At 40.2% G+C, this 62,818-nt stretch overlaps 2 protein-coding genes across 2 annotated transcripts; both read right to left on the bottom strand.

Annotated features, from left to right (window-relative positions):
* Positions 1–4,969: 4,969 nt before the first annotated feature.
* LOC139448597 (chymotrypsinogen A-like) lies at positions 4,970–12,507 on the bottom strand. The gene is made up of 7 exons (XM_071230163.1): positions 12,303–12,507; positions 11,399–11,509; positions 10,156–10,330; positions 8,674–8,846; positions 8,409–8,555; positions 7,105–7,253; positions 4,970–5,509 (listed from the first exon to the last, which is right to left on the bottom strand). The coding sequence occupies exons 1-7, from the start codon at positions 12,370–12,372 to the stop codon at positions 5,336–5,338; spliced, it is 999 nt and encodes a 332-aa protein (XP_071086264.1). The 5' UTR covers positions 12,373–12,507; the 3' UTR covers positions 4,970–5,335.
* A 10,739-nt stretch (positions 12,508–23,246) lies between these two features.
* Positions 23,247–62,616, bottom strand: LOC139454258 (chymotrypsinogen B-like). Its single transcript, XM_071235870.1, has 9 exons — positions 62,535–62,616; positions 59,391–59,501; positions 32,778–32,882; positions 32,236–32,341; positions 29,667–29,843; positions 27,962–28,083; positions 26,727–26,873; positions 24,131–24,279; positions 23,247–23,423 (listed from the first exon to the last, which is right to left on the bottom strand). Exons 1-9 carry the CDS (start codon positions 62,611–62,613, stop codon positions 23,247–23,249), a joined length of 1,173 nt encoding a protein of 390 aa, XP_071091971.1. The 5' UTR covers positions 62,614–62,616.
* Positions 62,617–62,818: the final 202 nt, after the last annotated feature.

The raw sequence follows: 62,818 nt of genomic DNA, 5'->3' as shown, positions 1-62,818 counted from the left end.
ATAGATTACGAAAGCTTAAAATGTGTTATTATAAGTCTCTAACGAAATGTGGGGGCACGGGTGGCCCAGTCGTCTAAGGCGCCGCGATTTGCTGGGCACGCCAGCAACCTATGATTGTGGGCTCGAATCCCGGTTCGCCCCGATTATGTTTCTATGTTCGTCAGCACCATACCCGTTTCACCGAAGTGGTAAGCGTCTGAGACTTGCATCACTTCGGGCTTTCCTCCCACATTAAGCTGACAAGAGTTGAACCCAACTCATTCATCCATTCTAACGGTGTTTATATATTCTTTACAGAAAATTTTACAAGTAATTATTATGTTCATTCTTTTGCCATGTATTGTCCATTGCCAAATTAGTGAAACTGTCAGCACACGGACACAGTACTGTGGAAGTAAATCTAAAGGACCTAATTCCTTCCAAAAAACATCTGATTCTACTACGCTTGTTCGTGTGTTTTGTTGGACCACAATCTGACTGCACAGACCGAACGCGAGATTGAACCGCCCCCTCAATGGTTAAAGAATGGTGAGAAAAGAGATTCCGCACTGTTCACGGCGTATGAATTCTTTCATTGAATAGTATGATTTCTCAGTTTACAGCGCGAACACCATGATATTTGTCATGGCAAAATATTCAGTATATATCGAGTTTGTATACATATTTGACCAATATCTTCTAGAGTATATATATGATCATCTTTAATCTTTCGTCACGCGAACACAAGCTATAATTCATGTATAGAACAAACCCTATAATTCACGAGTAAAACACAACATTACAACATTGAAGAGATATAATATGACACGTGAACAGTCAGAGTGTAATCTGTCTCAATTGTCTGCCGATACAGATTGAATTTGGCATAAGAGACAGAACAGTGATGAAAATTATGTCAATGGATCAATGAAAATCAATGATTAAATTAGCGAAATGAGTTCGCGAAAAGAGTAGGCAGGTCCTGTCTAGAAGGTCACATTTAGTTCTATAACTAATCCATGTTTATGGTTTTGTCCGATTTATGTAATAACCAATTCTTTGAAATCTGAAAGCACACGACGTTTCTTGTCATTGTACAGGGAAAATGTACTGTAGATATATTTCACCTTAAATAGCAAAACTTACACAGTTTCTTCTTGCTATGCAATATAGTTGCAATAACCGAAGTTGTAATTTGCTTTTTTCGCTAAAAACTGATCACAATATATCTTCTTCTATGCCCTTGTTCCTCTAATAATCATAATTATTGATACACCTGGTTATTGAATACCGCAAGTATCCTACTCTCCTACCGTTCCATGTGTCTAAACTCTGGGAACATACGGGGCGGTGGGTTAGCCTAGTGGTTAAAGCGTTCGCTCGCCACGCCGAAGATCCGGGTTTGATTACCCACATGTACAATGTGTGATGCCCATTGTCCCCTGCCGTGATATTGCTGCAATATTGCTTAAAGCGGCGTAAGACAATACTCACTCACTTACTCTGACAAAAAACATGTAAACCATGCGGTAAATAGACTGAAATCCTTCTGATGCCTTCCAGATTAATCTGAAACGCCGAAATGTAACCCAGATTCTGTTCTTAACATACCTCTTGTCTAAATGAACAATGGGATTGAGGAAACGTGACACTCGTGATGAACAGTTCAACACGGTATTGAAGTAAATGGCGCTACACCCATCTTCCTCAATGATTCCTCTTCGTTATGAATACGATCAGGCAGACACACCTTACCCTAACACACCTTCCAGTGTTGCCAAGTGTTAACAATATCGAGTCAATAATGTGTTGCAAGTGGCCCTAGGACATGCCGACATGATGAATGGTGAAACGTTCAGTCATAACTTATGTATAACGACAGAGTGAACGCCTCAGCAGATATTGTTGAGTATACAGTAAATATGGCCGAGGTGGTTCACGGGTGGAGGGAAAGGGTGGCGTTTTGTTTGTTGTTTGTCGTTTAACGCCACACCCAGCAATATTCCAGCTATATAAATAAACGAGCCTGGGCCAGACAATCCAGTGACTGACATCATGCGCATCCATCTACACAATTGGGATACGATGACATGCATCAACCAAGTCACCGAGCCAGACCATGCGTCTTAAGTCGCGTCTTACGATAAGCACGGTGTGCTGAAGAACAATTCTAACCCAGAATCTTCACGGGACGCAAGGTTGGGGTATTGGGTTGTTGTAGGGGTCAAGGGTAGTTTCGCTTTCTATCAGCCTAGAAGGTTTCATCAATGAAAGGTGGCATTTTATAAACATGATCATGAATTGTTCCATAAAATGCTGTTAACATATAGCCTCTGCCGAAATTGTTCACGAGACATGCCCGAATAAAGGCGTTATGAAAATATTTATGGCTTCTCGGGGCCTCCTTTCAGGGAAGAGAATTATGTGCCTCAAAGAAAAATCCCGAACCCCCGAATATTAAAAGATTCGGGCCAAAGGTTCGATCTAGAAATCAGCTGTTGTGATGTATGTCTATATCGCGCTGTCAGTAAGTGTGGGCTCGAAATTGAGATAGACATATGGCAAGAACGGCCCTATCAATATACGTACATGTACGAACCTTAGACGCCAACCGTCTCTCTAAAGTAGTTTATCGTCCTAATTCACTGTTTTCGGATACTTCCTACTTTGTCACCCGATCACAACCTACATGTCAGGTGTGAAAGTAATTTCAACATTGAAGAGATATAACAGGAAACGTCAACGTCGGAGAATAATCAGTATCGATTATCCGCGGAAACCAATTACATTCTGCATAAAAGGTAAAATACTGATGATAATTCTAAGAATGGTCACTGAAAACCTGAGATGACAGGAGTTCGCTGAAAAGACAAGAGTGCCCTGCTCGAGAAGGTGCAGTTGAACATTTAGTTAAATCCATGCTTGTGCTATACCTATATATATAGCAGTGTGAAATTAGGATTTGCACGTGCGTGTGGTAGTTACCCTCAAGTTTAATACTACCTCGGAAGGAGTAACACAATCCTACTTGCACTTTGAGCCTTTATTGGTTCGTAGGCAATGGCCGGGTGGGCGATCAACCCCAATTGTCGATGACACACAATGCCATTCAGAAAGTGGTCAAATGTAACAAATGGTATGTTTGGGATAACACTTTCTTAGTAAAGTACAGTTTCTCATAATTTTTTGGGTTGAGGCCGGTCCGTGATTCTAACCCACACTTCCACAGTGAGGCACCTTTTCGCCAGCACACAAAGTCAGCGATCTAACCCACTCAGCCACCGAGGCTTCCACAAAAAATGAAAGTCCGACAACTGGTAGTCAAGATCAAGTACTTTGTGTACCCCTCTGACAAATGTAAATTTTCACGGCTCCCATGTCCAAAATCTATGAACACACAATGCAATTTAGAAAATGGTCAAATATAACAAATGCTATATTATATATAATGCTACAATTTCTTAGTAAAGTACAGATTCTCTATTTAATCCACATTGATTTGCACACGTAGACATAACGTGGTCAATTTGGAATAAGATAGATTTGGAGATAGGAGTGTAGCTATCGGTCACCACAAACCAGCGGTCAGTATACTCCTTCAGGCCTGGCGGCTGATAATTAGCATTAATTCAGAATAACATGAAGCCGAAATGACCATCAACCCAAACAAGCTGACACGTACACTACTGGGCTAAACAAAGAATACACTCAAGTTTCGTGGTGGTTGGAAAATGCAAGACATGGCTATTCGATGGTGATGTATTTGATACTTGTATCAAAGTTGTGTTTTGGACCTTATGTTTGCAGTGTTTTAAGTCCAGTAACGTTTGATAACGTTTGTAACTTTTGGTATCGTCCACATTTCAAGTGTATACTTTCATTTGCCCAGCGGTTTAGATTTATTATAAAATATGTTTGAGTGCTACAGATTATTAAATATATATTGTTACATAAAGTCGTCGTGTGACAGTCTCCAGACAGCGCTGAGTGCCGTGCATGCTATCATTTAATGGTTTGTCTGATCCGGACTCATTTTTTTACAGGATGAAATGATGAAACTGTGGTGTTGATGAAGCGGCCATAAACGTTCTGAGACCCGTAATGGGATTCGAACCACGGGCCTTCAGACCCGAGGTCGGACGCCTTCTCCACAAGACCACAAAGGCAAGCTGAATCGGTAAGGATGTCATCTGTGGGATGACTCCACACACTACTTCATAGTGTCCGCCAGGTCCCCAATCTAGAGTACTGAGATTTATTTTGTTCAAGCTTGACATGAACGTGCTCGGCTCCACGCCGGGCGCTAATGTAGCTGCCATACAGTGTGCAAGGCCCATGCTGAATTCGAACCACGGACCTTCTGACCCGCACTCGGACGTTTTGTCAACATCGTAAAGGTTAATCCCGTCGGCAAGGTAAGGATGTCATTCGATATCTCATTCCTCGGATATGGTATTAGAATGCGAGTGAGTTGAATTATAGGTGCTTTGAATAATAACCCACGACGTGAAAAATCCCAAAGTGAACACAGTCGTACACGTTTAAATCTTTGGTAAAACAATTTTCATAGGTATGGTGTTGTCAGACCAATAACCTGAGATTCAAACCAATGATAAACAGATCCTGGCACGACTAAGGGAAGCAACTCTGTCCACCTGTGGCCCAATCGGCTAAGAGTGCACCGGGCACGAATGCAGCTGTTGGGCGTTTACCATTATGGTGAAACACATTACACATGGGTATGGTACAGAGAAACCAAGACACTTCGGATTCAAACCCATCATCATAGAATCCCGGTCCGCCTGAGCGACACAATCCTGCACAGCGAACAAGGCCACCTTTTCTAGTAGAAGACTCCGGAGTCAACAATCGTTACTTTTTGTGGCAGTGTTTACCGGTGTAGGAAACTAGTGTAAAAGTGTCTGCTGAGATTTGTGTTTTGCTATTAGGATGCAAATATTAGCTTGGAAGGCAGCACAATACGATAATATAAATGCAAATTTTATTTCAAAGCAACAGCATACCCTACATCTCCCGTTGATACATACGGCCGCGATGTGGTAAAAAGCTATTTTAACCAACAGCGTGTTCCGACAAATCAGCTTCCAGATACAAACACGACACTCACAAAAAGCGTTTTGCTACGCCCTTTGGATCAACATACTGCTCGAACAAAACAGCCAATAGTAGGGTACAAAAAAATCTTATGCAAAAAGGTCTGTTACACATGACCTCATTTATGTTGCTGACTTAAAATATGCGTGTCAACGTTAACACCCCACAGCATTGTGGCCGAATGTCTTCACGGGGGATTGGGGAACGTGGTGTATTCAAGCTCGTGGTGTCGATAATGGGCTTAAACGCCGTTAATTGTGTCTTGTATCCAGTCCCACGCTCCGTAAATGTCTGTGAAGATGAAAAGTTGATCACTGCAGGCGCCGTTGCCGTTGGTGTAGTGGGACACGATTCCCTCCGCTGTCCAGAAGCTGGAAGTGTCGTTCTGGCAGACTAAAGCACCTCCGTTGTCCCCCTGAAGTACATTTACCACATGCCCTTATTAATAAGATGTGTTCACGTTCTCGCATACTGTTTTACCATTATGCATTATGTACACTGGAACTGTTCCCAAAGCAGTTTCATATGATTTACTTATTTTAAAACTGCTACAGTGAGTGAGTGAGTTGGGTTTATTGAAACATTTACTTCACTCATATCACGGCGTGTCAGCTTAATGTGGGAGGGAAGCCTGAAGTAATGCAGGTCTCAGACGTTTACCACTTCGGTGACACCCACGAGCACGGGTATGGTGCTGACAAACCTAGAAACATAATCGGGGCGAATCGGGATTCGAACCCACAATCATAGGTTTTCTGGCGTGCCTAAGGAACGCAATTCTGCACAGCGAATCGTGGTGCCTTGGACGGCTGGACCCCATGGTGCCCACTATTTGATATTGATTCATAAACACATGTTTAATATATTGTCAGAATAGTGGGATTCGAACCCACGATCAAACTTTAGGTTTCTGGCGTGATCAAGGGACGCAACTTTGCATAGCAAATTGCAGCGCCTTAGATGATTGGGTCACCCGTGACTCAAAAACTGCTCGACGTCATGTAATATATACTCTTTAAAACAAAGCAGAGGATAATCGATAATAACAGATGATACAGAAATGCAAAGAGGTATGGAATGGTCATGGATGGCTTAGAAAAAGGAAGGGCTATGTGTAACATGATATTCGACAGAACATGTTGTCGGTGTATTTTGAGGGTGCTAGCGACCATGAAAGGTGACAGGGGGTGTGTTTGTAAAACATGAACGATTGGTCAAACATTCGTTTGTACACCTTGGCTTGGTCCGAATCAAATTTCCAATAATTTGAGTAAATTATCGAGTGAGATGGGTGTAGTGCCACTTACGTCAATACTAAGATGGACTGTGCAATTAGAGTGTCACGTTTCTTCAATCCAATTGTTCATTCAGACAAGGAAATGTGTTAATAGTTTAGAAAAAGTAGCGGATGGCCTTTGATGTCGGCGTACATGTATCCCCATCACGTCCCCGACTATTGCATTCTGGCGATGGTTGGCTGCTGGAGGTACATACATGCACGGTGGCCACGAGCGTTATCGTCTTGAAAGACGTAGGTCAGCATGACGCGAAAACGGTCCATAACCAATGTGCACTGGCAGTCATAGTGATCCCGCCCCAACAATACAGAGCCATCACCTATTGTCATGTTGCAATAAACTGAGGCACGTGGCCGGGATCCAAAAACCATTTCGTTATATCTGTCAGTTAGTTTCAACCGTAGTTGACTGTATATCCTGCTATGTTTCGGGTGTGTTGGAGCGTTAGGGTTTGGTAACGAAACGGTTTTATTCTGACACTCATTTCAAAGCTGATCTTTCTTCTCACGACCCGTCATAACATCAATATTTCATGACCTCCTACTTTTTTGGCATATCTCATATATCAATATCACCTGAGGTTTTTTCAAAAAATACATTTCTCACACTCTTTACATCTGTTACATCTTTCAGAAGACAAGATTCCTGCAACAATTCCGTTCCAAATAAAGGAAAGTTGTTCGTTTCACTTTAAATGCCAGACCCCACTCACGCGACAAATCCCCGTGTCCGTCTTGGTTAAAACGCCGCAGTGTGTTGTCGGTGGTTGAGGCGTCCCTCGGATGTGCTCACAGGTGCGATCATCAATGATGACGGCATCAACAACCTGACGGACCCCGGACACCTGAGGATTGGTAGTCTCTGAATGCACAAAACAGATAAATAATCAAATGTAATCTGTTCACTCTTTCTTCTCTCCTTTTTTAGAATTGGAGGTCACATGACCAAGATTACAATTCATATAAACAATTTGGACAGTGGGTGGATACTTTTAACAACAGCTATCAAAAAGTATATAGTTTCATTTATATCAACTCTTTTTTGTACTTTAGATTATGGGTAAGAATGCCAAATTTGGTTAGCATGTGTGCCAAGTCTGTTACTATCAAAGGTGATGTAAGATACAATATTAGGGATTATAATAAGAGAGAAATGGTGAGTTACCAGTTTTGCATAAATGTAATCTGTACACTGTTCTGAAGTAAAAAGCCTTCTGTACGGTACGGATATATCTCTTTGGGTAGGTATATATATATATGTATATTATGGGTAGGTTTCTCATCAGTGTTATTATACCAACGGATAAAAACGGTTTCCGTTGGGGTCACATACGGATAAAGATGCAAATATGAAAAGTCACGGCTCTCTAAATACAATGTTTATTCCTAATGATATTTGCCTTCCCAAACCACAGATGCGTGTTTCGGCGTTATTGCAAATTACAAGGACACAGGATCACATCCTCCAGCCAACCGACACGAACTGATCCAGGCCCTTCAAGAAAATGGCGACGTTTCCTACGTGACGTCATCAGTAACTGACATTTTCTGTGCACCGGAGAGTTTTATGTCTTGTAAGCAGGGGGACTAATACACGCTATTAATGTGACATGTCATTGAACATGAGCGATTTTTGACGTGTGTCCTTTTTCCAATAAAGATTGTTTTTTCTACCTCACCTCAATTCGGGCAAATGCCATGCTAATATCGGATGTTATATGACTGTCATTTTATATGCTGATTTCGTTGAGATTTTGATATTTTCAATACATATGACTTCATGCATCTATCTTTTGTTGTGTCTAGAATAGAATGATTTATAACTATGGCAAAGTTTTCTTTGGATATCAGTTTACCTACCAAAAGCATAGATCTAAACAGATATACGGATTAAAAATGCTTTGTCAAGATTGCTTACCTAACGTGTTCCATATTTTGTGTCAAATTTAGGAATGATTTGAATAAGTAAGTTTGATAAGGACTCCCATTTTGTCTACATTTTTTGCTACTTTCATACCTGCTTGATCTGTATATCCGAAGCCAGCTACTTTGCAGTTTCGTGGTGATCGGAACACATTGTACACATCTGAGGGTGGACACACACGGTTGATTCTGTCGGAAGGAGTTATAGGAGCAGAAAGTTGTGCAATGGCCACGTTGTTGACTGAAAGTGGAAACAGTCCAAATGACACATATTTCATTGCGAACACTGTGGAAAACACTGACTGGGTAATAATAAAAACGTTCGAATGTCACGTTCATAAATACATTACAAGACTTACTGAGAACAGCCTCTGGATTAGTATTGAAAAATGTATCGTATTGGTCGGCTGTTTTGAAGAGGACATCGGGATGCAGATGCACCGCAGCCAGGTTCCTTTGCTGTTCCTGCGGTTCCTCTACCGCAGCATCGTAGTTCCCCATCAACACACGGCAGCCTCCAGCTTTTTCACAACTGCAAACAGAAATGCAGGAAAGAAATGAACTGTTTTCAACTTTTATTGATCTGCTTGATGTTGAAACCTATGTCCAGTTGGAATTACAAGATGAAGAAGCTATGTTGTCATTTTTCTTTGGTGCTGATACTCACTTCTCACAATGTATTGATATAGTTACATGGGAATCTGTTATACTGATATTTTCTGATTATGTTCTTATACTAAAGCCTTACCTTGATTATGTCATCTGATCTAACCTTTTGTACTGTGTGAATGGCATGACACTGGTGCTACTGTCTTGTATTGTATATATGTACAGGTAATATGAGTTTGTGTGAATACGTTTGATTAATTATGTATGATCTTCGGATTAACTTCTGGAGGAAATAAAGAATCTCTCTCTCTCTCTCTCTCTCTCTCTCTCTCTCTCTCTCTCTCTCTCTCTCTCTCTCTCTCTCTCTCACTCTCTCTCTCTCTCTTAACCAAAGCAATGTTGAAGGCGGCGTTAAGTCACTAACTCACTCACTTAATTCGTAGATGAGACATGCGAAATGCACGTACATGTGTCGAAATCACGAAAAACGTACAATGCGTTTAACTTTATTATACTATTTTTATCATTTTAAACATACACGTTTCGGTCAAATTGTAAGACCACACAAGCTGTTTTCGCCTGGTGAGGAAAGGTAATACCTGCGTAACGATACACAAAATTCATATTTTTCAACATAATTACACAATCAATTCAGCAGAAACTACTTCGAGGTTTTATTATTTCATTTAACCAATAATTGCTACTGCTTGGTACCCCATTCCTCAGTCAACAGAGACAGAAATGTATAGTGCGTGGGTTTGTTTTCACGTCGTTTTTAGCAATAGTCCACCAATAGCACGGGGAGGGACACCAGAAATAGGCTCCATCCATAAGGGAAATCGAATCAGGGCCTTCGGCGGGATAATTACACCACAAAGATACCCGAATTGAATTGTTCCGTACATTGTTTCTTTATGTGTGTTCTGATAGCAACGGGGGGCACGGGGGGCCCACTAGTCTAAGGCGCAGCGATTCGCTGTGCAGAGTTGCGTCCCTTGGGCACGCCCGAAGCCTATGATTGTGGGTTCGAATCCCGGTTCGCCCCAATTATGTTGCTAGGTTTGTCAGCACCATACCCGTGCTCTTGGGTATCACCGAAGTGGTAAACGTCTGAGACCTGCATCACTTCAGGCTTTCCTCCCACATTAAGCTGCCACGCCGTGATATAACTGGAACACTGTTAAAAGTGGCGTTCAGCCCAACTCACTCACTCAGTCACTAATAGCACCAACCTTGTTGCGCAGTAGGCATCAAAGGCAATCCATGCCATGTCGATGAGGACACCCCCACAGACTAGTTCTCCAGTACCATTGTCGATGACTTTGACGAGCCATGGGTTCTCAACAGCACTATCCGGATCTCCGTTGAGGACACGTGGAGTCACCAGTATACCACATGGGGGTGGAGCTGCCAGACAAAGAGAAGACAATGTGAATCAAATCTCTCTGGCAAGTGTGTTGTCAAGTCGTCTAAACGTCCCACATTAAGCAGCAACGACGTCATATAACTGGAATACTGTTAAAAGCGGCGTTGATCCTGTGTACAGCCTATAGACTACACATGCGGGTCTCGATTATTCATATTCACGAACAGTTGCTCATATGTTCTCCTTACAGTTAACATTTCTTTATACAGGCGCAGTGTCCGAAGTTACTGTTACTGATTTTATTCTTAATTTGTATACTTGGGACTCCCAAATGAGTTTGAGACAACCGGGATTTCGAAACATCCAGTTCCACAGACCAGAGTATAAATGGTAATAAATATAAAAGAAACTCGCAGGGAATGAAAGGTATGTTCGAGACAACAAAGACATCCGAGTTCGACACAACGAGATTTGACTGTATTATATAGTGACGAGTATGGCAATCTGTTCGTTTAACACGTTTGCTACATTAATTATCAGTCTGGAAGAAACTGTGAGGATAGATAAAAAAAAATGGGTGGTTATTGCCTGTTGGACAGGGACCGCCTCCGTGGTCTAGTGGTAGAGCGTCCGCCCGGAGAGCGGAAGGAAAAGATGTTTAAAGATGGTACTTGTTGTTACCCTGTCTGGCGCTCGGCATGAAGGGGCGAAAACAAGGACTGGTCGGCTCGGAGTCAGTATACTGTGTCTGAGTGGGGTATTCATGTTAAACTGCGGCATGGTATATCAGTGAGCTAGCACTATACATCGACATCAATCCGGACTTGTACATGCAGCCGCACACACACACACACACACACACACACACACACACACACACACACACACACACATGCATGCACGTCGCTATATAAGTGCAATAATCTATGACGCGACGTTAAACCCAATTTCACCTCACCTCACCGCCTCTTCGACATATCAAGTTTAAACGCATAAATCAACCAGATAGTGATCGGGATCCTGTATAAGCACAGTCACATCTAGTTTGTATGATAAAATAAGGATAGTCAGATTCTGATTCCTGTACGGATGAATAAGGATATACCAACTTGGAGTTCCAACACAACATAGGGAGTCATTCAGGCAGAGGGATGCCAAAGGCTGGGTACCCGGTGGGCACTCGCTCATATCATAGCATGTATGCTGCTGTATCTCGCATGCTGAAAAAAGAAAGAAATTTGAACAATCTTTTTTCGTATTAACGAATGTATTATCGATGAATAACTGTTTCCTTGTAGGCAAAAAAATAACCATCTATCATAAATTCAGAGCAGTCTCTGAACCTCGAAGCAAAACACACCATTGACATGAAGTCAACGGTTGACAAAGTCCAATGGGACAAGAGCAGAAGACGTTCAACTGTTGTCAGATTTAGACTGGCAAAAGAAAGCATGCATTTGAAAATCGGATTCGACGAAACAAAACTAGGCTGAAAAGAATGATATGTTTGGTGAAAAGGAAATAATCAGTAAACACTTTTATACATCTGCTGTCAAAGTATCACCAATCGTGTTCCTCTATTTCACAACATACTGTATTTGGATGCTCGAGATCGCAATCCAAACTTACACACTTTTGATTTGTTACTTTCTTATAACATTTACCGATCGTCAAAATTAGTAAACAGGGCAGAAGTATTTGTAATTCATTTGGGAACATGCATAAACATGGTTTAAAAAGTTGGAGATTTGGAGTTTATGTATATATGAGTGATAATAACGAAGCAGCCTCCCTGTGTGGACATCGGTCAGATGTGGAACACAAGACTCCACGCTTGATGCACGAGCAGACTAAAAATGCAGTCAAGAGATCCGTGTCTTGCACATCACCGTACCCGAATGGCTTGGAGTGTTCATGTTTTCAATCACTGGTTTTCCGGACCAAACTCCAATAATTTCAGGCCTTCTCGATGCAGGTTGAATATTTTTGAAAGAGTAACTGATTCTAACTTACGTGGTTTAAAGACAAATCCAACGGAGACCTCAGCAAGGCAACACGCCACGAGAGCGACAGTGATCTTCATGGTGGACAAGGAAGCTGTGTGCCAACGCTCCGTCTGACTGTCTCCTTGCGGGTCACAATTTATATCCCTATGTTATGTATGCCCTTCAGTATCTAGCATCTCTTTCTTATTCACACAGTGTATGTTGGGTGAAGATACGAGTGTAAACTACAAGTAGGCATTGTCGAGTTGCTTTCAAACCCCAATAGGAGGTCTTCCGCTGTTGTGTTATTTTAATCCAAAAAACCTCGCATCCGTCTCTAAATTGACATTCTTCACACATGGGTGAACATTAATCAAAGATGCCTTAAAAAAACAACGCATTGAAGTTTTGCACGTGGCTAATTACAAATCTCCAGTACTTGTATGACAGGTTGCACGATTGTTTGAAAAAACCCTGATAATTATGGAAAAATACAAGGAACGTCTGACCCACAACGCTATGTATAACCTCGTACAAGCTGGGTAAACACATACATGTGTTAACTATATCCACTGGTAATTCAGGCCCCCATAGCAAACTATATCCCGTTACAGAATTCTTCAGTTCATACAGGTGATATAGTCACATCCATTCGGTGAATGTACATTTAGTACGCAATTTTTGCAGATGCTGATAAATATTTTCAATAATTTGTTCATTGAAAATTTATATAATCCACATCAATTGCATCAGTACCAGTGAGTGGCTGTGTCTCCTACATATGGTATGAGCCCTGATATCTTGCGATTGCGATGAGTTTCAATTGACAATGTGTATTCAAGGACTTCTGAGTAGTATCATGATGAACTCTCTCTATCAATATGACTATGATATGAATTTCATTTTTTGTCTTCAACACATGCTTGCCGTAAACGGATACTAACGGGATCGGGAGGTCAATCACTGGACTGTCTGGTCCAAACTCGAATATTTACAAATAGCTAGGATATTGCTGAGTGCGGCGTAAAACAACAAACTGTATCATCAAACCTTATGCACAAATTGGCGTTGCATGCTCGAATGTCTCGAGAAATCCCTCCCCATCATAGCAAGAAGTGTAGTGATTTGAATATTCACATGATTTAAATATATAGATGTATAGGTAGCTGATACCGACTGTTAAATGTGTTTACATTTCACTCATTTCAATATCATCTGCGGCTCCATGCGGACTTTTACAATCATCACTCGTGTAGCAGTTAGTGAGTTGGGTTTAACGCCGTTTTGACCAGTCTTCTAGTCATATCACGGCACGGAAAGCCCGAAGTCATACTGGCCTTTGACGTTTACCACTTTGGTGAAACCCAAGAGCACGGGAATGGTGCTGGCAAACCTAGAAACATAGTCGGACCGAACAGGGATTCGATCATAGCTTTCTGGCGTGGCCAAGGGACGCAACGTCCCACTGCGAACTGTGGCGCCTTGGACGACTGGACTACCCGTGCCCCCCATTCGCGTAGTAGGTATGCGCAATGCCTATTGTTTTAATCTGATTTTCAAGGGGAAATTGATGTATCATTTAGTCTGGACATGTTATGTTGTGTGATTCCCATAGCACCAATGTGCAGTTACCAAGCATTCTTTGGAAATAGATGAATGGCTATTTGTTTCAGTACCGTAGTCATATTGAATATTTTTTTTAACTTTACCTAGCTCGTTAGAGACGCCATATATGTTAACAAATGGCCGTAAACCGAGAGGATTCGTGTTAGAGTTGATCCCCGTAATAGGCGACTATTACTGATGTTAATCACTAGATTGTTTGTTAATGTAACTGCATTATTTTGCGAAGTTAATGAGTGAGTGAGTGAGTGAGTGAGTATGGCTTTACGTCGCGTTAAGCAATATTCCCGCAATATCACGGCGTGGAACACCAGAAATGGGCTTAACACATTGTACCCATGTGGGAAATCAAACCCGGTTCGTCGGCGTGACGAACGAACGCTTTAAACACTAGCCTGGTACTTGTTGTTACCCTGTCTGGCGCTCGGCATTAAGGGTCCGAAACAAGGACTGGTCGGCTCGGAGTCAGTATACTGTGTCTGTGTGGGGTATTCATGTTAAACTGCGGCATGGTATCTCAGTGAGCTAGCACTACAAATCGGCATCACTCCGGACTAGTACAAGCAGCCACACACACGCACACACACACACACACACACACACACACACACACACACACACACACGTACATGCACGTCGCTATATAAGTGCAATAATCTTGGACGCGATGATATACCCCATTTCACCTCACCTTACCTTCAACACAAGCCTACCCCACCGCCCCTTTGTGATGTGAAACAATTAGCGAAACAAATATATGTAAATATCACGTGATTTCGATTGGCTGAAATCGTACAACGCATAACAGGAAAAAATAGTATGCACTAAGTAATACAATCAACGTCCAGCACTTGCATACGTCAAACGTTGAAACATGCTGCACATTAATTGTAGACGTAAGGCTGATAGATGCAACATGCAGTGGTGATAACATATACCGTACGTGCTTCAAGGTCAAACTGAAGTGCAATGGCCGCTGTCACCAGTTTACTGAGTGAGTATGGTTTTATGCCGCTTTTATACCATATTCCAATGGGGGACACCAGAAATTGGCTTCACACATTGTATCCATGTGGGGTATCGAACCGGGGTCTGAATCACAGGATCAGACAATCCAGTGATTGACATCATGGAATACGATGACATGGATATACCAAGTCAGAGAGCCTGACCACCCTATCCCGTCAGCTGTTAGTCGCCTCCAACGACAAACATACCAGTCACCTCTTACAGCAGGCAAGGGTTGCTGAAGACCTATTCTCAACCCGGATCTTCAAGGGGATAACGAGATTTGGAAGATGAGGGTGTTTTTAGTGATTTGGTTTGCTGCGTTCTATTACAAAGAACAATATTGTACATATGTTCATGTAAATCAATCACCCAGCAACAACACAAACAGCACATACATACCTGAACCAGGAAGAAATGCTGCCTTTTCTACACTGAAACTGACAGGGAATTTCGTAAATATGCACAGTCACTTACCATTGAAGATCCCATCCATTGATGGGGGCACACACGGACTCGCATTCCTTCCTGTGAGCAAACAGAACATTTTTAATATATGTTTACCATATACTATAAAGGAAAAATAGTTTACAACCCTGCAAGTCATGGTAGGTCAGTAAGGCGTTATTAGTTTGTGAATGTTCTCTCAAACTGAAAATGGAAGTTTCCTATACAGTGAAGGAAAATTATTGTAAAAGTAATGTCAGGCCAAGACAGTTCTCTTAAACTGAAAGCGGATTTTCCAAGAACCTCTTCGTTATGAAACGGGTCATACATGACAGTTTGATCATTTAGCACATACCGATTAAAATTTCAAAATATTGCAAGGTTCCAGTACGAATATTCACAACGCATTTTCGCATTCAGAAACATACTTTTTTGGCTATTAACATAAACGTTCATGGTCATTAAAGGTTATACATGTTACTGAGTACCGTTCACAGACATGTATGTATTATGTATATGCTGCACTTCCAGTGAAGAGGCGATGTACCTTGTGGTTAAAGCGTTCGCTCGTCACGCCGAAGGCCCGGGTTCGAATCTCCCACATGAATACAATGTGTGAAGCCCTTTTCTGGCGTCCCCGCCGTGATATTGCTTGAATAGTGCCAAAATCGGAGTAAAACAATTTTCTCACTCACTTCTCACTCTCATTCCATATTACAAACGTCGCACGGTGGGTGAGATGTCGAAGGTGCCGTATTTCCATTTGTAGAGTTTCGCTCCTCTGGCGTGCCAGGATCCGCTGGTCGTTGGCCCATTGCTGCTGCTCTCCTTTCGCCTGAAGCCCCAAACCGTATTCATGCCAGTGACGAGGTAGGACTAAAACTGCAGTCAGTGGTTGGTAAAGAAACCAGTCCTTCTATTGTCCCGGTGCCTGAAGTTTCCTTTTAGTAGACCCTGCAGTGATTGTAATGTATGCAAATGTTCACAGAGGCCAAATTTACATTCGTCATTTGTTGAAAACGACACTTACATAATTATAGGTCTTTGCTAAGATAGCAAAAGTTTCGCGGATGAGGGGGCACGGGTGGCCCAGTCGTCTAAGGCGCCGCGATTCGCTGTGGAGAGTTGCGTCCCTTCGGCACGCCAGAAACCTATGATTGTGGGTTCGAATCCCGATTCGCCCCGATTATGTTTCTAGGTTTGTCAGCACGATACCTGTACTCGTGGGTTTCACCGAAGTGGTAAACGTCTGAGACCTGCGTCAATTCGGGCTTTCCTCCCACATTAAGCTGACACGCCGCGATATAACTGGAATATATTGTTAAAAGCGGCGTTAAACCCAACTCACACTCACACTCACTCAGCATCGGATGATGTATATTCACATTACTTACTGTTCAATGAAAATTGAAGAAAGAAATACATTTGCAACCAAATGATCCCAACTATGTTTGAAATGTTGTAAATGTGTGCCGAAAGTTTCAAATCAAATACTATTTTGATAAATAAATCCATGTAGAAGTATTTGTTGAGTGTTGACAAAGCACCAGTACAGTTTATTGTTTATGGATATTTGTGCCTTTATGTTTTGCATCAATGGAAACTACAAGCTTAATGGACTTGAATAATTCCCAAAATTTCAAAATACAACTTTCACAATGTTGTTATAATGGAAACCTCAAAAAGTTAAAGCTAACTGTTGTAAAAAGATAGCTGAGTTTGAAAGTTAGCTGTTCATCTGCATAAAAGCGACAAAAACCCTCTCCATACTCATATGAAATATCAATCTCAATAAAATCAGATCTTAGCTCTCGCTACCGCTAAACAAAGATCTGAGGCCATCCCATGAGGGGTCACGTCAGAACGACCTTTCATCTGACCAGTCAAAGCGTCGCTTACCAGATCATAAAAGTGACTGTCGGAATGTGACTTCTAATCCTTCAACCTCGAAAACATTAAAACGGGTTATTTCGTAAGATAGTTACGAGCTTAACGGCTGAATCCATACAAACTAGACCATATAGTAGCCATTCGAGAATATTCTTTTGTTCAGGTTTCAATTTTTTTAAGCGAGAGTTTGTCAAAATATGTTCCGAAGCGTAGTCGCCAATTTGAAATTAGTGCCGTAAAGCACGAGAAAGCTGCCTTCTGATTGGCTAATGTCGACTTCATGTCAGTAATTCCATTGGTTGGTCCGAGCTCGCGAAAGGTCGGTCTGACGTGACCCGCAATGGTATATCCTCAGATCTTTGTCTAGCGGCGGCGAGAACTTATATCTGATTTAAATGAGATTGAAGAAATCTCTGCCAAAAGAATGTCATCAATCAAAATGTTAGCTGAGTTAGCTAAACTGAACTAAACTTTCTTGGCCGCTATTACAGGAGTAATATTTGACAGTATAAAACATCAAGCCTGGGCATACTGATACAATATTATAAAATTTAGTTCAGCGACTTCATGTGAATTAAGATCATAGAGATAATATGATTAGTAACAATTATTGTAACGGTATTTTCCTTCTTTCTCCTACAACCTAGATTTATTTTCCTTATATGCACTTGTGAGTTATTAGGAGACAGGAACGTATGAAAGTGGTCATATTCAACGATTCCACACATTTGCCCATCGATAATGATGTTACTTATGTGGAAGATGGTATCATCTTGTCCAGGTCTTCACAGGATAGGATTATTAATAAAAGAGGCTATGCCCTATTAGACTTCTTCAAACTCACACGGCCAAGAATGTGTAAAGGGCGAACAGGTAAAGATGCAGGGATTGGTACTTTCACCTGCTATGCTAACAACGGTCAAATTATGGTTGACTATATTCTAGTTTTTTTCATAATTTTCGTTTGCGAACCAAATGGGATCCAGCCATATACCTCTCATTAAAATTTACAATAATACATGAGTAATGTGAAGAAAAAACTCGACTTTATTGGAAAGAAGAACAGAAAATAGACTTTAATCCTAACTCGAATACTTTACCAGTTTGTAACATTAGTGAATTGAATTCTTAGATAATCTTGCCAATTGTACTACAAGAGCTCATTTGTAAATAGAATGACAGCCTGTGTTGAAGGCTGTAGAGTATCTCAGTTACAATTGTGTAGAAATGTTGTTAAGAGGGGAGGTAACTGGTACGACACGGAATGTGTTGAAGCACGAGCCGATGCACGCAGGTGGTTGGTCCATGCCTCTAACAGTAAAGTTGATAGACAGCTTGATACACCGGCATGTAAATACTATATAAAGAGTTTGTGGTAACTAAATCACATCATTATAGATCTATGTTTCAAGGGAAACTTGTGCCTTCTTTACAAATACTTTATAATAAGATGTTTTGGTCTTTAGTCGCAAAAAGGACTTGTGCCCCGCTGAAAAGTATATCTGTTGACCGCTCGATTAAGCATTTTGAGTCAGTGTTTCTAGGTAGACGAGAAAGTGCAAATATTATTTTTTGTTTATCAATTTGTAGATAACTTTGTCAATTCCATTGGTGATGAGTTGATGGAGAATACAGATGTCCCCGAAAGTGAGGTAGAAACGGTAATTAATCTAGGGGAATTGGTACAAGCTCTATGAGATATGAAGCGTGGTAAAGCTCCTGGTTATAGTGAATGAGTGCCCCACCTACATGTCTGGACATGTTATTACAATTATTTAATGCAGTAAGTAATCATAAGTGACCTCGAATCCAGATCAGTGTTCTAACGGCGTCATACTTCCCATTTTTAAGTTAGATCGATAATCCAAATGATCCCCCTAATTATAGACCTGTTACACTAAATTTTAAAAGTTTGCGAATATTGTTTGTAACATACTAACAAAGTCGTCTGCTCTGGAACATTTCATAGCCAATGAGCAAGCAGGTTCTAGAAAGGGTTTCCAAACTTCCGACAATATCTTTATTGATAATACTTTATGAGATACATATCTGTCTCAAAAGCATGGTTGGTTGTATGGTGCTTTTATAAATTTGAAAGGAGCGTTCGACTCTGTGTGTATAGGGATGTCTTACTCTTTAAATTCTGGAAAGGGGGTATTAATGGTGGATTGTTTAGATTAAACCGTACTATATAGAGATCTGTAAAGTCCTGTATTTCTCTAGATGAAATACACAGCTCTTCGAGTGCTTCTTCTGGTGGGGTACAAGGATGCCAATTGTCGCCTTTTTTGTTCTCATGTTTCATCAATGATATTGTCGATTTTTTTAATTGTTGTAAGCCCATTGGAATTATTTATTTTATTGTTTGCAGATGACATAATCTTCTTGACCAGCAAAAACGTCTTGACCAACTCTCTTTATGGTGTGATAAATTGAAATTGACTATTCATATTCAATAATGCAAAGTGATTGTATACAGAAATTGACGCAAACTTAGATATTTATAAAAGTTTAGGATTTGAGATTCTGTCATTGTAAAGACCCTTGCTATAAACGTCTACGTAGGACGTTATCATCCTCTGGTTGTTGGTATCTTGCTCAAAAGACTTTGTCACAAAAGGCCTGGAAAGTAGTTCGAATACGACAGTCAACACTTGAAAAATTCTCTACAATCCCAGCTAGTGTCTGTTTTCATATGTTTGATATAAAAGTATTGCCAATTTCAAATTACGGATCAGAATTTGGGGATTTCATTCTTCACCCGATATTGAAAATGTGCACGATCGTTTCTGTAAACTTGTTCTGAGCTTGAATAGAAACACACCTAACATAATTGCGATCGGTATGGTGAATAGAACATCAATCAAGGTTTTGCATTATGTAACCGTTATAAAATTCTGGTTGAGGTTATAGACACAACAGGTTAATGTTATCATGAAAGGTTCCTATGATTTTCAGTCTGGAAGGGCAGACAGTGGTTCTAGATTACTGTTTTTTTAGAGATGGGATGAAGCATCTTCCCTAGGCAAGGAAGTTAACTGAATATAAAAATCCAGTTTCCACCCTTCCTTGCCAAACTAGGCTGCAATTTCGTGGCTCGATCGTAGCGCCACCAGTGGCTATTACCAGTTTTGTTCCTCTCCTATGTCCCTCCTACAGACCAATCAGATTTCACCTCTCATATCACTTGCATGTTTATGAACAGAATGTCGATTTCGTGACGCAATTTTGACTGGACTTTGCATGGACTCGTTAGTCCAGTCAAAATATAACTCCATAATTCCAGCTTAGTTCGTCAAGAGTGGAAACTGGACTTTTATAGTCAGTTAACTCCCTTGCCTCGGGAGGATGAGGATAAAGTGAGTGAGTGAGTGAGTGCGTGATATCGGTTTAATGTTACTTTGAGCAGTATTTCAGTATATGTGTGTTATCCCAAAAAAATTGGATTGTTAATTGGTACCCAGTAAAAGAACAGTATTGATTTCCTACTTAAATGTGGTTAATAATGTTAATGATTATGTATATATATATATATATATATATATATATATATATATACTTCAATTATATTGTTGCAAGTAAGGCAACGTTTGTCACCGCACTTAGAAAAAGGTTTCTTAGTGCGGTGACAAACGTTGCCTTACTTGCAGCAATATAATTGAAGGCTGTTCAGTCCAAATTACAAAGGACACTAAATTTACAGTAAAAATATGACTTGTGATACTAGAAATGTTATATACTTGATTGTAGTGGATGCAATGAAAAGTATATCGGAAAGACAGAACTTAAATCAAAAAGAAGAATGACTCTATACACACATATTGTTGTCATTATGCATTAGTCACTGGTGATGCCGCATGTTGCTCAGACTGCCGCCGCGATGACGGTTTGAATCCATCTCCAAACCGCAGTCATGTCAGTGAAGACATTGACCTGACCACTGCAGGCAAAGTCAGGGAGGGTTTGCCATCAGATAGGTATGACACATGTCTTCTCTGGTCTGGCAGACCAAAGCACCCCCACTAAAAAGAATGCATAGATCATTTGTTCTAACTGACTGTAATACGTTATAAACATCTCTTTAAGATCCGTACCACGTTTTATTTGTTATTTCGTTGACTAAAGCCGCACTCAGAACTATTCAATGTTTTATGACGGCGTCGTAGCCAAGTCCCTTATGCGTGCTAGGATCCCATAAACATGGTTCAATTACAAGGTTCGCCCTGCTTATTATCTGTGTTTTATCACCCCTCGTAGTTTTCATGAAAATGGCCTCAAACCTGCATCACGCCGTGACACTGCTGTTCAAAGTCACTCACTCACTTATTAACTGGGGCGGTCGGGTAGCCTGGTGGTTAAAGCGTTCGCTCGTCACGCCGAAGACCCGGGTTCGATTCCTGGCATGGGTACAATGTGTGAAGCCCATTTCTGGTGTCCCCCGCCGTGATATTGCTGGAATATTGCTAAAAGCGGCGTAAAACCATACTCACTCACTTATTAACTCTACCTCTATTCAGGAACCAGTGACTGTTTAAAGTACAATGTTTCCGTGTGAAACGACAAAAACCCAGACCAAATGTACTGACCATTGAAAAGAAGTGCAAGGAAGTACAGGGTACTGCAGTTCTTGATTGGTATGAATTGGTGACTCAATTGATGACAGTTCAATAGGAGACCTGCGTCAATTTGAGGCAACATCAGGACAAGGACATCAGTTGGTTATAAGGACATACTCCTTGAATTTACCTGGTAGCAACTGGCTCTGGTGGAGGCAACCCAAGTATTGGAATCTAGCGGAGAGGACTCGCTGACAATGTCAATTATCCACCTTAGTTAGCTTTCTTACAACTATGTGCATGTGTGTTGCACTGCCTATGACATATGTATAGTTGTATTTTGACTGGAACTGGCTATAGCACACCCAGGACCGTCATTCGTGGGAATTCCGAGACAGAATTAGCCCCGATCGCTCATGCATGAACCCAACTGATATTACAACGTTGTTGTTACAGCGGGTACCGATTGTCACGATATTAAAATAGTTGATCTCCTGGTTCAGGTCTGATGTCAGCCTTAGTGCTATAGCTAAAATAGTGCTGTCTGTGACGTAAAACAACATTCACCCTCTGATGTACGTTGGTATGACAATATTTTTCACAATAATGTAAATTAGAGCTACCCACACACTTATTATGTTAGATATACCCACACTCGTGTATATGAGTGTTACGCAGTGGAATATAAACAATTAACTAAAAAATTCCCTGACTGTGGTATGCGGAGAACGAAACGTGGATCTGTTGATAAACTGATGAAGTAATTCAAAAAAAAATACGGGGGACTAAACGTGGATCTGTTGATAAATTGATGAAGTATTTCAAATAATAAATACGTGGAACTAAACGTGGATCTGTTGATAAATTGTTGAAGTATTTCAAATAATACATACAGGGGAACTAAACGTGGATCTGTTGATAAATTGATGAAGTATTTCAAATAATAAATACGGGGAACTAAACGTGGATCTGTTGATAAATTGATGAAGTATTTCAAATAATACATACAGGGGACCAAACGTGGATCTGTTGATAAACTTATGAAGTAATTCAAATAATAAATACGGGAAACTAAACGTGGATCTGTTGATAAATTGATGAAGTATTTCAAACAATACATACAGGGAACTAAACGTGGATCTGTTGATAAACTGATGAAGTAATTCAAATAATAAATACGGGGAACTAAACGTGGATCTGTTGATAAATCAGGTCGTATCATGTAGTATCAAAAGTCTAGCTCTATTGTAGTTAGCTATGGTGCCTCCTATAGCGACGACCTAACTTTATTAGACACACACACACATGGAATCTCTCCATATCATTGCCGTTTTACTCACACACATAATGACTACATTACCGACAAATTATTATTTATTTCCTTCTACATCTACATCATATTTATTGTTATTCTTAATTGAATTGGTCACTGCTGCTACCGCCGTCCTTTAGTGTGTCGCCGCCGCGATCACTTCTTGCATCCAGCTCCAAACCGCGTTCATGTCAGTAACCGTGTAGATCTGGTCACCACAGAGGCCTACAACCTTTTCGTAGGACAAAATTCCTTCCAACGTCCAGGAGCCTGTAGTGTCGTTCTGGCAGACCAACGCACCACCGTTGTCACCCTGAAGTGAATGTGGTACATTTCACAGAGGTCCATCTCAGAGTTTTCATCTTTATAAAAGCAATGCTTGTGAGCGAATTAACATGACACACCATCAACCAAGCTACTGAAACTGTCAATTCGATCCCGATCGATTTAGTCGACGTGTATTACAACCTGCATGAGACTCATGGGAACCTACACTGTAATTCTTACCCGGATCCCAACGAGATATCTACCATTTGTGCCTGTGGTGTCGAACTTACAACTTTAATCTACAGAACATCGTAGAAGTTCTTCATGAATAAAGAGAACACACATACAGACAAAACATCTCACCGCTTCGAGGCTGTTTATTTAGACTTCTATTCATGGTGAGGTGAGGTGAAATGGGGTTTAACGTCGCGTCCAAGATTATTGCACTCATACAGCGACGTGCATGTGTGTGTGTGTGTGTGTGTGTCATCCCGATTGATAAGTGCTAGCAGTTTAACATGAATAATTCCACTCAGACACAGTATACTGACTCCGAGCCGACCAGTCCTTGTTTAAGCCCATTCATGCCGAGCGCCAGACAGGGTAACAACAAGTACCATCTTTTAACGTCTTTTGGCATGACGCGGCTGGGGATCGAACCCAGGACCTTCCGCTCTCCGGGCGGACGCTCTACCATTAGACCACGGAGGCGGTCACTTCTATTCTTGGGTCAAATAGCACGATATTACTCACAATGCAAAGTGCAGCGTCAGGTGTTGGCAAAAAGCCGCAGTGGCTTGCCATATGTGGAGCAGATCCTTTCAGAAGAGTGCACAGGCTGTCATCAATCAAGAACGTATCCATAACCTGCCGGACGCCCGTATCAAATTCGACGAATGCAGCTAGAATTATAATACAAGTTAAATTATTTTGATATTATATCTGAATAGTCTCCAATAACGATGGTCTCAAAGAATATATTGCCGAAGACAATGACATATTATTAAATTTCACACAAAAATTAACTCCTTTTAGAGCTATTTAATACGTGTGTTGTCCTAGTCTTTGGATATGCCAGTAAGCTCAAAATAAGAACGCTGTATATATAACATGTCCATGTTATTCTGATCAGTACGAAAGACTAATGGTGCCACTTTGGTAGCATAGTTTTATTTTTTTGTACATTGAAATTTCTCGTTATTTCCACTATTTTTTCGAAATTTACAATATTTTCTCGTTACTTCAAATATTTTCTCGTTAATTCAAGTTTATTTCTTGTTATTCGCGTTGCTTCGTTTATATTCTCGTTATTTCGGCTATTTTCTCATATATTTGATTATTTTCTCATTATGTCAAGTTTTTATGTTAAACAATCGAAATTAGCAGTTATTTTCCGTTATTCCGAATATTTTCTCGTTATTTTAAGTTAATCAAAAATATCGAAACTTCGAAAACAAACAACAAATAATTCAAATAAAAAGAACTTTCGAATTAAAAGAAATTATTCTACCAATATGGCACCAGTAGGCTGTCGTAGATCAGAAACTGATTAAAATATCACAACATTAGCACAGGTAAAACATCAACACAAAACATTATGAAAAATGGGACTTTGTGTTACCGCTTCCGACAATCTTACATGGGTTGAACGTGTAAAAGACAGTGTTGGTGCCACCCACCAGATATTTCTTTAATATCGATGAAGGCACTCATTCAACCTCTCCCTATATTCACCCATCTTCCCGAAGCAAGTGAGTTAACGGACTATAAAAGTCCAGTTTCCACACTTGCCGAACGAGGCTGATAATATGGAGTTACATTTTGGCTGGACTAACGAGTCTATGCATAGTCCAATCAAAATCGCGCACCGAAATCGAAATCCGGTTCGTAAGCTGTCATCAGATTTCGGTCGATTGCAGGATTTGCAAAGCATGTGCACCGCCAGCTCTTTGTCAACAGGTATTTTCAAAATCTTTCCATGTTATAAATCAAGGTGCCCACGTGATTTGATGCATATCGCGATGTAAGACTCATTTTATCACAATATAGATCTTAATTATTGATCAGATCGTCTTGACTGGGCAAGTGATACGAGAGGTGGAATCCGATTGGTTCATATTTGAGGCATAGTAGGGACATAACTCGTAATAGCCACTGGTGGCACTCCGATCGATCCCAGGAATTCCAGCCTAGTTCGGCAAAGGTGGTAACTGGACTTTTGAATTCAGTTAACTCTCTTGCCTCGGGAAGATGACATTCACCATTCACTCGTGGATTATTCGCTGCTGGTAAACCATAGACTCGCTATTCACTCTTGCGCTCATTATTTGCTTTGGCGATATCCCAACAATGTTCAATGGAGAGCCATGTTCCCTTTAACAGCGCTAAATATTCGTTTTTTAAGGCTCATAGTGACGCAATAAATATGACTTCACAGTCCGAGATAAAGAAGCGCTAATTCTATATCTCTGCGTTGCCCCCAAAATCTGTAAATATTAAAGAATTGACTTCAATGTTTTTTTCGTTTATGGAGGCATAAACATAAAAACCGCTGGGCAAACTGTGTAAATACACGTAGCGTAAAGTTCACTCGTTATTTACTCTCACATTATTAACTATATACTCAGTATTCACTCTCTATTCAGTCCCACATTATTAACTATATGCTCAGAATTCACTCTCTATTTACACTCACATTATCAACCAATACTCTCTCCAATAATCTCAACAAATATTCGGTCGAACTTGGCCGGGGACAGATGGAAAGTCCTATTTCATTACCGATTCCATGTAACCTAGCTCAGCCATTCGCACAGATAGCTCGACTTCATGATTTTCAAGCGATTTTCTCGCAATAACTTAAGTATGTTGCACGTTTTTGATTTGTGACTGTTCATTAATGTTATGTGTGTATGTTGCATCAATAATATGTAGGCATGGTCGTCGATAATGGAGTAATTAGCCAATAATAACGGTGGCCCGTCTTTGTCCGGCATGGTCCGACTTTTAAGGCAATCCCCACGATCCTTGTACATGCACATTCACAGGCGAAGTACTGTTTCGTCACTCCTGTACTGTGTGAAATATTCGATTGTGATTGGTTAATCTGAGCGATAAAAATCCAATTGACATACTTCTGATTACCACACAAGCTAGGACAGCTCCTCGTGTAGATTCAGTGTGAGATGTCAAATTGGACTAAGCGTATTTCCTCTATGAAGTAAACGTAATGCTTAAGACGGAGAATGAATGAGTGAGAAAGACATGGGGTTTTCAGTTATATCACGGTATGTCAACCGCGGGAGGAAGGGGGCCCATTAAACTATGAATTAAAAGTGTATAAACCTACTGGTCAAATCCTTTCTTCCAAATCCTGCTACTTTACAGGTCCTTGGTTCCCGGAACACGTTGTACACATCAGACGGTGGACAGACAACGTTGATTCTATCCGTCAAAGTTATGGGATCGGAAAGTCGTGCCAAAGCCACATCATAACCTGGAAATGGAAAACATTGAAATATTTCAAGTAAATTTACAGACCCCATTTAACAGCATTTTCGTTTTATCACAATGCGTACATTTAATCCTAGTGTGTGATTATGTGTGCGTGCGAGGTGAAATCGGGTTTAACGTCGCGTCCAAGATTATTGCACTTATATAGCGACGTGCATGTACGTGTGTGTGTTTGTGTGGCTGCTTGTACTAGTCCGGACTGATGCTGATTTATAGTGCTAGCTCACTGAGATACCATGCCGCAGTTTAACATGAATACCCCACATTTCGCTGTTAAACGCAATCATAAACATGATTAGACCTAAACATGTCAAAATTATGGGACAAGGAACGTGTTTAGGTTTGTGTTTTTGATCTAAACACACTTGTTACTGTGAACGCATGCCCTATCCGTGTACAATGACAAAGGTTCCGTAAACATTTATTGTGCATTCTGTTTGTTTCAGTTTGTTGTTTAACTCCGCACTCAGCAATATTCCAGTCTTATGTCTCGATAAATAATTGAGTCTGGAGCAGAAAATCCAGCGATTGACATCGTGAACATTGATCTAAGCAATTGGGATACGATTCATCAACTACGTCACCGACTCTGACTACCCGATTCGTTAGCCGCCTCTTACAACAAGCATGGGTTTCTGAAGACCAATTCTAACCCGAATCTTCACGGTTTTCCTTCTATGTTACCTGTGTAGCATACAACCCAAGCTGGGTACTTGGAGCTACAAGGTTTTGATTCACATTTCCGGGTACACATTCACTGCTGGGTGAACATAGACTTATTTCAAACAAAGTAACCGATTCTCCGTAATATTTGTTAACGTGAAGATCAGGGGTAGAATAGGTCTTCAGCAACCCATGCTTGCCGTAAAAGGCGACAATGCTTGTCGTAAGAGGCGACTAACGGGATCGGGTGGTCAGGCTTGCTGGCCTGGTTGATGCATGTCATAGTATCCCAATTGCGTGGATCGATGCTCATGATGTCAATCACTGGATTGTCTGGTCCAGACTCGATTATTTACAGGCTGAGTGCTGAGTGCGGCGTTGAACAGCAAACATACAAGAGACAGAGACCTGTAGACGATGCGTCGGCTAGAGGATGAGGAATAATTTCAGTAATGGTCCTCAGTTGCTCTGTCCCGTCAGGGGCTGCTCCATCGTAGCTCCCGATCATGACGTGGCAACCAACATCGCAACTGACAAAGCAAGCAGAGAAGAAACGTTATGATTGAAGAAAACACATATGTCTCAGTATTACGAGAATGACTTCATACACTCGGGTCTTAACAACTTAAGCTGCTTCAAGATTTGACATACGAGGGTAATAGAAAAGGTATATTGCTATGTGTTATGTGAGGCTTCAACACGTTAATGAAGAATATCACCTCTTGGAAGCCATAGCACCAAGTTTCAGCTTACTAACTGCATATGTTTTCCAGATCTATAGATAATTTGTCAAGAAGTGTGTGTGTGTGGAGGGGGTGGGGGTGGAAGAACGATCTGTGATAAAACACGTGCATTAACAGGGCAGGTCAGCATAGTAAATACTCAAAGACACGACCAGCAGACATCCGCATTCAGCTGTCAAGGAAAGGGGTGCTGAATTAGCACAGAAGATGACATAGATCGTAGATCTTCGTAAATATGCCACAACTGAACTTATCTAGAGGCTGTCCATGGCAGAAGGACGTGTTACAAATTAATTCAACATATTGCTGACACTAGTGGGATCAGGTTTTGAGTCAGTACAGTCAGTCCTTCTAAACTACTCACTGTTAAGATTAGCTAGCGGTCCACGTGCTAGGCACACCGAATGTTGACACCAGATCAGAAGCTGACCAGTTATCAGAAACACCTGGCAATTGTCCCCGTAAGAGTGAGTGAGTATGGTTTTTAAGCCGCTTTTTGCAATATTCCAGCAATATCACGGCGGGGGACACCAGAAATGAGCTTCACACATTGTACCCATGTCGAGATACGAACCCGGGTCTTCGGCGTGGCGAGCGAACGCTTTAACCACAAGTCTACCCGACCGCCCCTGTCCCCGTAATATCGTCCGTATAAATGAATGTCTGGATTAACAAATAATGGGTACGAACTAATTTCATTTTGTACAGATGTAATCGGTACTCGCCCGGAAGGCAAGGTTTCCATATTAACAAGGTGTTGACAAACGGGTTTTCACTGTAATGAGTGACAAACGGTCCTGACTAGCGGGTTTTCACTGCTAATGATTGAAAAACATGGTACTGACTAACGGCATTTCGCAATACTGTATCACAAACATAGTCCATACTTACGGGTTTTCACTGTAATGTACATGTATGACAAACAGGGCCCTAACTAACGGTTTTTCGTCGTAATTTATAACAAACATCGTCCGGGTCTTCAAACGAAATGATAAAGTTGTGGTTATGTGTTCTTTCATAAGGACTACCGAAGTCAAAATCAAACTTATGCCGAGTGACACGTTTTTTCCAGTTAGGATTGAGAAAAAAATACTTCTTAAGAAAAGTATTCACACGTAGTGAAAAGTCCGAAAGATTTCCGGGCTTCAAGTCTTATATTATTTTCAACAACGCTTTTCAACCAATGAGACTGCAGTAGTCACTACGACCCATTCTAAAAAAACACCCGCATTAACTCCATAATCAGTGCCGATACACTTTAATACTTTACACAGAGCAGCAAAACAATACCAATAACCTTTAATAGCAGAATTGATAATGGAATGGTGAGTGATTCAGTGTCATAGCATAAGTGATACTGTACCACGTACAGGTTGAGGACGCAGAATGCGTCAAGAGCTATCCATTCCAGGTCGATGATGACACCACTACAGGGTAGGTGATTGGAAACTTGACCGACTTTGACAAGCCAGGGATTTGCAGGCGCTGCGTCATCTACTCCGTTCAGGAAACGTCCCGTCAGAGGCATTCCACAGGGGGGAAGGGATACAAAACAGTTGGCAATATTGTGAAGGACATATTAACCCTATATATGAATGAATAATTCGTTTTGTTTCCAATGCTGTTACTTACGAACATTCGCATATGGACGAATAAGGTGTAAGTCTAAGAATCCAGCGTCCTATCTGCTATTCCTTTCTCTGCCATGTCAGTAAAAAGAAATATGAAATGTTATTCCTCGTGTAGACTTTGCACTTGTTGATTCACGTATGTACTTACACACGTCAATAGTATTTCTCAGTGCGCTTTGTTCAATTGTTAGTTCACTTTGGTCAAATCTAGGGCACCAGTAGGGATATCTTTTCGGATAGCAGTGCTTGCGTTTGGTTTATACACCTGGACCCACTTTCACAAAGCGATCTTAGCGCTAAGACTGTCGTAAGCCTATGTTAAAGTATGGTAGTTACAATCATCTTAGCGCTAAGATCGCTTTGTGCAAGTGGGCCCTGGTTACATTTGGCTGACCATTGATATGTTAACTCATTGACGTCATACTACGGTTGAAAAATGTTGCCCACACATTCAGAACCCCTGGGGTGGGGTACTCTGGTTTGGATTCTCCAAAGTGACGTCCTCGTTAATGCTAATTAGTTTCATTTACTGATTCAACCATGAATAAAAATATTTTGATACGCATATAATTAACTTGGTATAAATCAAAAGTATTCTGATATGCGTCAACTTTCGATTGTTTAGAATCAGTAGCGCAACTTGGATGAGATTCAGCATTTCTTTGATGCTCTACCCAAATTTCATTTGGACTCGCTTTGTTATACTGTCGTAACTGCTTTTGGGCGTCCAGTGCGACCCTGCTACAGTTACTAAATGTATTGCCGCTCCTGGTCCTGGTGGTCAATTAAGCCAGGACATTGCCCTCGCCTTGTCCACCACGGCTCGGCTCCATCAAGGAGTGATTGGCCTAATGACCCTTACTCCAAGTTGTGTCTATCAGCATTCATACTCAGATAATAAAGAAACGCAACACCAGTTTATACTCACATAGTTTTACTTACTCTCAGCCCATCTATCAATACAGAACAGGATCAGACTGGCCAGGCTCGTTACTATCTGGTGGAAACTTAGAACGATCGGGATTCGACTCGATCGACTGCAAACCGCGCTTCTCTCTCCTAATGTTGAGGGTATCATTTTATAGTGTTCGAGCCTGACCTGTCCTTGTCACATGTCTCAATACCTCCATTTGATTCGTTACAAGTTTAGATCTGACCATGAACTCATGTGTGTCGCCATCGGAAAAATACCAAAAGCCTACGTGCCAGATTGCTCATCTCTCTATTGATTCTGTGACTCGCTCCGAAGCTCCACATGGATTATACCTTGTAATTCCCCATTTGTTTCATTAACTCATGGACGATAGCCAGAGACCAATCCAATGATAAATGTGAAATGTCCAGAATACACTTGTGATAAATGTGAAATGTCTTTTCTCTATTGATTCCTTTCCAACTACAAGTTCTGTCACGAACTATATCTAATGCAACTCCTCAATGCAGCTATAATGGTTCTATTTATAATCATTCGTTTCTGAAATGCATTTTTAACCTTATAACAATACCACGAATGCACGTGCATGGTTACAGAAACATGTCCCTAGCGTGTAGGGATAGGGGATAGGGATAAGTTTTATTCCATATTGAAATGCCTCAGGCCCATAGTACAATTCTGTTTTCGGGAGTGGTTACAGATCCGTTTAACAGGTCATATTCTAATTAACATAGCATGATAAATTAACATTGATAGATTTTTTAGAGTATCTTTATCAGTTGTTGACATGATCGATATAAAGTTTTGTAAAGTCGGATGTACATAAAAAGGCAGATCAATATATTTTCTTCTTAGGTGGTCGTATTTTGGACAAACTAACAGAAAATGAAATTCATTCTTCAATCACATTTAAACCACATTGCTCACATATTCTCAATTCTCTGGCTATGTTACTATGTCTGCCTACGTCGTCTATAAGAGCTGCATCTAAATTGTGCTAAACTTATTCTAAACCTTTTATAATTGATATAAAACATATAGTATTCTGGGGAAATACTTGTCTTAAAAAGCTTAAAACATGTGATGACCATTTTTGTAAGTATATATCCACGAATGTACATGCACGTGCATGGTTACGGAAAAGTATGATACACTCCTAGCGTGTAATACCTGCATCACGTGCATATGCCGGGTAGATAGTACCCAGACACATTAAACAACAATGGATATAACTGCCGTGTAGCTACACACAATTATCAGTGGTTTTGTCGTTATAGACATTTACGTCTCGTCTTTGGCTATTTTTACATTCTATCACATATATTCAACCTCAGGTACATTCACCAGCGAAACACTTATCAAAGATACGTACATGTGCAGTTCGGGCCAGAATAGAAACCCGTGCACGAGCAGATGTATCCTGCGTCATTGGAATCGTGAACACATGACCCATGACTTCCACATGGCCTGGGATCGCAAACTGAAAAGTTAACAAATAGTTAATGCATTCATGTTTTCCAGAACAACAAGAGGATGAATGTGTCCATAGGCTACCATAAATTGCACAGTTGGTGCCACACTAGCCAGGAGACATGCACCAAAGAAGATTCATATAAACCCAAACACCACGTCCTTTTATCTACAGGTGAAACAAATTTCCATTGTTTGTTTCTTTGTTTAAGCCGCACTCAGCAATATTCCAGCTATATGATGGTTGTACATTGGTATGGACCAATATGTGATAAATCTACAAATTCTAGGCTGTAATGAAGTACACTGATACAGTCAAACAATAATGTCTTCTTTGGCACAGCAAAGTAAGTATCTGGCAGACTATATTAACGACAAATTGATGGAAACAACACTGAAACAAGAATCCACATCTAACGAATAAATGTTTAAAGCTATATTATTACCGTCTACATCGCAGTTTTCACCAGAAAAGCCACGATCACAGATACATGTATTCACGCCGCCGTTCTTGACACATGTTCCATTAACACAAGGGTCGATGGAGCACCCTACAATAGATAATATATATGTACATAACAATTATTTTCATATCAATTTCAGTTGGGCAGAATACAGGCATCATCAATACTTCACAGGTTTTCTATACACTATGTTCCTCCACCCCCGTGAACACATACGACCGCTGTGTATTGTAGTCGTGACGTGTGTATATTACTAAACAACACATGTAATGATAAACGGACTCCACGTGTAGCCTACGACTGCCTGGTTTCCCTCTCGTTTGAACCAGGCGGAGTTCTGATTGGTTGCTGAAAAATAGGCACTGTTTAGTACGAATCTGGAGTTTGTATTCACGGGTGATCGTGGAACGTCCATTTCGTATGCAAGCCTATGAAGCACTGATAATGAAAACATGGTGCGAGAGACTGTCAGCTTGATAGGGGGGTTTAGGCTGGATTGTTTTTGTTTGTTTCACGCCAGATATATTATGGAGGCCTGTAATAACCAATCAGCCAAGTCACTTACAAACGTATTCAGTAAAGTCACCTCAAGCGATATAGTCCCGAGGATCTAGTCGAACCCAATCTCATTAGAATCAGAACTTTGTTCTCGCTATCGCTAAACAAAGATCTGAGACATCCCATTACGTGTCACGTCAGAATGACCTTTCATCCGACCAATCACAGCGTCGCTTACCAGATCATGAAAGTGACAGTCGGGATGTGTTCTCTAATCATGCAACCTCGAAATCGTTAACACGGGGTTTGCCGAACGACAGTTACGGCCCGTACGACTGATTCCGTCAAAATCATCGTCTGTCTCTCGCTTCCGTTGGATAAACATTTGAACGGATTTGCCATACAATCTCAACCATATATTAGACATTCAGGAATGTTTGTTTGTTCAGTTTTCAAAATTTTAATCGAGAACTGTGTCAACATATATTTCAAGCGTAGTCTGACATGAAAGTTGCCAGGTTGGAACGAGTGTCGTAAAGCTGCTTTCTAAGTGGCTGATGTCGAGTTCTTGTTAATAATTTCAGTGTTCGTGAAAGGTCGTTCTGACGTGACCCGTAATGGGATGTCCCCACATCTTTGTTTAGCGGTAGCGAGAAATTAGATCTGATTTTAATGAGATTGAGTCTAACCCAGTTCCTTACATTGTCCTATGAACTGTTCATTTAAGCACATATGCATTTGAAACATAAACAAAAAGTTAAAAATAAACGGAAAGAGCGAGCCCAGCAGGCATTACAACGTTGAAACAACGTTGAAACAACGTCACTCTTCAATGTTGAAACAACGTTGCAAATTGGTTTCATATGAAAATTGAACTGACGTTGACACTTCAACGTCAGATGTCAACGTTGTTTCAACGTCAGATGTCAACGTAGCTTCAACGTTGTATCAACGTTGATGTATCAGAGGACCCCTTGTAAACCTTGAAAAAGTGGGTTTTTTTCAGTACAGCATCAGCTCAAGAAGTGGTGGCCTCCCTGATATTTGAGGTCTGTGAAATATTCTAGACGGTCACAATACACACCAAAAAAACGAACCATTATGTTTAGTTAAACAATAAATAAGCTGAGCTATAGCTAGCTTAATTAGGGTGTTAACCAATTTCACTAACCTCAAAGAAGTGTGGAAAAAAACTAATAATGTAAATCTGGAAATTAATACGACTGCTGACCCCTAACCAGAAATGCCACTCAATATCAATGCCAAGGTCACTAATTGGTATGAGATGGCCTCACCAGCTGCCCATTGTGTAATTCCCTTCCTTTGAATGGTTTGGGTTTCCAGCTATATGATGGCAGTTTGTAAATAATCGAATCTGGAACAGACAATCCAGTGATTGACAACATAAGCATCGATCCACGCAGTTCGGACCGATGACATGCATCAACTTAGTCAGCGAGCCTGACCACCCGATCCCCGTTAGTCGCCTTTTACAAGCACAGTCGCCTTTTATGACAAGCATGGGTTGCTGAAGGCCTATTCTACCCCCGATCTTCACGTGCCTATTCTTTGAATGACATTGTTAAATACTTATATCTGATGCTGATGATGAATGAACAACAAAGATACATTGTTTTCAAAAATTGTATTCAAAGATAATTAAAAAAACCAACTTAATTTCAAACATATACAACATAAGCTCTTCTTTTTTCTGGGTGGCAAAGAGGTCCTTGTGCTTAGGCCTTCCATCTCCCCCACGTTCTGCCAGGGGCATATTTAAGAAATCGACTGATCATATCCTGAAGTTCCGTTTCCATTGTCTTTGGAAAGGTCAGGACTGAATCTGAAATAATATTAACATGCAATTTAATACTATTATTAAGTTATTCAAAACTTGTATGTATAACATTAAAACTAAAACGACAGATATTGTGTTATTATATATAAAAGAATCTTAATTATGAATATCCCCTAAGCTTACTCACTGAATGAAATAGTATCACAGATACATTTCCTTTTAGATTTCATTTCATGTGTACACAGTATCCTCAGATCTATATATATATATATGTGTGTAGTGGTAGCAAACACAAAGATATGATTTTAGTTTGAACAAAAGGTGTTATGTATACAGATCGCTTTATATGAGTGATGGTTTAATTTCTCTCATATCTCTAAATAAAAAATATTATTATAATTACTTTTTACCTTTAATCAACACACACAAAGTAGTACATGAAACGCAGTCTTGGTTTTCTTCCCCTTCATGTTCATTTTGGACATGGGCGAGTTTGTCATCATTCTGAAAAATATCCAGTAACATATCTGAGGATGCAAATTCAAAGTATGGATCGATGTTCTTGATGTACATATATAATCATAGACCAACTGATTAATGATTTGTGTGTGGATTAACACCACTTCCTTATTATAAACATTCCACTTATCTTACAATGAGGCAATAAAAGTATATACCTTACCACATTTTCAAAACTCAAAAAACTTGATCCCTACCACTACTTGTACCAGTCTATATGGATCCATGGACCTGAGTTCTACCTACTAAGCTACTGTAACCTTTCACCAATTTCATTCTATTTTACCTTAGGATAGCCTTTTCCACGTGGTCATCGGCATTCGCCCCACCAATCCTTCTTAAGTAATTTTCTGTAAAAAGAACATTTGAACTTTATATGTGGTATGAAAATCATTATATAAGTATATTAATTCAACCAAAACTTATGGCATGTTACTGTTTACTTTTGTTTCCAAGCAATTCATAACAAACAACATTCTAATCTTAAAATGTAATAACAGTACCATAACTTCAACTTGACTTACCAAGCTGGCCTGATATTCATCCTCTCTCAGTCTCCCCTCGAGAGTATCCAACTCATCCAGTGTATTGAGTTGCTCAATAGAGCTTACTGATACTGTGTCTGCCACTGAGTCTTGATTCTGTTTCATAAGGTTCCTAATTTCCGTCAAAAGATAGAGAACCCTTCTCTGGAATCCTGTGAAAAAGAAATAAATACATAACAATAAAAGATAGTTTGTTGTAGACATAGAATGTAACAGGTATAGATTCCTTTAGTGTAACTCAGAAAGTAGCACAATATTTAAAGCAAATTGCAAAGCCATAAATACCCTAATTATGATAAGTTAATCTGAGCGAGTATGTCTGTAGGCGCATGGTTTTAACATCAAAGTTGCCTTGACAACATTTCTGAAAAGGTATAATTAAACAATCAAGCAACTTAATTAAAACAAAAACAAATCACATTTAAGGTGCTAACAGAACAAACTGGAAATGATAATACCTATTGGTAAATTATATCTTTACTTCTGTTGGAATGTAAATAATTTATCTTTTTTGCCAACAAACTGAAACACCATTTACAACAGTCGCTATTTCATGTCTTAAGACCTGCATGCCAATGAAATGAACAGCTGATGGTGGTAGACATGCATCCTAAACGATCTATAATTGACCTTGCAATTAATTGTCCTAAAGTCAACAATGAACATATATATAAATATAAATCTACTAATGCATTAATTTTGGACACTATTGCTAATATTTTAAAATATTCATCGGAATAACAATGTTCAAAACTATCGGAGGATATATCTGTATAATCTATAGTAACATTAATTGCAACATAATTTGAGTCAAATACCGAATATCAAATTGTTTCCACATTGACAGCCAATCAACCAAACCTGACAACCCACCCAATTTATTAAGACCTAAGTATTGGCACTGTAATAATTCATAATGTCTAATGGAACAGTTTCATAAGTTCTTCTTGTAGAGATGGCAAGTTATTAATTTGACGTTACACGTGCATTACACCCCGGACACCTATCCGCCATGTTTGTTCGATGCTACTAACGAAGCGGCACGTGACAGCATCAATACTTGAAAAAATAGGGCGATAAAGGTCAAAATAAGCAGAAATATTACCCCGCTTGCATTTCTATGGTTTAATATGATTTAACTTTGAAATTGAACATCAAAGCGATTCATGAAGTCGAAATTTGGACATCAACACAGAAAAAGTACCCAAAAATAGAAGGTAAATGATGGCGTGCACCGACCTCATTAGTGACATCCGTCGGAGTGACATTTCAACAGACACGTTGTATTTTGTATGTACCTTGGTAATACTATTTAAACATTTACTTACGAAAGAAGTTAATTCAAGCCGTTGTGTGTTGGGCCCCCTGTTAATTTAGCAAGGCGAAATAAATGTCGTCTAACGAACTTCGAAACCGTCACTGAGGAATGAGCTCGTGCACAAATGGCGCGAAACCCATGTCATTTTAGCGAGGCCACAAAAAATGGCGTCTGAAAAAATTGGAAACCATTTGTAAGGAATGAGCTCGTGCACATACCGTGCACATAAGGTAGGTGTCCGGTATATTGCATTCAAAGCAAGGCATTAAACATTGAAAATCTACTTCATGCAACATACTGATTGAAGATTTACACTGAAATACCGTAACACAGAAATTCGATAATGGCGCGCGGCAACCTCGATCAACATGGCTACACCCGCTCCGTGCATCGGGTCCACATTTCAACAACTAGGCCCACGTAAATCTGGTATTTTTCAGTAACTTAACTCAAACATATACGGATATAAAAACAATTAACTACACGTCAGTAAAAGTCAATTCATATATTCGCGCGAAAATATGTGTGTGCGAAAATGCAACTTTACGGATCTACGTGACATAACTAAATGACCATTGAACTACAACTCATTTTCAACATAAGAATGGAAACAAACATGCAAAGAATGTCAAATGTTACTTGAACTTACCTTCTCGATCGAGTATCCGCCAAGTTTTGAATTTTCTGCGCAGTCGCAAATCCACTTCCTGTCCTCGCTGATGCTAAATATCCAACTATCATCAGCTACAAGTACCGAGTTCAAGTCCACGCGTCAAGATATTTATTTTTCAGGTTAAACCCTTTTCAACTTTTTTTTTCAACTTCTCCCTGAAGATAACACTATTTTGTGAATTTCTTTACATATGTGCACGTATATATATAAAAATACACATATATAATTTAATATACCTGGCTTGTTCAAATTTGAATAGGCAGCCTAACTGATCATGCTTGGGTTTCAACGCAGTGTTTAAACAGGTGAAACGGAGTGGAAAAGTATGGTGATTTGTCGATTTTCGAATAGGCGTACGTCAAATTGAAATGATGTACGTACGTCTTAAATTCAACGTTGTTGTGACGTCAGTATCACAACCATGGCTCAACGTTTAAGATTTAACGTTGATACAACGTTGCGTTTTGGTTGATCAACGTCACAACCTAAACGCAACCAATTTTAAACGTTGATCCAACGTTGCGTGCCTGCTGGGAGGGAGTATGGTTTTACGCCGCTTTTAGCAATATTCCAGCAATATCAGAAATGGGCTTCGCACATTGTACACATGTGGGGAATCGCTTTACCACTAGGCTATCCCACCGCCCCTAAACGGAAAGAGCAACATAGAAACACAAACATGCACACGGGAATCATTCTAATCAGTTAATGATGACAATGGGTTTTGTACAATATTAGATATGCAGTCACAGCTGCTGGACCCAGCAATATATTTCTCTTTGTACGTGTTTCTATGGAGCTTATGAATCTAATACAGAGGAGGAATAGACATGTCTACAGGTTTTAGAGTCAAGCCCAAAGTTGATAGTACGTATGCATTGTTTTGGCAGCTTTCTTACTGGCCTTATATGTGGGATTATTTGATGTGTCACTTATACCAGGTTCGTTGATCAGACAATTAATGTAATGATGCTTCCAATGTACGTATAATGGTCAGGTTATGTGAGGCCTTGTCAGTGGGAACAACTACACCCTTTCATGTAGGACAGTCCAATTTGGGAGTACATGTGGCAGGGACAGAATGGTATATTCCAAATCTGTTTCATCTTTTCATCTTGTCCATTCTGCCAAGGACAGGGGCCGTCGGGTAGTCTAGTGGTTAAGGCGTTCGTCACGCCGAAGACCCGGGTTCGATTCCAGACATTGGTACAATGTGTGAAGCTCATTTCTGTTGTCCCCTGTCGTGATATTGCTGGAATATTGCTAAAAGCGGCGTAAAAACCGCACTCACTCAAACACTCTACCGATGACAACATCACGTACTGACTCTCTACAGACATTCATTTACAGGAATGTATATAATTTAAATACTAATACACGTTTGGTGTGTTCTATTTTCCACCTAAACACAAGATCCCCATAATCTGAACATCTTTAGAAATTAAACATGTTTAAATTCTAAACATTTTCAGATTTTTTAATTGAAATATGTAGGACAAAATGCATAGCATTGTCTATCATCTTAATAATCTAAACATTTAAGCAGTTCTAGAATTTAAACAGGTTCAGACAACCACCAACGACACAAATTATTACATACGTATAAAATGAGATACAATATTACATCCGTATATTCAGACAACCGCCAATGACATACACTATTATATCAGCATACTTTCAGACAGCCAATCACCAGTGGCATAAAATATTACATCCGTATATTTTCAGACAACCACCAACGACATACAATATTACATCTGCATACTTTCAGACAACCACCAACGACATACAATATTCCATCCCTCATACTTTCAGACAACCACCAACGACATACAATATTACATCCGCATACTTTCAGACAACCACCAACGACATACAAGATTACATACGCATACATTTATAGACAGCTATCAACACCATACAATATTACATCCGCCTGCATTTAGACATAAAATATTTCATCCGCATATTCAGACATCTGTAAACTACATAATTATGAAGTTACATTCGTACAAATAGAAGTTCGTTTGATTGAAAACAACAGAACAGTAAGGCTTTCACAGCAAACTGAAAGCGAATAACCGAAGGTCTTACACTCTCAAATCACTGTTAGAAATAACTTCGTCATTTCAACAGATGTTCAAGAAGCTGCTGGGCATGTCCAACCCAACCGACATCACCGATACTGAGGTGAAAGAGAAAACAAAACGCGCGTTTCCCTATTGGACTGGTACCATAAGTTACTGTGTTTTTTTTCAGGTGAACAATTGACTTGCCTGTGCATGTGTTTGTGACGGGTGCCACCAGTGGAGCCGAAAACGCGCACCTTTTTCGCGAACTTATGTTACCATCACTATTTGACGGTGACTCATAAACACATATTTATGATATAGTCGGAATCGTACAACTTGGCTTTAAGCAAATATTCTAAATGATTCTTGAAAGGGTTTAATGGACAAGTGATAATTAGTCCATAACCTCTGTAATCATATAACATTATTTTAAACTTTTGTTCAAAATGGATTGAATAACGTGTTAGAGTTTCAGCGCATAATCGTTGTGTTCTGCACTTTAATCAAAATAAATAAATCTGAACTTACGTGGTCTGAAGACAAATGAAAATCCACCAGCTGAGAGGCCAGCATGGCATATGAGAGCAAACGTGAACTTGTAGAGCATGGTGATAACATCTGAGGGGGTCCGATAAGTGAATATCTATTTATACCCCTGATTTGATGTGACAGTCATTCTTTTGACATATATGGATAGTTACGCCAAATGTTGCGTGAAAAATATTATTCAGCCAAGAACAAATAGTGTAACCACAGAAGTAACAGACCAGCATTTAAAACATCTGTTTATATAGACTGCCAAGATAACCTTGTCCTCGTGATAAATAGAAATTAAATATGCAATTACGCTTACAGCGACAAGCATACAATATTTAACACTCATGTTCTGAAGTTTGTTTAATTCTCAAATAAATTCATGGAAAATCAGTGGATCGTGTTAACTCATTGAATATTGCGTCAGTGCACCAGTATACAAAAATGTTAAATCAACTCATATTTAGATAGACTGGGTAGGTGGACGAGTGAGTGGGTGGCTGGGTGTGTTGTTGGATGGGGTTGCGTGCTGTTCGCGACACAGTGTTTACGGTGTAACGGTTAGCGGTCACCGTGTATATGATGTCACGTTTAACACAGACAGCGGTGGCCGATATGTCCTTAATATCAAGGATTCTCTGGGAGACTGATACCTTATATAATTTCATTTTGACGAAATTATTATCTTTGCGATACAATCGCATTCACTCACGGGGACATCGCCCTGAATATGTTTCTACGTTTGTCAGCACCATACCCATGGTCGTGGGTTTCACCAAGGTTTGCGGCCAATGTAAGATCTGGGGTAGAATAGGTCTTCAGCAACCCACGTAATAGGCGACTATGCTTGTCGTAAGAGGCGGCTAACGGGATCGGTTGGTCAGGCTTGCAGACTTGGTTGATGCATGTCATCGTATCCCAATTGCGTGGATCGATGCTCATGATGTCAATCATGATCAATGGATTGTCTGGTCCAGACTCGATTATTTACAGACCGCCGTCATATAGCTGGAGTACTGCTGAGTGCAGTGTTAAACAACAAACAAACAAACAAAACAAAATACCAAGGTTTGCTGTTTGTTTGTTTGTTTGTTTTATGCTACACTAATCAGTGATGGATGTTATGAGCAACGCCTTAATCAACAAAGACACCATGCATGCTGCGGTTACTGCATGACCTTATCTGTTCCCCGCTTAATATCCTAGGTACTAAAAGTCTGTCAATGTGTTCTGAAGGTTTTACGTCTACATCTACGAATATTTAAAGATCATTAAAACAAAACCTAATGGTTTTTTTTCAGAGGGCAGCATCTTGTCCAAAATCCCTACTGGTTTTTGTTTCCTGGAATCTTTTTTTTCAAAGTTCACTTTCAATTAAATATACACCGGGGGCTTAGTGATTAAGGAAGAGATTAGTGTATAGATTTTTAAAATATTTCATTTTGGAGGTGTACAAACGTGCTGTAAATCCTACAGACCGACTTTTCTGACGGGACATAGAGCAACTGCTAACAGTTTTGTTCTATATATATACTATCAGATTTCAGAAACAAAAATGTTTTTATTTTAAGTTGCTTCCTTACATGAATAGGTGTGTTCTCATCTAGTTACATATCATAATTCAAAACAATGACGAAACGCACATTTTATTCTTTAATCGTTACCGTTGATGGCATACATATATTTGTCATTATGCATTAATAAGTTGTGCTGACGCATGTTGCTCAGACTCCCGCCGCGATGACGGTTTGCATCCAACTCCAAACCGCAGTCATGTCAGTGAAGACATTGATTTGACCACTGCACGCACCGTTGGTGCCATCAGGTAGGTATGAGAGGATGCCTTCTACTGTCCAGAAACCCAAGGTATCGTTCTGGCAGACCAAAGCACCACCGTTGTCACCCTGAAGAGAATTTGATACGATACTAAAATTTCATCATTTTCTCTAACTGATAAAGATCGGTAACGTTGTTGTTTAACGCTATTCGACTATGCTGAGTATATACGACCGCTTTGCAGTTAACTGGCTATTTTTAACCAACGAATCAACAGATTCGAGCGAGAGGGAAACTAGCGCCTACTCTGACCAATCAGCGCTCAGTTTGATTGACACAAACAGCGTTGTTTCTTGCTGGATATAGTATTCAACATCTGTAACAGTATTCTTGAACCTGATCTACACAATGCTTCAAAACCCCTGACGAACATAGTAAGAAATAGTCTTCCTCAGCCCACGATTGTCGTAAAAGGCGACTAACGGGACCGGGTGGTCACGCTTGCTGACTTGGTTGATGCATGTCATCACATCACAATTGCGTAGACAATTATTTTCAGGACGCCGTCATATAGCGAGTGCGGCGTTAAACAACAAACAAACAAACAAAGATCCGGGTTGGAATAGGTCTTCAGCAACCATGCTTGCCGTAAAAGGCGACTATGCTTGTTGTAAAAGGCGGCTGACGGGATCGGGAGGTCAGGCTTGCTGGCCTGGTTGTCATCGTATCCCAGTTGGGTAGATCTATGCTCATGATGTCAATCACTGGATTGTCTGGTCCAGACTTGATTATTTACAGACCGCCATGATATAGCTGGAATATTGCTGAGTGCGGCATTAAACAACAAACAAACAAACAAATTTCGTGTGTTTATTATCAATGATTACCACTTGGGTACACACTTTGTGCAGAAATCGGATGTTCCGATTCATGTTAATCGATCCTATTTTAAAATCATCTGCACGTGAATTGTGTCATTCTATATGGTTTCTGTTTCTTAATTTCCACTATTGCCAACGGTGTCAGCCATCAATATGATTAATTTGTAACAAGCAGTGATATTTACATTATTACCTTATCACAGTAATCTAGGCGGAGTTTAACATAAGTAAAAATAGATGTCAACATGTCGGAAATGTGTACATGGTTGAGAACTCACGCCAAGTTTGGTTGTTACTCACGATGCAAAGTCCAGAATTTGGAGTGGTCAGGAAAGCGCAGTGAGTAGCTGCTGGTTGAACTGATCTCCCTCTTATCATGGTACAGAGGCTGTCATCAATCAAGAGTGTATCAATGACCTGGCGGATGCTGGTTGTCGATAGCTGCACGCTCTCTGAAAATGCATCCTGGCTTCAGTACTTCTTGTTTGAATATGATTGCGTGAGTGATTGAAATGAAAACCTCCCTTGAGTGAGTGAGTGAGTGAATTGGGTTTAACGCCGCTTTTAACAATATTCCAGTTATATCGCGGCGTGTCAGCTTAATGTGGGAGGAAAGCCCGAAGTGATGCAGGTCTTAGACGTTTACCACTTCGGTGAAACACACGAGCACAGGTATGGTGCTGACAAACCTAGAAACATAATCGGGGCGAACCGGGATTCGGACCCACAATCATAGGTTTCTGGCGTGGCCAAGGGACGCAACTCTGCACAGCGAATCGCGGCGCCTTAGACGACTGGGCCACCCGTGCCCCCAGAACCTCCCTTGAACACTAGTTCAGTCATGTCACAGTGTTTCAGCTTAATGTCGGAGGAAACCACACACCGTGACGCTGATGTTTGCCAGTGTGATGAAGCATGGGGATGATGCTGACACACCAAGGCTCCTTAACATGTTCGGGTTAAGATGAAGTTCTTATCATAATTATTTTAACCTCGGTATCGATTGAAGCATACAACATACTAGCATATGCACATGATACTCCATACAACATACTAGCATACGTCCCAAAATTAGTCGGCTCTTACCACAATCATCGGATGTACTCAACAATCAGAAGTTCCTCGTGAAATGAGGTCCCGTGAGGGTTCAAGGTGAGAATAGAGGTACCCAGCAAGCTATGGTTGACTGAACGGACCCGATGGTAAGGTGGTTATTGATTCAAGTCATCGTAGACCGCCTCCGTGGTCTAATGGTAGAGCGTCCGCCCTGAGAGCGAAAGGTCCGGGGTTCGATCCCCGACCACGTCATACCAAAAGACGTTAAAAGATGGTACTTGTTGTTACCCTGTCTGGCGCTCGGCATTAAGGGGCTAAAACAAGGACTGGTTGGCTCGGAGTCAGTATACAGTGTCTGAGTGGGGTATTCGTGTTAAAACTGCGGCATGGTATCTCAATGGGTAGCACTCAAAAATAGGCATTAGTCCGGACTAGTACAAGCAGCCACACACACGTGCATGCACGTCGCTATATAAGTGCAATAATCTTGGACGCGACGTTAAACCCCATTTCACCTCACCTATCATCGACACCTCATGAAAGGTTGGTACAAGAACAGTGTATGTTCCTCCAGAGTAATGCAAGCACAGGGTCATGTCGTATGATGCGAAGAAGTAGATGACGTTTTTGGAAGGGTAGTCAATTATTTACTGCCATGGAACAGTTACAAAACATGTCATTTGATAATCGATTTCAGTTTCTGCATGTATAGTCTTCTACAAATACATATATAACGTTAATGCCAGAGAACACCCAGACTCGATTATCAGCTGAAACAGATTCCATTGGGGGGTTAAAGAGAAAATAACGGTAAAATTTATTATATGAATGTATCACTGAAAATCAGTGATGGCAGCAGGTGTTCACAAATGTACAAACAAGTGTGTTTGTCGTCAGAAAATAAATACAGGTAGCGGTTGTTTTTTAAATCGTTTTTAATTGGAAATATAATGATTATAGTTAGCGGTGCTATAAGAAAAAAAACAATGACAAACGTTCTGCTCCCTGTTATTCCTGCTAAATGAGAAGTTTAAACTTTGTTCAGCAGTTTCCAATTTTGTTTAAAACCAAACTTTATCCCATACATCTAACCTGTGTTAAAAGTACATTATTTGCAACAGTTTTGGATAAAAGCCTCTTTTGCAACATCGTCGACCACGGCTGAGGTTGAATACCAATAATGAATAAGTTACATACCTAAACCAGCATCTGGGTCAGCTCCGGTAACAGTACCGAACGAAGCGAGGTCCTCGAAGTTAGCCTGTGGGTGGATAGTGTAGCTGGTCAGGCTCCTCACTTGCTCCTGCGCTTCAACCGTGGCTCCATCGTAGTCTCCGATCACGACATAGCACAAACCGCCACAGCTGTCAATAGATTAATCAAAATACAGAGCAAGAAAATAGATGCATATTGAAAAGTCAGAGAGACAGATATTCTCATTATTTCAAAATTCATTACTCTAATTTACATATGGAAATGCATAAGGTATAGCTTCAGACAAAGAAATAGATCATACACGTTGGACACCGTAAACGTAAACACGGGACACCATAAACGTTAATAGCTAGGACCTAAAACATATTTGTTGTTTGACGTTGCTCCCTGCAATTGTCCAGCTTTTGACGGCGGCATGTTTATAAGCGAGACTGGACCAGGAAAGCCGATGATTGATATCTCAATCCAGTGATTGATGTCATGAGCAATTGGGATCGATAACATGCTTCAGCCATATGTGGGGAACATTCCAGTCCGGTATGGCCACATCGGGCTATCCTCCCACATTCAGCTGACACGCCGTGATATAACTGGAATACTGTTCTAAGCGGCATTAAACCCAACTCACTCACTCACTCACTCACTTTGTGTCGACACCTACATCACAACGCAGAATGCGTCGAGGGCAATCCATTCCCTATCGATGATGACACCGCTACAGTAAACGAATCCGGCATGGACCACTTTGACAAGCCATGGATTCTGTGATGCTGTGTCAGCAGATCCGCTGAAGATACGTGACGTCACGGGCATTCCACAAGGTGGGACAGCTACAAGACAGATTGGAAAGATTTGCCCCCAAAATATCACATGCGCTGAAACATATCTCATGCGCTGAAACATACATTCGTCATATAATTGATGATGCCAGTGACTTACGACTGTCGTAGCGCTATGGTCATCGCAACTCCCATACTTTAGCATAGACTTACGACTGTCGCAGTCCTATGGTCATCGTAACTCCCATACTTTAGAATAGACTTACGACTGTCGCAGCCCTATGGTCATCGTAACTCCCATACTTTAGAATAGACTTACGACTGTCGCAACCCTATGGTCATCGTAACTCCCATACTTTAGAATAGACCTACGACTGTCGCAGCCCTATGGTCATCGTAACTCCCGTACTTCAGAATAGACTTACGACTGTCCATTGGACATTCTGACAGAGTCCATTACTTGCACAAGCTGGAAACATTAAGACAAGGACATACAAACTTAAGCATACCACTTGCACAAGCTGAAAACATTATGATAAGGACATCCAGAGCCCATTACTTATGTATGCTGAAAACACTATGACAATGACAATACACAAGCTAAACACATTAAGACAATTTCCAATTACATTCACAAGCTGACAACACTGAGACAATGACATACATAATTAGTGTCCTGCACAAACAGATAACATACTGACAGGGACATTCAGAATCCAGTACGTGCACATGGTGTTAACAAAGTGACTGGTATTTACCATCTATGTCGCAGTTTAGGCCTTCGTAGCCTGGGGCACAGGAGCACGAGTACTTGGCTCCAGTGGCCTCACGCTGACATACTCCCCCATTCTGACACAGCCCATTACTTGCACAAGCTGAAAACATTGAGACAATGCCAATTCTGAAAACATACTGACAATCACATACAGAAAATATTGAGACAATTAAATTCAGAGTCCATTCATTGCACAGGCTGACAACACTGACACCATGACAATCAGTCCATTGCTTTCACAAGCTGAAAACATTGAGACAATGACATTCAGAGTCCATTACTTGCACAGGCTGACAACACTGCGACAATGGCAATCAGATCATTACTTTCACCAGCTAAAAACGTTAAATCGATGCCAATTCTGAAATCATACTGACAATCACATACAGAAAACATTGAAACAATGACATTCAGAGTCCATTAATTGCACAGGCTGACAACACTGTGACCATGACAGTAAGTCCATTACGTCCACAAGCTGACAACACTGAGACAATGACATACATAATTACTATCCTGCACAAACAGATAACATACTGACAGTGACATTCAGAATCCAGTACGTGCACATGGTGTGAACAAAGTGACTGGTATTTACCATCAATGTCGCAGTTTAGGCCATCGTAGCCTGGGGCACAGGAACACGAGTACTTGGCTTCAGTGGCCTCACGCTGACATACTCCCCCATTCTGACAGAGCCCATTGCTTGCACAAGCTGAAAACATTGAAACAATTGCATACGAAATATATTATAATTACTTGCACAAGCTGAAAACATACAGACAGGTCTGTTTGGCAGTTCGAGTATGGCCCTAATGTAATGTGAAAATAGTGTTTTTGTCACAGAAAGGCATGTTCAATTACACCGTATATTTCAAATCTTTTTCTTCAGATCTACTCAAAACATTGTTAAAAATCGGTTTTGCTTTCGAAAAAAATATTGTAAACCGTAGTGCATATGAGATGCATATCCGATTTCTTACTCATTGGCATAGCACATTTAACGTAAATCAAGAACACAAGATAGTGTTATAAAAGTGGCGATGTTATCATTTCCTACCAGCTTGTAAACGGGAACAATATATAAGTATCAACTATAAGTACCGTCTACGTTGCAGTTAGCACCTGAGAAGCCATGATGACAGGTACAAGTGTTTATGATGCATGTTCCGTTAATGCAGGAGTCGGGGGAACACGCTAAAACAAAGAATACATGTTTATAGAATGACAAATATAACGTCATATGTTTGCTAGGCAATGTCCCCTTCGGTAATGTTACAAAGACTGAGAGTCCGATGGCGTGAAAACGTGTTATACAAAAGTCCGCCGGAAAACATCTTGTAAACTCGTAATGATATATTTTTTGCGTTCCGACCCCAACCATGTATGTACACTAACGGGAAAAAGTATATGTGCTTCATATAAAGGTAAACAAAAATACTTTTATTCTGAATTTAAATAATACATATTTCGATAGGCATTCATGAAGACATCTTCTCGACTTGTAAGGTCGTGATGGTTCATCTCTTATGGCCGTGCGAGGGTCTAGTGGCGTCCAGGAGAACGTTTTAGTGTCGCTTCTGTTATTCAGAGTCGTCAGTTGGTAGTGGAAGAAGAAAGGTATGGGGTGAACACAGCTCATCGTTTTTAACGGCAATTTGAATGTCGTACGCTGCAGGGACTACATCGTTCGAGTTAATGATGTAACCTTTGTGCAAATACAGGAACGTAACATGTGGCACGTGTTGAGGCAACGTAACATCGTGAGGCTACGTAACGTCGCTGTAGTGCCATGGCCAAATGTTTCTATAGACCTCTCCCCAGAACATGTCAGGGAGGAGATGGGGCGACAGGACCTAGCCGGTAACGCAAGCTCAGTTGGACCAATCTTAGGAACAACATCCCCCAGTCTGTTGTCAATCATCTGGCGTCCTTAATGCGCCGTCATTGCCTCCCCTGTATCAACACAAATGGTGATCACTCCCAATATGGTTTGTTACACCACCAATTTGGGGGGCGTGTCTTTCTGTCTCCTGTTACCAGATATGGGTTTTGTGAATGAATTTGCTATGATAAAACAAAGGTCAGAGGAGTGACCAAATATTACACTCTTCAAAAAAGAAACGCACAACGAAACGAAAAAATATGAAATTTTGGAGCTCGATAGTCACATGTTGTCGTTGTACAAAGGCATTGAAAGCTGTTCATTGTTATGTCACATAAGGCCACAAGGTTGCGCTGAACCCGACCACCAGTCATGGCTCTGCAACTCCTCGCCACTGACTTGATAAGTGTACGAATTCTGTCCTGCGGAATTCTGCACCATTCTGCTTGTAACGCGTTGGCCAGTTGTGGGAGTCTGCGGGTGTTCTGACGGTGGCGTACACGTATGTTGAGTTCATCCTAGAGGTGTTCGATTGGATTGAGATCTGGAGATCATGACTCATCGCTAAACCCCACTCGTCTCCAGTTTCTCAAATTCCAAGGCTGTAAGGTGTGGTACCAACACAAACGTCGCTGTCGATGGATCTGTTGCAAAACAGAGAAGATGGTTCCTGACAGTCTGGGCCGATATCCTCCTCATACCAGGGATGCGTCCTGCAGTCTCTGCAGTCACAAAGGCGGCAAATGGTGCTGTGGTTGACGTTGATGTAACATGCAACAGAAGACTGCGATTCCTCTCTTAGGATACGTCCTATGGCGATGTTCAGAATGGCAGCGCTCAGTGTCGGCATTTCGGAATGTTGACAATTGAATGACAAATTATTGTCTTATGCTTGCCTTTTTATAGCCACTACCACGGGTTACGAATACGATAAGTTGCACGTGCATTTTGCTTTACTGTTTTCCTCCATGACATTTTTTAACAAGTGTTAAAATAATGCCGTTTAAAGACATTGCAAATCGGCAATGGCTGCTTTTTGACGCGCCGTTTATCGAATATCAGACCACCAATATTTTCCAATACCATATAGCCAATGTATATACCGGATTTTTTCATGTAGTCAGTTTCAATGAACTACATACTACCTGTGCGTTTCTTTTTTTGAAGAGTGTTTGCTGTTATTTTCAATAACAAAACATTTACACCACTGTATATGTAGCACAATTACTTTTTTCGCTAGTATATATAGGATATGGAATAGCAGCACAATTGAAGTACAACCAGGGAGATCTAATGACGCGACATGTCGATTCTCATAACTTTAACGATACATCATGTTTATCTTTTAGTTTGTGAGTTCTTTTACACCACACTTGACAACAATCCAGCTATACTACGGTGGCCTCTAAATAATCTAGACAAACCAGTGAGTGATATTATGAGCAACGTCCCACGCCGTTTGGGTATGAATTGACACACAATCAACCGTGTCACCGAGCCTGACCACCCCTTCATTTAGTTATGCGCCTTTTAGGACAAGCAATAGGTGCTGGGGACCCGAAATTCTCGAGAAAACGATTCGTGGTCAAATGCATAGGAATGAAACAGTTGCATATAATTACACGTGTGCGTACAAAATAAACATTCATTTTATTCATTTGATATCCAAGCTACGTCACACATTGGTGATATACACAGCTGTATTTCATTTAAGAGAGATTAAGAGGATCATGTTGGTGTCAAGACAACTGTCTTCGAGATTTACTCCGAGCCACGAGTAAGTGCGGATTATCTCTCCAGAGTGGATTTATTTTGTAACGTTCAACACTAATTCAGGAGGGACGGGCAATCCCTTATTTCGAGTTAATCTCTCTATCACCCAGATTCTTTTATCTGAGAAAATGTAGAAAAATGCGGGTTTCATGATCTCAAATAGAGACATCAGCTCCATTCCTATATTGTTGAGATGACGTCACATAAATCGTCATGACGTCATGAGGACGTCATCTTCAATTAATTACGACAATGTTTCACATGACGTTGCTGTGGTCCTCTTCGCAAACAAGAGAACAACTGCTAATTGTTAATACTCGAAATAAGCTCACCTACTCCACGCCCTAATCATTATGTAATATAACGATATTATAATAATGACGTTATTGTTGCTACAGAGTGGCATAACTATATTGAAGAACTACACGACGAGTGGGATTGTTTATCGTTCAATAAAAGGCACTGAGGGAGAATAAACCATGAGGGGCGCGGTGTTTTATTGTACGATGAAGAACGACCACGACTCGTGTATTTGTTACAGAAGAGACCCGTGAAGATCCGGGTAGAGAATAGGCCTGTCTTCAGCAACCCATGCTTCCCGTAAAAGGCGACTATGCTTGTCGTAAGAGGCGACTAACGGGATAGGGTGGTGAGGCTCGCTGACTTGGTTGATGCATGTCATCGATCCCAATTGCCTGGATCGATGTTCATGATATCAATCACTGGGTTGTCTGGTCCAGACACGATTATTTACAGACCGCCGTCATATAGCTGGAATATTGCTGAGTGCGGCGTAAAACAACTAACAATCAATCAATGTTATATAAGCTATCAACAGTATCTTCAACCCCTTTAAGGATGTTAAAAAAATGTACAAGATGTGAACAATGATGAATTATAAACCATTTTATGAACAGGGGGTTAAGTTCGGGTTTCCGGACATTCTCACAATATTTACGTCGATTGTCTGTACTTTTTCTCCCAAATACCGATTGTCATATCTCACCCATTATTCGATGCGATCGTTCGGCCATTGAACATGATAAAACAAAGTTTCCTTGTGAAATAAACCACGCTTCGTTCTTCATTGTTTTTTTACGATTTATCGCGTAGTTATCTTATGTGAGGTAATATTCCCTAAGCAGAGGAAGGGGACCCTGATAAACAGTATACTAGTATTTATTATGGGCTAGATTCCACCGAAGGACAACAGCCTTATTACCCCGGTTTATGGAGCATTTCGCTCTTGAATATAATTCTGAGCTCCGAATACAACCCAAGCTGCTACGAGGTGCTATGAGGTTAGGGGTCACATCCTAACGGGTACCTATTCATCTTCAATCACATTTAAACCACATTGCTCACATATTCTCATTTCTCTGGCTATGTTACTACATGTATGTCTGCCTACTTCGTCTATGAGATCTGCATCTAAATTGTGCTAAACTTATTCTAAACCTTTTATAATTGATATAAAACATATAGTATTCTGGGGAAATAGTTGTCTTAAAAAGCTTAAAACATGCGATGACCATTTTTGTAAGTATATATCCACGAATGTACATGCACGTGCATGGTTACGGAAAAGTGTGATACACTCCTAGCGTGTAATACTGCATCACGTGCATATGCCGGGTAGATAGTACCCAGACACATTTAACAACAATGGATATAACTGAATGAATGAATGAATGAATGAATGAATGAATGAATGAATGAATGAATGAATGAATGAATTTCTTTATTTCCTCTAGAGTTGAATCCGAAGATTTTACATGGGCAAATACATTATTTACAGAACATCAATGAAATTACTTGACTATATACAAAGAAATCATGTTATACACTGCTATGAATAAATAATTTACGATGTACATTTTAAGAGCAGTAAAGTGTTTAGTAGATATACATAAGGTGTTTCTTTAAATTCCATATGAAGTGGCAGAAAGTCATTATCATGCTTTGCCAAGTATCGCAATCAAGTTCGTTAGTCAAGTCATGGACATCTGCACCGAGAAAGAATGAAAGCATATCATCATCGTCAAGCATATCTATTTTCACGTATACATCTACATCAAGTTTATCAAACAGGCATGAAAAGAAATTATTTCTGTCAGGCAGAAACATTTCACAGTGCAAAATAATATGGCAATCATAGTCATAGCAATGTCTATTGCAATGGTTACATTCTTTCGACACTTTTGCTCTTGATCCGATTTTAATACAAAGTTGCAGGGGTTGTCTTAGATGTGGATAGAGATACATTACATTATAAAGAACATGCATTTGTAACCGTTTATGAATTTTATGGTATCGTGAAAGATCCGGTCTCTGTGCTAGTCTCTCTCTCCAGATGTACTGTTCATTCTCTGATAGACGTCTGATTACAAGAGCTCGCCAAGCCGATTTTGTTGGGAACGAACCGCTATCAGTATATCCCTTTATATAGTTATCCAAATGGTATTTTTTAGTAGTATATAGAAGGATGTTGCATATGCTTACTGGACGGCTAATATTGACAAAAGCGTTGGCAGCAATGTGAGCACAAAATAGGTCTTTTGTTATTGAGTTACAATCGTTATTGCAGAGCCTTCCTAATAATTGCAGTCTACATTTATCAATGTAGCCATTCATTGACCACATTCCCAAGTTAAAAATAGACGAATCGGTTGGATGTCTTTTACCAAATCCTTGTATATGACGAGAAAAGTAACGTTGTGTACATTCAATCATTTCAAGTCCTTTACCGTAAAAGGCTGGTAACAATTCACATCCATAAAATCATTCTTTTCCATATATTGACACATGCAACTGGGTGTAAGTCTGAGTCGTTGAGGCCGAGTGATCGTAGTGAATTAACACTTTTTCTTGCTTTTGAGCAACATATCATGATTCTTTCTTTACAGGATAAATTACTGTTTATGATTATTCCGCCATATTTGACGGAGTCGGAAGTGTCAATTATTGCATCGCCAAATGTGTAGGTTACTTTATTATGACGCTGGCGTGTTTTGCAGAATACAAGTGATTTACTCTTGGAGGCATTATAGGTGAGTCTCCATTTGTTGGCATATAAACGAACTGAATCAAGGGAAGACTGTAAGCCCCGTGGGGTTGTAGACAAGAGCGTTGTGTCCTCGGCCAATAACACACAGGGTATGTAGATGCCATAAACAGAGAGGCCATCGTTTGCTTTCCTTAGTTCACATATAAGGTCATTTATGAAAACGAGAAAGAACCATGCTGACATAACTCGACCTTGCCCAAAACCTTGTTTAATGGGAAACTCATCAGATCTTTCTCCGTTGTAGGATATAATAGCACAGCTGTCTGTACAGCTATGGAAAAGTAAGTTCCATAATTTACCTTTCACACCAAGGGCATGTAATTTAACAAAAAGACCGTCGTGCCAAATACGATCGAAAGCTTTTTCATTATCTAAAAATGCAGCAAACACTTGTGATTCTCTTTCTAGGTAAAAATTAACACATTCTAAAACGGTGAATACACACATGATTGCTCCATGTTCCTTTCTGAAACCAAACTGTAGAGCATCGGGGAATGATTGGAGATTACTGGGTGTGTATGTTTCTATTCTACTTAAAATGATTTTCTCTAGGAGTTTAGATAGACACGATGTAAGAATTATGCCCCTGTAGTTACGTGGATCATGTTTGTCGTTTTTGCCTTTATAAATAGGTATTATCATGCCTTTTCTGAAGGCACATGGATAATACTGGGGTGCAAGTATTTGATTGAATAGGTGTTTGAGGGTTACTACAAGAATCTCTCCTCCAAATATCAGGTGTTCATTTGTGATACCATCAGGTCCTGGAGATTTGTTTCTTTTAAGGTTGTGTATATGTGATCTGATTTCTGAGACTTGGATTTCTGTATACAGGATATCATCTAGTGGATCATGATTATGACGATTTTGTTCCAAGATATAATGAAGTTTTGATACAATGGTGAGTTTAAAGTTTTCATCAAAATCATCAGACTGGTGAGGTTTTGCCAAGTCTGAATAATAGACACCCCACAGTTTACATATATCAGCTGAAGAAACAGCTCTACGTCCATTGTAAACTAATTTATCAATAACCGGACTCTTGCGTCTCAACTCACGAACATGTTTATAGAATGTATTTATATCGGCTTCACATGTCTTTTCTACTTCTGTACTTATTTCTTTGCGCTGTTTTGATTTTCGGTGTAAACGTCTAAATTCCCTTTTTGCATAAAATATTTTTATAGGATTTGTATAATCTAGAGTTTCCTCCCCGTGGTCTATTATCCGCTATCCATTCTCGTCTGACCGACCTCATTTCATAGTGGGTCTGATTTAACCCATCATTTTTCCAATAGGGCTTCAAATGTGATCTATATACACTTTGGGGGATATTGTTAGAGCTGGCCTTCATAAGACATTTACTTAGCTCTTCGTTAAAATGCTCTATGACATCAGGTTGAACGTGGTCAGATGCTATACATACGGAGGAGAGAAGTGTGTCAACTTCTTTTGTATACATATTTATGTGTATTTCGTCTGCCTTGGTCCACTTTGGAACATGTGTTGTTTCCACATTGGATGGGGTTTGACGTGTACATTGTATGCAGACAAGGCAAGGCAAGTGGTCCGAAGTATCGTACTGACATTGATCAAGTATGCTGCACTGGATGATGCAATTACGCATGTTGGATGGTATGAGGGCATAGTCAATAAGTGATGTATTAACATTGTCTTTACTTCTGTACGTATACCCGGGACCTGTGTTGCATAGGTTATGCGTTACACTAACTAGGTGCCTATGATCTATTACCTTTTGTAGTAGCTTATCGCGAGGAGACATGTTTATTCTGTGGATATCAGAATTTAAATCACCTAATATGACAGTGTCACCTTTGGCACTTAAAGTATCATACATGTCAATGACATCATCTAATGCGTTAACATACACTGAATGTAAGACGTTAGTTGAGGGAAGACGGCAACATATGACGAAGACATCATTATAACCCTTAGCAGTAATAGTAGCAGCTACAAAGAAATGGGAGTTAGTATGTAGCGACTTAGCACTCCACTTGGATGTATCATTACATAGAATAGCAGAAAGTAATTGTGAATTGCATGAATAGGTAATAACTGAAAAACCAGACAAGTCATTAAATCTATACTCACAATCCGGCGAAAGCCAGTGTTCCTGAATAGCCAGTATGTCCACTGAGTTTGGAATTACACTATTTATACCACGTGTACCATATAACAGACCACGCACATTCCATGTAAGAAGACTAAGGGTCATAATTGAAGACACAAGAGACATGACTGAGTGGGACACTGGTTTCAGCACTAATGCATGTTATCTACTGACGTCTTTGGTTGTAATCACTGTACTGACCGTGCTTTTCATAGTTCCTGAAGCGCGGAACGTAGTCACGACATTGTATATCTTCAGGCCAGAACTTTTTTTCATTAATGACATAATCATAATCGTCACACGACATATTGACTGGAACTGTGTATGTCTCTGTATTGTCGTAGTGGACACGTTTCTTCAGCAGGCGTGCATGAGTAACACGTACGTGGCGTTCATGTGCGTAGTCAAAGATTAACTGTTTGACATCATCAAAAGATTTGTCTGCCCTGATATTAGAGAGGACAACTCTTTTGGTCCGGACTCTTGAAACCCCTTCAAGTGTGTTGTAGGATTTAGCCAGTGACTTTATCTTGTAGGTGCTTGAAGGTTTATCAGAGTGACTTCCTGTGTGAGGATGGACAGGGTGAGAGTTGTCACCATCTTCCATGCCGGAAAACACTAAACCATGGACGTTATCATTGTAGATGTTCCACAGAAGATCAGTGTTCGTCAAATCTACCATACGTGGTTTCTCCTTTGGTTTTGAAGTCGTTGTTTCTGATGTTGTATTTTGTGAGATTCTCTCCATGTATGATGTGCTCTGTTTCTCAGTCTTTTCGTTGTCATGACTGTTTGCGTTCGTTGAAGGTTGTGTGGGTGTGGGCTGGCACTGGGTAGTGTCAGGGGTGATCGTTGTTGATGCAGTGGGTACATCAGTTGATTTTGTAGGCGATTTTACTGCGCTGGCATACGAGAGCTTCATCTTGGAAGTGACGTTGCCTATCTTATTATCAATAGTCTTTAGTTTGGTGTCTATTTGATAATTAAGACGAAGTAGTTCATGCTCAAGCTCCTGAACTCTTTCCTTGAGAGTTTTAATTTCTTGTGAGTCGAGTTTGAGTTGTGCTCTTAATTCCGATCGTCTTAGTTCTGAATCTTCCAGCCTTTTAGCAAGGTCGTCAATTGTCTTGCTCTTGTGACCGACTTCAAGATCTTTTTGTGACAGGTCTTCATTAAGTTTCAACTCAATATCCGAGAGCTTCTTGTCAGTGGATTTTGTAGCCTGTGAGACACATTGTTTAAGTTGCACGATATGGCATCAGTATCACCTGTTAGTTTTCGATCTGATTCAATGTAAGCGTCATTTTCATCGTTGTCGTACGGAGGTATACATGACAAGGACATATTCCTGACACTCGCCCTTCTGAGTACTTTAGATTGGAGTACATGATCTGGTACACCTCCTTCAATGAAGTGGAAAAGATACTATACATCTTGTGCACTTTTATCGAGGGCATTGTGAACACCGCCATTTGTATTTCGTCGTTTGACAAGCGATCCTGGTGGAAAGTTGTCACAATTATCCTTCGCATAATCGTATAAGCTCTCTCTGACGTGATTGATTCCCTTCATGCTTTTGTCATAGATACCAAGTAAGCTTTCCATGAATGATCGCTTTTCTTTTTGTCCAAGTTTTTTCTTAATCTCCAGATACATGCCTTTGTCCTGTTCATCGCTGGGCTGTGTACTGTAGACCTCGTCGGATTCTTCTATTGTTGGCCAATCAGTACCCGAGCGCTCACTGTGTGTCTCTGGTGGAGACTCCATTGTTGGGCAGGCTTGGGTTGTTAACACATGCGTGGCGAGATAGTTTTGTTATTGCAAAAGTTTTACAGATTTTAACCAAAAACAATATTAAACTCAGTTTCCGAGAAACTTCGTTTTCACGGCATTGTTTTCCTGTAATGCCCAGCTGTAAGTAGGTACTTCCTCAAGTAGTACAGATCATGAGATAAGTAGCACTTTTCTCAGAGCGATGTTACGTGCGACCGTCTCCTTCGACGATCAACATATATGTATTCATATCGCTAAACAAAGATCTGAGACATCCCATTACGTGTCACGTCAGAATGACCTTTCATCCGACCAATCAGAGCGTCGCTTACCAGATCATGAAAGTGACAGTCGGAATGTGTTCTCTAATCATGCAACCTCAAAATCGTTAACACGGGGTTTGCCGAACGAAAGTTACGGCCCGTACGACTGATTCCGTCAAAATCATCGTCTGTCTCTCGCTTCCGTGGGATAAACATTTGAACGGATTTGCCATCCAATCTCAACCATATATTAGACATTCAGGAATGTTTGTTTGTTCAGTTTTCAAAATTTTAATCGAGAACTGTGTCAACATATATTTCAAGCGTAGTCTGACATGAAAGTCGCCAGGTTGGAACGAGTGTCGTAAAGCTGCTTTCTAAATGGCTGATGTCGAGTTCTTGTTAATAATTTCTGTGTTCGCGAAGGGTCGTTCTGACGTGACCCGTAATGGGATGTCCTCAGATCTTTGTTTAGCGGATTTTAATGAGATTGAGTCTAACCCAGTTCCTTAAATTTTAATCGAGAACTGTGTCAACATATATTTCAAGCGTAGTCTGACATGAAAGTCGCCAGGTTGGAACGAGTGTCGTAAAGCTGCTTTCTAAATGGCTGATGTCGAGTTCTTGTTAATAATTTCTGTGTTCGCGAAGGGTCGTTCTGACGTGACCCGTAATGGGATGTCCTCAGATCTTTGTTTAGCGGATTTTAATGAGATTGAGTCTAACCCAGTTCCTTACATGGTCCTATGAACTGTTCATTTAAGCACATATACATTTGAAACATAAACAAAAAGTTAAAAATAAACGGAAAGAGCGAGGGAGTATGGTTTTACGCCGCTTTTAGCAATATTCCAGCAATATCAGAAATGGGCTTCGCACATTGTACACATGTGGGGAATCGCTTTACCACTAGGCTATCCCACCGCCCCTAAACGGAAAGAGCAACATGGAAACACAAACATGCACACGGGAATCATTCTAATCAGTTAATGATGACAATGGGTTTTGTACAATATTAGATATGCAGTCACAGCTATTCCCGATATTGAAGAAAACAAACCAACAAATAAGAAAAGAAGGGAAACTGTTTGACACATAAAACAGAAAACAAAATTTATTGTTTCCAACAATTCAAAAGCCAACATCCAATACGAAAGTCATATTACAATGATAACTTAAGTCCTTTATCTGTTAAACGTCACCTAGCAAAGAAAGTAGTTCACTTGTAGATTAGATACATTTTTGTGTATATTATTTTAACTACCTTCAAGCTGAACACAACAGATTTTGTCTCGTAAGCAAAGGGATTGCAGAGACTCGGTTCCCGGAGGACACTCGCTCAGGTCATAGCAGGTATGCTGTTGTATCTCACATGCTGAAAAATGGCATAGAAAGAACAATATTTAGTTATAAATTAAACAAAAGCTATAAGCCCTTTCCAGAATCATAAGAAATATCTGCTAAAAGCAGAGTTGATTGTACGATTCCGACTATATCATGAGCAGGTGTGATGATTCCGAGACAAGGTGAGAGTATCCTGCCCCTCTGGTGGCACCCGTCATAAGGCAAGTCCATTGTTTATGTGAGGGAAAACACTCGGGAAGATATGGTACAAAGCAAAATAACATCATTTTTGTTACTGATGCGTCAAATTTGTAAATGTCCTCCACATGTCAACCAGTATTTTTTTTAAAGCTTTACTGAGGCCTTGAAAGTTGTAACCTTGATCAAACAACCTCGAAGTTGTATGAAGCTCTTTGAAATCTTGGTCATAATAAAATTCTCGATTGTGAAATGTAGATACCAAGGGCCGAAGCTGTAGGGATAGTCTTCGACGTAAAGAGGAAGGTGACATTTGGTTGAAGTCATCCCTCGATGTCATATGTCTTATGTCACTCTGAATCAGTATGCACAGATCTAAATATGAAACAGTCTCATCTATTTCTAGTTCATGTGGGTAAATCAGTGGAAGGAAATGGCTATTTGATGGTTTTTTAACGATATCAGATCATCGATGTACCCGAAGCTGAAGATAAACTTCTTGGCTAAATTACTTTGTTTTGACATTGCCAATGCGAACTGAAATTCCGATTCATATGCATAAAGAAACAGATCCGCAAGAAGGGGAGCAAAGTTGGTGCCCATGGGAATGCTTATTTCTTGTCTAAATGTTTTACATTGATGTTATGAAAGAGGAAGTCCAGTATTTGTTTTCTCTGTAAACTTCAGATGGCATTTGAATTCATTTTTGACAAAAATTACCTGAACTCTGAAGATAGATATATAACTGTATCTATGGCCACCACGTTCTCCACCAAAGCGACATGGATCAGGTAATGAAGATTTTCTTTAAGTTTGTCATGTGCTATAGTGGTGTACAAAGATGAAAAGTCAAATGTCTTGACAGAATTGAACTTTGTTCATTACTAAGAATGTCAAGCATTTGTATTGATGGTATTAATTACACGTGTCTTAAATTCTTTTTGTGAATATACAGAAAGTCTTTGCTTGATTGTATTGAAAATTATGGCTAATGTTTGGACTTGGTGATACATCTGCTGGACCCAGCAATATATTTCTCTTTGTACGTGTTTCTATTGAGCTTATGAATCAAATACAGAGGAGGAATAGACATGTCTACAGGTTTTAGAGTCAAGCCCAAAGTTGATAGTACGTATGCATTGTTTTGGCAGCTTTCTTACTGGCCTTATATGTGGGATTATTTGATGTGTCACTTATACCAGGTTCGTTGATCAGACAATTAATGTAATGATGCTTCCAATGTACGTATAATGGTCAGGTTATGTGAGGCCTTGTCAGTGGGAACAACTACACCCTTTCATGTAGGACAGTCCAACTTGGGAGTACAGGTGGCAGGGACAGAATGGTATATTCCAAATCTGTTTCATCTTTTCATCTTGTCCATTCTGCCAAGGACAGGGGCCGTCGGGTAGTCTAGTGGTTAAAGCGTTCGTCACGCCGAAGACCCGGGTTCGATTCCAGACATGGGTACAATGTGTGAAGCTCATTTCTGTTGTCCCCTGTCGTGATATTGCTGGAATATTGCTAAAAGCGGCGTAAAAACCGCACTCACTCAAACACTCTACCGATGACAACATCACGTACTGACTTAACCCACTGTCTAAAGACATTCATTTACAGGAATGTATATAATTTAAATACTAATACACGTTTGGTGTGTTCTATTTTCCACCTAAACACAAGATCCCCATAATCTGAACATCTTTAGAAATTAAACATGTTTAAATTCTAAACATTTTCAGATTTTTTAATTGAAATATGTAGGACAAAATGCATAGCATTGTCTATCATCTTAATAATCCATTTAAGCAGTTCTAGAATTTAAACAGGTTCAGACAACCACCAACGACACAAATTATTACATACGTATAAAATGAGATACAATATTACATCCGTATATTCAGACAAGCGCCTATGACATACACTATTATATCAGCATACTTTCAGACAGCCAATCACCAGTGGCATAAAATATTACATCCGTATATTTTCAGACAACCACCAACGACATACAATATTACATCCGCATACTTTCAGACAACCACCAACGACATACAATATTCCATCCCTCATACTTTCAGACAACCACCAACGACATACAATATTACATCCGCATACTTTCAGACAACCACCAACGACATACAAGATTACATACGCATACATTTATAGACAGCTATCAACACCATACAATATTACATCCGCCTGCATTTAGACATAAAATATTTCATCCGCATATTCAGACATCTGTAAACTACATAATTATGAAGTTACATTCGTACAAATAGAAGTTCGTTTGATTGAAAACAACAGAACAGTAAGGCTTTCACAGCAAACTGAAAGCGAATAACCAAAGGTCTTACACTCTCAAATCACTGTTAGAAATAACTTCGTCATTTCAACAGATGTTCAAGAAGCTGCTGGGCATGTCCAACCCAACCGACATCACCGATACTGAGGTGAAAGAGAAAACAAAACGCGCGTTTCCCTATTGGACTGGTACCATAAGTTACTGTGGTTTTTTTCAGGTGAACAATTGACTTGCCTGTGCATGTGTTTGTGACGGGTGCCACCAGTGGAGCCGAAAACGCGCACCTTTTTCGCGAACTTATGTTACCATCACTATTTGACGGTGACTCATAAACACATATTTATGATATAGTCGGAATCGTACAACTTGGCTTTAAGCAAATATTCTAAATGATTCTTGAAAGGGTTTAATGGACAAGTGATAATTAGTCCATAACCTCTGTAATCACATAACATTATTTTAAACTTTTGTTCAAAATGGATTGAATAACGTGTTAGAGTTTCAGCGCATAATCGTTGTGTTCTGCACTTTAATCAAAATAAATAATTCTGAACTTACGTGGTCTGAAGACAAATGAAAATCCACCAGCTGAGACGCCAGCAAGGCATATGAGAGCAAACGTGAACTTGTAGAGCATGGTGATAACATCTGAGGGGGTCCGATAAGTGAATATCTATTTATACCCCTGATTTGATGTGACAGTCATTCTTTTGACATATATGGATAGTTACGCCAAATGTTGCGTGAAAAATATTATTCAGCCAAGAACAAATAGTGTAACCACAGAAGTAACAGACCAGCATTTAAAACATCTGTTTATATAGACTGCCAAGATAACCTTG

This window comes from Haliotis cracherodii, unplaced genomic scaffold (assembly GCF_022045235.1).
Source record: "Haliotis cracherodii isolate W230 unplaced genomic scaffold, xgHalCrac1.p SCAF_10, whole genome shotgun sequence".
Taxonomy (NCBI): domain Eukaryota; kingdom Metazoa; phylum Mollusca; class Gastropoda; order Lepetellida; family Haliotidae; genus Haliotis; species Haliotis cracherodii.
Note: the sequence above shows the minus strand (reverse complement) of the source record. Positions and strands in the feature narration are given on the sequence as shown.

Coding starts and splice junctions, on each gene's coding strand:
- LOC139448597 (XM_071230163.1), bottom strand. CDS start 12,372: ATGAAGATCACTGTCGCTCTCGTGGCGTGTTGCCTTGCTGAGGTCTCC. Junction 11,510..12,302: donor TGGATTTGTCTTTAAACCAC/GTAAGTTAGAAT, acceptor TTCTTTTTTCAG/CATGCGAGATACAGCAGCAT. Junction 8,847..10,155: donor GATGCCTACTGCGCAACAAG/GTTGGTGCTATT, acceptor TTCTGTTTGCAG/TTGTGAAAAAGCTGGAGGCT.
- LOC139454258 (XM_071235870.1), bottom strand. CDS start 62,613: ATGCTCTACAAGTTCACGTTTGCTCTCATATGCCTTGCTGGCGTCTCA. Junction 59,502..62,534: donor TTCATTTGTCTTCAGACCAC/GTAAGTTCAGAA, acceptor GCCATTTTTCAG/CATGTGAGATACAACAGCAT. Junction 26,874..27,961: donor AGCCGACGCATCGTCTACAG/GTCTCTGTCTCT, acceptor TTCCATTTCCAG/GTTATGATGTGGCTTTGGCA.